This window comes from Condylura cristata, unplaced genomic scaffold, assembly GCF_000260355.1.
Source record: "Condylura cristata isolate star-nosed mole 26May11 unplaced genomic scaffold, ConCri1.0 scaffold00039, whole genome shotgun sequence".
NCBI lineage: Eukaryota > Metazoa > Chordata > Mammalia > Eulipotyphla > Talpidae > Condylura > Condylura cristata.
Window position 1 is genome coordinate 2296442 of NW_004567140.1, and position 72089 is coordinate 2368530.

At 46.7% G+C, this 72089-nt stretch overlaps 1 protein-coding gene across 2 annotated transcripts; it reads right to left on the reverse strand.

Annotated features, from left to right (window-relative positions):
* Positions 1-8479: 8479 nt before the first annotated feature.
* On the reverse strand, positions 8480-40997 carry TOX3 (TOX high mobility group box family member 3). 2 transcript variants are annotated; one of them, XM_012733207.1, is made up of 6 exons: positions 40916-40997; positions 36782-37033; positions 23943-24212; positions 19594-19821; positions 17874-17954; positions 8480-13487 (listed from the first exon to the last, which is right to left on the reverse strand). In XM_012733207.1, the coding sequence occupies exons 1-6, from the start codon at positions 40958-40960 to the stop codon at positions 12747-12749; spliced, it is 1617 nt and encodes a 538-aa protein (XP_012588661.1). In that variant the 5' UTR covers positions 40961-40997; the 3' UTR covers positions 8480-12746. The 2 variants fall into 2 exon arrangements, with proteins under 2 accessions (XP_012588661.1, XP_012588660.1); XM_012733206.1 differs by having other exon boundaries at positions 36782-37036; positions 40916-40986.
* Positions 40998-72089: the final 31092 nt, after the last annotated feature.

Here is a 72089-nt window from a genome sequence, read left to right on the forward strand (position 1 = left end):
TTACTTGTGTGTGCTGTGGTAAGCCAGGTTTGGGGAGCTATCGTCACACCCCCCCCACTCCCGCAGAAGCCATGTGGGGTCAGCTTGTGCCCTCCTCCCCTGATGTTACTGTTAGGAAAAGTGCTATCCATAAACTAACTACCTTATTGTCCATTTCATAGGAAGGCTTTCTAAAAGTCAGTCAGCAAGCATCTTTAAACTCTCTGTGGTGGGCCCAGCAGTTTCCTTGGCAGTGAGAAAATACAGATGGTCCTGTGCAAGACAGAGACCCCACACACTATAAGTGTTTAAGTCATAGTGACACATGCAACAAATTAGAGAATCACTTAATCCATTACGATTGGCTTATGCTTGGACACGAGGCCCAATCAGAACCAAGTTCACACACTGAGAACTTATTTTTGAATTAACTAAAGCACAAAGGTAGTTTCAAGGAGAAAGGGGGTCAGATTGTAAGCTCCCCAAAGCCAAACTTGGCATCTTAGGGATTGGCTCCCATCTGGGGCCTCCCTGATCACACATGCAATTAATATATGTAGCTGTGGGTTGAACAAGAGTGATACTGGGAAGAAACAGGCCTGGAGGATGGAGTTCACTCTGTTCTACTTGTAAGATTCCACCAGACAGGAAAATGAGGCAGAGCTGGCATTGAAAGGCGGGTTTGATCAGTTTGGTGGACTTCCAAGGTCTTCCAAACAAAGTGAATGAGTGAAAGATGTTTTGGGAGAGGCTAAGTTTGCTGAGTTTCCGCAAGTTAGACTCTGAGAACCCTCTTTTTCTTTCTCACCTTCCTAACTTTGCCCAGCTCATTAAACATCGGAAACTGGGACAAAGCCTAGTATATTAGCTCTGGGTAAAGGGAGCCAACGTGGGCAAGAGCCAGCAGCTTTTCCTGACGTCCTGGTTGCCTTAATCAGCACACACCACATTCCATCCCAGTGCCACGTCAGGCACCCTCTCTGGGGGTCATCCTGGTGTATTTGGGAGTGATCCCCTTTTCCTGGGACAGAGGACGTATATGCTCAGTCTACCCGCTCACATCCCCAGTTACCTTTGTCTATCATTGTCGGGCATCCTGGCTTCTCCCTTTGCTGCCCCAGAGTTCACCTGTAGCCAGCAGCTGCAATCACCCAGTTCAAATAGTCAAAGAGTACGCTTCTGCTGCTCTACATTCTCTCCTACTTAGGGTATATGCCCAAGTCCTAAAAAATGCCCAGAAGATCCTATACCAGTGATCAGGAGCAGGAAGTTAACGAAACCTGGGGTCAGTGGATTACTAAAAAAGCAAGGCCTATTCTGTCCCCCCAAACCTGTTAATGCCAATCACAGGAGCTGTGAGGTGATTTTTAGGGGTCTCCCGGTTGATTTTTATGTAACTGTTATGGTGAATTTTGAACATACGTAAAATAAAGCAACATAATAGGTTGACCTCCAGTCATCCATCATCCCCTGCCTTATGCCTCCCGGTTTAACCCATGGCCAACCTGCTCACTGAAGTCCCCATCCAATGCAATTCAATTCAATCTTGTACTATTATGGAGCAAATCCCAGACATCATCTCATTCTATCCATAAATATTTCAGTATGAAGCTTGAAAAGTTAAAGACCTTTCAACTCAGCCACAATAACATGCTCACACCTAAGCAAAGAAACGGAATGCCATTGTGAGCACCAAGAAGTCTGAGAACAACCCTCCTCTGACCACCCTCTCCAGATTCCCACCAGGTCCCCACCACTACGTCCTCTGCTTGCAGTCACCACCATCCACACCGGGTGCCCAGCGGAGTCTCAGACACACCAGTCACCTCGAGAGTTTGTGCTTGTTCTTCTCTGGACACTGTGGGATATCCCTCCCCGCCCCTCCGACACCCAGCTCCTTCCCTAACTCACTGTTACTCAGTGAGTTTTCTCTGGTCTCTCTGCTCAGACTTCTAGTCTGCCCACCCCAGCCGCTCCATAGCTTCTCATCTGCCTTCCCTGCATGGCAACGTAGTAGGTCCCCAAATACTTACTGAATGGATCAAATTATATCCTCCATCAAAATAGAACTTCACAGTGTGGTGTTGTGCAAATATTTGCTGAATAAGTGCGCGCGTGAATGAGTCAATTGGGGAATAAATATGCCTCCGTGGAAGTCAGCGTGATGATGGAATAAAGGGGAAGAGGCACATCAACAGATAGTCTGTCTCATAAAGCTTAGAGAAAAGTCTGACAATTTTGCAAACATGAGAAGGTGAGAATCGTTAATAGTGATACATGCACATGCGCTGTTCACGGAAGTGGGGAGCTGGAAGTGAAGTCCTAAACTCTGAGGTTAACATGGAAAAGGACTGCTGTTTTCTTGTATTAACAATCCTTTGGGCTGCGAGTGCTGTAGAATTAAGCCAGGCTGGTAAAAAGCGGGGTCTACAGAGGCACAAGCAGCAGTGGCCATATATTGATCAAGCTTAGGAGACAGAACACACAGGCACAAGTTCCTGTGTTTTATGCGAAAATACAGAGTGTGGGAGCCCAGGCCTACCCGTGTCCCTGCTTGCAACAGCTTCCTATTTTTTTTTTCAAAGATTTATTTCATTTATTTATGCATACAAGAACTGGGGTGCTGACCAGGGGTGCTGACCAGGGGTGCAGGGGGTGAGAGGATTCCCCAGAGATAGAGTAGGGAACAGAATAGGCGGATCCATTGAAAGCCACTGCTGAGGGGATCAGCGGGGAGACAGGAGAGGTCTGCTGGCCGTGGGGGTCACTCCCTGGTGGGGGATCCAACTCAGGCTGCTGTGGCTTGCAATAGCTTGAGAGTGCTGAGACTTACCCCCTACACCTCCAGAGGGGCCTCCTATTCTTTTTGCAGGGTGGCCTGATTCCGGGGTTCACTCTGTTCTCACGGAGTCTGAACTTTCCTGACCATCTTTCAAGTGTAGGAAAGGCTGAAGGGGTGGGGGTGCACTTCCGCAGTCACACACGAGCGCTGACGTCACATACAGGGCGCTGACGTCACACTCGCATCTGAGGCTCTGGAGGACAAATGGAAACAGGCCCTTTGGAATTGCCCGTCCAGGAGGATGTCGCCACCTGGCCTCTGACACGAGTGGGAGCCCACGCTTACTCTCCCGGGCCGCTAAGGCACCGCACTGGTGCTCACCTGGTGGACGCAAGTTGAAGGACACCGCCGTGATGACGACGGGAAGTGGCCTGCGTGAGTGACGGGTTCTAGCTGGACGCCGGACTACAGCGGGACGCGTGCCACTCAGAGGAGCGTCCGGACAGCGAGTGCCCCTCGCTTGTCGGCCATCGCCGGCCCGCCTCGGAAGCCCCCCGACCTCTGCAATAGACACTGGTCATCGGACACCCCGGTCATGCCGGAGCGTCTCGGGATGTAGGGCGCTGGTACTCGCCGCGAGCCAGAGCTCTTCGAGCAGCACAGAGTCCATGCCCATGACTCGCATGTGACTTCAGGGCCCTCCCTGACGTGGTCTGTTCCGAGATTCACTTCCCGCGCCCTCCAGTCGCAGCTGCGGCGTCTGGGAACAGGAACCCGCAGGGTGTGCGCGGTCCGCGGGAGGTGAAGTCGTGCCTGGGACACACGGAGTCCCTTTTTGCCTGCTTGTGACCGGGGCGGCATAGGATGGATCCCGGATCCTCTTTGCTTCCCATCTGACGTCTCAGGAGATCCATGCTATCGTGCTCCGGTATCTGTAGATGCACCGTTCCATCCAGAAACAGGAAATACTGTGCCAAGTGGTGGGCCAGTGCCCCCACTTGGCCCACCAGAATTTTCCTTTACTGCTGGGAGGAAACTAAAGAACGGGATGCTTTTCACAGAACAGCACGGTTTTCTTCTTTTCTCTCTCTTTTTCCAGACTGCTGAATACCATGGTCTCCTCTCATCCATTCAGAGGAGCGACCTTATGCTTCTGACTTCTGAGTTGCTAGAAAGTGAGTGGCTGTGGAGTGCGGGAACCCACCCTAAGGCTGCAAGGACCAGAACCTGGCTCTTATGTTTGCAACTTCGCCAAACCTTGCATGTTTGTAAACACCATCAAATATGGTATAATGTTTACAGCATATGTCTCTCATTGTTAAGAACTATTGTAGAAGTAGACTTACTTCTTAAAATATTTTTTATATTATAGTTATAGCATCCAATTATACAATAGTAATTGTGAATAATTATACCAAACCCCAGTCTGTTTTATGACTACTTCTCATGCTGAGCTCATACACTCCATATAAACACCATCTGTATCAAACATAAAACTCTTAGCTGTTCTAAGAACACAGGCTTACCGAATGCAATTTATTAGTTTGGGGCCAAGCAGTTTCATGGCTATTGCCCAGGTCCCCCAGAACCACATGAATGCAAGCCCACCTCCCCACTTCTTCCTGGGGCTTCATTCTGTTTCTTTGACTTGGAACCAGGTTACCTGTGTGCTGAAGCTCGTGGTGGGAAGCTTGACCTGCGTTCCCAGAATGCTGACAGGCTTCTGCAGAGTTTTTATTTAGCACTGAGTTCGCTTAATTTGCTCTGCAGAGTTCTGTTCATTTCTTCATGCACCGTGGTGAGGTAAGCACCTGACCTTGGCCGAAAGGTGCTTCCCCAGTGTCCCTTTGTAAAATGCTATTGAGGTCTCTGGGTGCCAGGCTGCTCCTCCAGAAACCCTCCCAGGGAGCTTCCCATAAGAAACCCCTCAAACCTAGGGAAAGGTTTGAACCTTGACAAGAAAGGACTTTAAAAAGGTGATTCTGAACTCAGAAGTACTTTTGGCCTAAGAATTTAAACCTTTGGGCCCTCACTGATGGCACAGTAGGTTAAATCACAGCACCACGAAGATTTCCGCAGCAACTGCAACACGAGTTCGATCCCGGGCCAGGAAGCTGAACCACATGGCGCAGCAGACCTCTCCTGTCTCCCCCCTCCTCTCCTCAGCAGTATATTTCAGTAGACCCATCTGTTCTGCTCCCCACTCTGTATCTGGTAAATCCTCTCACCCCCCACATTTCTGGCCTGTACCCTAGTTCTGATATGCATAAATAAAATAAATCTTAACAACAACAACAAAAAAGAATTTAAATCTCTATAGCCAAAGACCAAACATATTCAAGATTCTGATCTTGTCATCTTGTGCAAACTATGAACAAAATCCGTATGTTGTCCCCAGCAGACAAATAAGTTACTCTTTAGCAATAAAGAACCATCAGACACACCCTGAAAACGAGGAAACAAACTCAACCCAAGAAAGATAAATTGTGTTCTTTTTTTTTTCAATACTTATTTATTTTATGCATATAAGAGTACAGGCCGGAGATGCAGGGGGTGAGAGGGTTCACCAGAGATAAAGTGGGGAGCAGAACAGGCGGACCTACTGAAATGCACTGCTGAGGAGAGCAGAGTGGAGACAGCTGGGGTCTGCTGCACCCTGTGGGTCACGCCCTGGCCCAGGATCGAACTCGTGCTGCAGTGGCTGTGGAGAGCTTCATGGTAAGACAACCCCTTGTGCCACCAGGGTGGCTCCAAATCTTGTTCATTCTTAATAGTCACTGCATTTTCCTGGGGAGACCTAGAAGCACGTTCCTGGGTCTCAAGTGATCTAGAACAAATCACGGCCAAGCTAAATTGCAAAATTTAGCATATTTAAATATCAAAATGTTTCCCTGTGAGAAATCCCGGTCTTCTTGCTTAGGAGTTAAACTGTGAAAAGACAATATACTCTTTTTTTTAATAAGTAATACCTATTTTCAAACAGCAATGATGACTTTATTTTCAAAAGGAAATTGGGACATTTCCCCCAGGGACGGAGGCTCTGCATTGGAAAGAACTGGAGTTATACTCACTGTTCATTTGCCAAAAAATTCTGAACATCATTACCAGTTCCATCTAGATATAGCAGGATTGAGATGCAACTTACAAAGATTTTATTATGGAGAAAGTGGTGCCAGGCCTTCCAGGTAACTGTCTGAACACGCGAAGGTGGATGTCTTCATTCGACATCCCAAAAAACACATTCGAGGTCAGAGAGTGTGTAGGTAATTTCCTCAGGCAATTATTTGTCCCCTGGAATTCCGCACGCTCAATTCCAATTACAGAAGAGAGGATTAAGAATGGGCAGAAAGAGTGAGGGTGAACAGCAGGCCTGAATGATTTGGACTAAGATCTTGTATCAAATGTGCAAATTAGCAATTAAGGCAGGTTGAGAATGTGGCATCATTTTCGCTCATTGTGACAAACTGGAAATTCAGGCTCTCTCTGCATGTCAGAGGGAGGACGTGGGACGAGGGACATCATCGGAGGATCTCGTTGGTCATGCAGCCTTGAATGCATGAAAAAAGAAGGAGCCAAAAATGTGAGAGTAAACGAGACTTGGTCTCTGGCTAACACTAAGTCACTCAACTACCTTGCACATGGAAGTCCCCAGCTAGCGGTTCATGGAATCTTCACCCAAGTCTCTGTTCTGGACAAAGATGTGTAGATTACCGTTCACTTCGCTCAGTCTTAGCAAGCGGCTGTTGGCAAGTTGCACTAGTTCTTTGTTCATGTCAAGGCTAAGGTGATGATGAAATCTTATGAACTGGGCACGAAGAGTTAGAGGTTCTCGCCTCTGGATTTCCTGTCACAGTGGCGACCTGCAGTAGAGGACGCCCCACTTAGCAGAAAGGACATGGTCTTGGAAATGGAGGGCTAACTACTGGGGCAGCACCCAGGGAGGGCTCTGTGGCACTACCCCCAGCGAGAGCTGCCCCCAGCTGCCGGGACCCATTTCTGGGTCTCTGCAATAATCCCAAACAGCACACACCTCCCGCTGTCTCCCATCTCAAGCCTTCCTAACACTTCTTTTTCTTTTTTAAACATAGCAGATAACGTATGCTGTGAAGATTTGGGGGCACCTCCAGCCCTAACGCTTGAACCTCACACGTGAAAGCTGTTTGTCTGAATACAACGCCATCACAGAGAAAGCTTGATGAGACTGGAAATGGTCAGGTGGCATCGAGCCCACGGACGACCGAGGCAGGTGGGCCCCACTCTGGTGACTGCTTGAAGCCAGGGGAAAACGGGTTCACTGGTAATGTGATGGATTTCTGTTCTCGACCTGTCTTTGATCGATCCACCCGCCTGCCTACCTACTACCTACCACGTGTCTCTATTCATCCCATCCTATAGACAAATGTAAGACAGACATAAATGTATGTCAAATGTATGTCCTACAAATATCAGAAGACAAATAATAGGAGGCCGAGAGCGAGGACATTTCCACTCCAGTTCTCACTGTGCCTTTTATAAACAAAGAGCTACCGGAACCAGCCACAACTCCCCCTGTGCCTCAGTTTCCTGATTTGTTACCCGAGGTTAACTCCTGCCCTATCTAGAGGTGAACAGAATGAGGTAAGCTACAGAAAACGGCTTTGAAAAGTACAGAGCGCTATACAAATGCCGGGGATAATGAGATGTTTTACAAAAGAGCATTATTCCTTAGCTAAGAAGTGAACATCCACATTCAAGCTTTCTCTGAAGGTTCTTCTTTGAAATTAAATTGAGACCATAACCAACATCCCTCCCAGGGCTGCCTGAGGTTTTACTCGGCAACAAAGCCAAGGCTTCTTTTCATCATTCATAACATTTGAGTTCAAGCACCGAGTGGTTCTTTTTACCAGTGGGGAAAATAGCTTTCTTTTCACAGCAAAAACACAGAAAATGATCTCCCGCTCGATGCGAGTGGAAGGACGAGGCTTATCTTACCATTGCCCCCCAAAATTGCCTTGATTTGGTGTTGTCCATGGGATGTTCTTAGACCGGGAAGAGGAGTGGTACGAGGGAGCACACCGAGCCTATTTGATGGATGCATGTGATCATGAAAAGAGTGAGGTGTATTTTCAAGGGCGACATTGTCCCACCTTTCCGGCTTCTGCAGCCAACCGCATACGCCCTTCTTTATGGTGTCAGAGAAGCTGCTCTTGCCTTCAGCCCCTCCTGGTGGCACCCATCCCTACCAGACACTTCGGTTGCTGCTTGAGCACAGTCCCCAGCTGGGCATCATGACTTTCAACAAACCTGGCCCTAACTTCCTTTCTAGAACTTTCTCCTACTCACCACCTCCAAAGCACAGCACGTGCGGTTTGCTAGTTTCTCAACTGCTAGTTCTGACTGTGGTGGCACTTCGGGCCCTGGGAACAGGACTGCCAGTACTTTGTGCCTGGAGAACAGGGCTGCCCTCTCAGCCTCTGGCAATCCCACCCACCCTTCAAGGCCCGTCTGAAACGCCATTCATTCCAAGCAGCTTCCCCTCACACCCAGAGCCGATTACAATCTCCCCTTCCTAAATGAATTTTAATTTCCAATGATTACAACCCCCCACTCCTGCCCCACCCCCACCCCCATTTGCTTTATGCCTCTTGTTAGCACACTAATTCTGTGTGGCAGGTAACTGCCCCCCCCCCATCATAAAAAAAATACAGGCTCTTGAAGGTAAGGAGGGCTTATTTTTGAACTTTTATTATGGAAAATCTCAAACATACACAAAGTAAACAGAAGGCCTTATTTATTTTTGCATCTCCTTTGGGACCCATCACAGTGTTTTGCATGGAGCAGAAATAAATTTAAGCAATTAGGGCCTTAGGCAAATGGAGCTTTCTGCCCACACATCTCCCTCCATGTGTCCTGCATGGTTAAGTGTTTCCTCGGCAACAAACACACAACCACACACCTGGAGGATCACAGGCAACATGGCTTAAACCAGCTCATCAACTCTAAAGTTCAGGAGAGTGATAATCCCTAAGGTTAGTCCAGGCAGTCAGCGAAGGGGGCTGTACTTGAGGGCCGGCCGGGGCGGAAGAGCAGGCATTATTTTCTAAGAGAATTCTAATCTGATTGTGTATCTGCACGGTCTTCTCTAGTAAGACAGGGTTCTTAGACACACGCGATATCCGAGGGCTGGTTACAGACAAGCGCTCCGTCCACCTGTCAGAATTACGGCTTTTCTTGGTCTCGCATCAACTGACACAAACTCCATTCTGCAATGTCCTCCCCTTCTCAAAACATCAACTCCAGATCCCTAGCTCTACTTGAGTCTCTGTGTGCCCAAATAGCCCGCTTTTTTACACGCGCGCGCACACACACACACACACACACACACATTATTTGGGGGAGCAATGAAATCCTTAAAGCGACCCAGAATTCGAGTGATAGATTACATGCCACGCTGTGTCATATCTAATCAACTCCAATTGAGTGTACACTGCATTACTCTGTGAGTGCATGGAAGATCAATAACTACGGGGAAAACCCACCCCAGCTCCCCACTTTCCCAGCCGACTCTGGGTCTGAGCAGATCATGCTACTGCAATGTGTGTGCTCCAGCCTGGGCAGGCAGGTGGCACATAGACACCATTCAAACTTGGCCTATTCAATCGCAACTCCTCTAACTCGCCATTCATGCATAGCAAAACACCATCTGGTCCTATTTTGCCTCCAGCAATCACAGCTGACCAAAAACGATAATAACAGCTGTTGCAAAACAAAAGCCAAACAAAGAGGATGGGGGGGAAGGCGAGGTTAGACCGAAGTCCAGTGCTGAGAAATGCTCCGTGAAGTGAGAAATGGGAAGGAAACCATTCAGATTTCTAAAGCCGCTGATGGACGCAGCGGAGGACTCTACTTAAACCTGAGATATTAATCCATCTGTCTAGAAAGCCTTCAAACCTCCGTCAGGTGGTAATATATTGCAGAAATTATGCCGCACGAAGGCATTTAAGCTTTTGTTCTCAGAGTCGGGAACTAATGACCCCATGTCAGCTAAAAATGAAAAGTCCTTATGTTCTTTCATCCTAGCACGGCACAGGTTAATGCAAAAAGGAGAACATGTTTAGCCAGCGTAATAAAGTCTTGCGCACACGCAAGGGCAGGGGTGTGTATGACTGAGGTGGGGCGCGGGGGCCTTGTTCATATCCCTGGGCTCCTTTTAAGAAGGGAGCCTAGCCAGGCCTCACATTTCTCATGCCTCTCTTTCGTGATACTGATTGATTTCTGACCAGTAACCAAAATCCACACCAAGGGCTTACTTACATGTCAGCCACAGGAACCAGCCCCATGTAGAAACTGAAATACAAGTTGATTCACGATCTACTGTAGTGAATCCTGAGAAAAATAATTTGGTAACAAGGTGGGGGAATTGTTTCCATGATTCAAGCCTTTTGACATTTTAAACAGAATTTTGCCTGGGGATTCATTTTTTCAGCGGTCGTCATCAAACTTTTTTTTTTTTTCCTCCCTTGAAATTGACCGTCAGTGGCTTAGCAGCATTTAATCAAATGTGATAAAACCCAAGATTTATAAAATCATTTAATAGATGTTACAACACCTGCTTCTAACTGCAAACAGTTGAAAACAGACTTCACCTGCAATTAAGTCTTATCACTAGTGACAATTTTTTCCAAGCAATACTTCATGGGTTTTCAAAATGACAATTACAGAACTAATACACAATTACTGTCACATGTAGTTTAGCAATTAATTTTGAAGACATTTGTCTAAAGGTTTTACAACAGAATATAAAATGGTTCTTATTGTTATGTAATGGCCATTTCAACTCACAGAATACTTTTTTAGCATCCACTCTGCCTCCGATGGATCTGATGCAGACCAAGCACTTCTCTGTGGGAGACAGTTGCCCCTTGTACATACGATTAGGCATCTCGAAGGCCGTTTGAACACTGATACCTGTCAACTAACACATCTGATGAAAAGCTTCAATTTAGACATAAATTTTTCTACAGCAAGAAATCTATAAATTTATAATTAGAATCCCTTGCTGTTCAATATTTGTACATAACACAGACTACGAGAGGATGATGAAATATTGAAAGCTGGAATTCATTATTCATAGCCCACAACATACAATAAATATTCTTTGAGATACAACAACAACTTCGAGGAATCCACACGCCACTGTTTCTGAACGTCTCGCCCACAGCGGCTCCGGACGCCAGGAGGCACACCCTCCATTTTTCCAGATTAGGATTCCGGTCAGGGTTGACACTTGCTGTTTTTGATTTTCATTTTATCATAAGCAGTTTAAGGCTGTTGCCAGTGGTAATTTGCAATTTTTATCAAGACCTCTTCATTAGAGCTTCTGACAGGACAGATGCTGTAATTAATCATGCAAGACAACTGGGGATGGCAACCACCCTGTGCTCAAAGGGGGCCCCGACAGAGCAAGGGGCGGGGGGAGAAGTGGGCCCCGCAATGGTTATTTTGGTGTAAGGGTCAGCGTTCCCCATCCGCTGTGCATGGCGCCGGCCACATCAGACCAGCCGGGTCTAGGCCAGCTGCAGGATGGTGGCTTAGTCCTCGGCACCTACCTCATCCGCGCATCTTCACAGGAAGGGAATTACAAGAAAAGCGTCTCCAAAGGCTTCTCTGGGTCACGCGAGGTGGGTTCTCAGCTCCTACGAGGTATCTCCAGCGATGCCTGGCTCAGACGAAGCTGCGGGCCGAGGCCCGGGCCCCCTCACATGTACGCACGGAACCCAGAGCGAGAGTTGACAGACCATTTTATTTGAAAAGTGAACAGTTTCCTGGTGGTTGCATCAAAATACAGTCCACAGATTTTACTGAAAGGTGTTTATTCTATAGCAAGATAAAAGCATTTTTGTTTTAGTTAAGCAAAATACAAACAACTTAATCGCTGCTATCATAACTCATAAAAAAGTATAAAACAGCATAAAAACACAATAAGCAACGTGGCAATGAGTGGGTTCTGTCACCAGTGTTTACGTTAAAGCCTCATTTATGAAAACTTTACAACACATAGGAAAACTTACAACTTCCAAAGAAAATATTTACATTGATTATTCGGATGTGGTGCGCCTTTTAAATATTCTACTGGTATTACGTCATAATAAAAACTCTTGCTTTTTTTTTTTTTAAATCTTAACTTTTGTAATAACTGTTTTCCTTTAAGTGCATTTCCCCTTGAAAAATACAGTGTTTTTAATTTTCGAAACCTGTCACTCAAAACACAATATAATATTCACATTCTTTTCCCTAATCGGAATGAGGGCCGCGGGCTAACAGTGGCCATCGTGATTGGAACAACAGAGACGTGGCTCGGTTTCCAGACGACATGGGTACAAATGGAGACGCATCAGCAACTGAATCTAATCACTTGCGTTGTGGTTTTGTTTTGTGATTTTTTTTGTTTGTTTTTGTTTTTGTTTTTGTTTTTTTTTTCTGGAGAGATTTAGGAAAAAAAAATAAGAGCTTTGGCAAAAGTCTGAGATTTACATTATTATTTTTTTTCATGACAAAAAAATGCCATCAACGATTCACGTCATACAAGTGTTTGTATGAAACTGGAGCTCCGTGTCTCAGGTAGTTACAACTGTGCTTTTGTATCGTTAGGGCTTCGGAAGGTCAGAGCCTGGGCGGGAGGCGGGGTCACTTCTGGAGCAGTAAGGCCATTTCCCATGGCTCGAGCGGCCAGTCTGCCGTCGTCAGTACGTCCCAGGATTCATCAGACGGCTTGATTCACATATTGTAGGTAGAGCCTGAATAAATAGAAAAGGCATCACATCAAAGAGCACAGCTTTTCCTTGGCGAGAAACAACGGGGTGTTTCGCCAGCCAGAAGGGGCACTCGGCCACCCCGCCGTCGTGACGGCCTGCGTGACAGACACGGGCCGCCGGCTGGCGCTCGTCTCCGCGTGGCCCTCGCCAGCGACGCTCCGGCGGCCGCCGCTGTCCTGGACACGCGCGCCTCAGAAAATACTGACCTGCGCCAAGGCCTGAGTCTGTGTCTGAGGCTGGCTTTGCGACTGGTGCTGAGAGGCGGGCTGGGGGCTGCCGAGGGCCGGGAGCGGGGACGTGATCTGGGAGGCGGCGGGGGAGTGCTGGCGCGGAGAAGGCTGGGACTGGTGCTGCCTGTGCTGCAGCTGCTGCAGCTGGAGGTGCTGCTGGAGCTGCTGCTGCAGCTGCTGCTGGCTGAGCTGCTGCTGCAGCTGCTGCTGCTGCTGCAGGTGCTGCTGCATGTGGTGCTGGAAATGCTGCTGCTGCATCTGCTGCTGGATCTGCTGATGCATCTGGTGCTGCTGGAGCTGCTGCTGCTGCATCTGCTGCTGCTGGAGCTGCTGCTGCTGCTGCTGCTGCTGCAGCTGCTGCAGCTGGTGCTGCTGGGTCTGCACAGAAGGGCTCACTTGGGTGGGGGGCACGGTGCCGACCATGGAGGCGCCCATGGAGCTGATCAGCGGGGCCCCAATGTTCGAGGGCATGTTGGCGGCGATGGTGACCGACGTGACGATCTGGCTCATGGGGAGTCTCATGGGTAAGGGCTTGGGCGCGATGGACCTGGGGAGCGACTGCGGGAGGGTCTGGGCGGAGGCTGACACTGTTCCGTGTTGCGACAACGGAGGGTTGAGGAGGAGGGAGGATGTCAGATTGGTGGACGCCAGGGTCTGCTGGACGGAACGGATGGTCTGGGCTTCTGCGGACTCAGCGGCGGCCTGCGTGCGGGCAGAGAGTTGCAAAGAGCTCAAGCACACGTGTGTGGACGACCGCGAACCATTTTTAAGCCCTGGAGGCTGAGGGCGGGGACGCCCACCACCATTCAGGCAGGCCACCCCGGGGGGCGGGGGGCCCACCGCCACGCCTTGAGCCCCGGCCGGCCTGCTGCCCTTCGTCTGGCCCACGTGACGTGAGCCGAGGTGGGCTCCAGGGCCGTGCGCCCCCCGCCGTCTCAGAGCCTGCCGCTGACAAGTCTGCAGTGACAGACACGGGCCCAGCCGCTCGGGCCACTCGCGAGAGCCAGCCACGGCCACGCGCGCGCCCACACGGGCTGCAGACCCCCGCCGGGCCGCCACACACGCGGGGCCGGCCAGCCACCCGCCCGCTCGGACACAAGCCTCTACCCTGCGAGCCACTGGCTCTGTGGCTGGCTGTTACACGCCGCTGCACCCAAGCTTACCGCCACGCGTACTCTGGTGGGGAGATTCTGCCACACTCGAGTGTGACCTCAGCACAGCCCCCTGGGGACAGAGCAGAATGGGGGAGCAGCCACCTTTGGGCTAGTTCACTCCCTGAATTTGTTCTTATGTTTCCTTACCTATAAAATGAGGTTCAGCACGACTTACCTTGCAGGGAGGCTGTGAGCATTACATGAACTCCTAAGTGTTGAGAAATGTAGCTATTTTTATTAACGCACAGCATCTGCCACCAGACAGTTACCACTTACATCTAACACGACATGCCTGAGTCCCTCAGTGATGCTCCATGGGAGTACTTTATAACTTCCGAAATGTTTTAATTTACTGAAGAGTTGCAGAGTTCTGGAGCTTATCAAAGAGGGCGGAGATAGGCAAGCGTCCAATGACCTGTGAATGGCCAGGAGGTGCACAACACTTCTGGGCTCTGTGTTATGCGTTGTGCTGAAGACACACTTATCTGCACAAAAATATATTATTTTACTGATGCAACATGGCGGGGTGAGCTCCAGAAAGGCGAATATTCCCTCTTTTCTTCACAAAATCCGAGGGTGCTGCTGCATGCTGGAGACAGCCATCCCTTCTCTGTAAGCTTTGGAGAGCTGACTTCCAGATCTGATGAGTCCGCTTTGCAAACCTACTCTGAGCAGGAAAGTGAGTCACTCGAGGTAGAAAAAGCCAAAGCTGATGGCGTCGGGCTGAACACACATCACTCTCCAGAGACACCACCCACTGGTGAGCAGCCGCCTGTCTACGAAACCTCCCAGGGCGCCCTGGTGGCCCAGGGCTTCAGTCTCGGCCCTATCACTGCTGCAGCCTGAGTTCGATCCCCGGCCAGGGAGGGACCCACAGGGCGCAGCAGACTCTCCTGTCTCCCCGCTGCTCCCTCAGCAGCGGATTTCAGTAGATCCGCCTGTTCCGTTCCCCACTCTGTCTCTGCTGAATCTTTTCACCCTCTGCCCCTCTGGCCTGTACCCCAGCTCTTCTATGCAAAAGCCAAAAAATAAACTATGATCATTAAAAATAGCTAAATAAAATTAAAATCTCCATGGGGCTGCCGGTGGCGGGAGGCCACATCCTGAAGTCTCATGTCAAGAGGACCCTGCCATTGTGGATCACCCTACTTTAAAGCCCTGTTGGAACCCTAATGTAGGCAGCACAAGACACGGCAAGGATACATGTATCTGAATCTAATTCTTACAGACCCTGACATTTAAAAATCGCCAGGAAAATCTCAAGTTAGAAACCCCATCTAGGATGTCGCCCTCGATTTAGGATGGTTGTGCTGGGTCCTGCTTGCTGGCCGGGATTGGTCCCTTGTGCTTTAATATTGACCTTATTGCTAGGAAGATTAAACACAGACCTCCCTCATGGTGGTTCGTGTATCTGAGGACTAAGATCAGAGGCCCCTGTTATTGCTTCTTTTTTTTTTTAAGACTTAATTTGTTTATGCTTACAGAACTGGGGTACAGGCCAGAGGTGTGGTGGGTGAGAGGATTCACCAGAGACAGAATGGGGAGCAGGACAGGCAGAGCCACTGAAATACACTGATGAGAGGAGCAGCAGAGAGACAGGAGAGGTCTGCTGCGCCACGTGGGTCACTCCCTGGCTGGGGATCGAACTCATGCTGCAGTGGCTGTGGAGCACTTGAGAATGTGGTGTTTTAACCCACATTCAACTATCTGCAGCTGACTTGGTCTCAGTCCTCCCCTTCCGGGCTGTCACCCCTGGTCACTGCTACTCCTCTGTAAGCTGAGGGTCCAAACAGAACCAACTGGACCTTCCAGTGTAGTCTGATCCAGGGGCGGGGGCGGCCCGGGGCTCCCTGCCCGACGCAAGGGAGAGTGGAGCTGAGCAGGGAGGAGGAGTGGGTGGAGAGAGGACTGGAAGGAGGAAGGGAGCGGCTGGAGACCGGGGGAGGCGCACGGAGCGCAGTCATGGCACGGCGCTGCACTGGCGTCTTGCTCCTGCGCTTGAGGGGTCCACAATGGCGCGTCTGTCCTGATGCTGCCTTTGCTCCTCTGTCCCCGACGTGCCGGGCCTGCTGCCCTTTCCCGACGGTCCCCACAGGAGGGGCCTTACACGAGGGGCAGCTCTCAGGCCAACCCTGTCTGGCTGGCCACTTACCCACGAGGGTCGGGTCACTTAGGGCCCTTGACTTGAAACTTCACTCTCTGTCTTTTCTGTATCGCACACTGATTGTATTCAAGTCCCTCTCCACCGACGGCCGTATGCCCTACAGTAGGTTTTGTCTTGAGCAGTAGATGGCAGAACCTAGTCAGAGAGGCAGGTTTGGGGGCTCTGGGGTGCCCTTCTCCCTGCCCAGTAACACCTTCAGGTGCAGCTTCTTCAGTGACCACCATGTTAGCAGTTACTGGCTCAGGTTGAGATTACTCTAAATTGACATCTATAAACGGCTTGAGCTTCCTGCCAGTTCTCTGAATAGACATTTCAGATGCTCTCACACCCTTCTTAATGAGAAAGCGAACACCCCCAAACTCCAAACACCACTTTAGATTTATTCTCTTCCAACTTCTCCCCGCTGGTATTTCTTGAGCGTTGAATTCCATGCAGAAGTATTTCCGAATCCTGATGCCAGGCTCCAGTGTAAAAACCTTTAAGTCATGCCTTCTTGTCAGTTTCAGAGCTGATAAGCTCTAGTGGCTGCTATTTCCTGAAGGCCTTTTGAGTTACTTCTGAGTTATTAGGCCCTTGGCTGAAATCCATGTTTGGTCAATTATTCATGCTCTAATGCACAAAGATCACCTATACCTCCTTGTGGGTAAATGAATGAAGAAATGATCCACTTAAGAAGTACATGCACATTGTTCCTCTGGCCACCTCACTCCGTCTTATTAGCATCAACTCTACCTCAGTCCTTCACGGCTACAGCGCACCCAGTCAGCTCCCGGCACCTGCACACCGGGTCGCTGCCGATCTCCATGCGTGCCTCCTGGAGTCTCCGAGAAAGAGGTCCTGCTATTAAGCTGATGAGTGGTTTCTCTTTCCAACGAAGGGGGACGCATCCCCGGAGCCATCAACAAAGACAGGAGGACCTCTTTGTCTCTTCTGGGCAAGGACAATGTCGAGCTGAACAACTCAGGTGAAGGAGAGGGAAAAGGGATAAAGGCTTCCAAAGTGGCCTGACCTCAGCCCCAGCCATGCCCAGGCCGGTGTGGGCCCCGAGGCAAGAACCACCTCTGCTTGCCAGAGGAAATGCATCAAGAGCAAAAACATTAGTTCACATTATCCTCCCCGAAGCCTCTCTAAATTCTAGGGAAGCTAAAGACAAAGCCTGTTAAATGGTAAAGTAATACCAGGTAGCAGCTCATGTGCCTTTGGGTCGAGGTAATAATAATGTAGAGTGACATTTGCTTTGGGATACTGGTACATTTTAGAGTACATCGGGGTCCATTGTATACTCTATGTATAATACATATGCATGTCTTTTTAAAAAGTACTTGGAGCATAATTTTACTTTAAATAATCATGAGGTTTATTTATTTATATGATGTGGAACAGTTTGGTCGAAAATGCAACAATTCCTATTACAATAATATAACCGCGGCAGAATTTATGATGGGCTGTTCAGAAGTGCCTGCCAAACCCACCCACCTCCCAGCTTCAAGAGAGGGCATGACGCAGCCCTCTGTCTCTGACCAAAAGAAAGCGTGAGAGGCTATTTAAAATGTGCCTAGACAGCCCTGACACCATAAAGCTCGGCAAGTCTTCTGGAAGTAATTTAGATTCAGCCAGTTAAATTAACTCCTGTTCTTTCACACCATCATTCAAGTCATCTCTATTGGAGAGGAAGGAAGGCTGTGAGTCATTCCAGAGGATGTCTCTGGTCAACCGAAGGGAGCTGCATTGACGGCGTCAGTGCCGCCCTTAGTGTCCGGCCCAGCTTACCTTGGAGACGAGGCTGGCCCTGTAAGCAGCCAAAGCCTTCAGGTACTCCTTTTTGGCGGCCTCCGTTTTCCTTTTATACACCTATTAAAAGACCACAATTAGCACCACCTTTAGCAGCAAGATCTCAGCCATAAAAAAAAGAGTTGCCCAAGTGAGGTCACACAAAATTCACATAGAAAAGTTGGTCTCGCTTGTGACTGTGGCGATGGTGCACGAGTGAGTGGGTGGTGGGAATTTCACGGGGACGACACCCAGGATGATGCAGCACACACGGTATGGAAATGAAGAAGGATGGAAACGGTGTATCAAATAGTAAGAAATTTAAAAAATAGTAATAAAAAAACTGCTCGCCGAGGTTTTGGTTTTTAAACCCAAACACACAGACACACGCAGATATCAAAACAAAACAGAACAAGAGACCTGCCCCCTCACTGGAATACAATTTGATGTTTGCTATTATAAGTGAAAAAAAGACTGCAGGTAACACTTAGATTTCTTGAGCAAAACCACTGAGGGTCTCACATGAAGGCAATAAATAAGGTAGCCAGGAGAGGAATGCTTGCTGCAAATGGTTTAAACTATGGAAGTAATGAGTTTCTCCATCCATGTCTCCTCTCTCTCACGCTTCTAAACGGCAACAAGTCACAAGGATAAGAGACCAGCAACAGGTGGAGGCGTCAGGATGGAGAAGAGAAACCTGCTTCTCTTCCGGAGAAGAGAGTGAGTCGGGAAGAGTAACAGACGAGAGGGACGGTGGTGAGTTTCTGAACTCAACCTGACACAGGAGTGGGCGTTTAGAGCAAATGACCCTTTTCTCCCAAGGTCGGCGTTAGGTGTGGCAGTTTGCCCATTCCGAGGGTCACAACTGTGATCCCTCCAGCGATAAGGGACAAGGGTTACTCTCTGCAGACAAGGCAAACGCCATGGCTACACCACACAGGGTCTCCAGCCAGCAGAGATGATGTCACCATCAGCACAGGTCACCCCAAGCTTAACTGGCCCATGGGAATGAGCTCAAGATCTGGAAGGATCAATCCAGGGTTTCCCAGGCTTTATTCCTGAAACAATTACTCCGTTACTCAAGGGGGTCTTGTCTGCCAAGGACCTGCTCAGCTAACTCCTCTCAATGCCACTGGGGTTCCGTGCAGGAACTAGGGTGTGTGCAGGGACCGGCCTGCTGGGAAGTCATTCTCCTCTCCACTTCTGTGGAGGATGATGGAGATGGTCAGGAGTCCAGGCCTTAGAAAGTATCTCCTAGCTGCCCACTCATCCCTCAATACCTGTCACGCTGCTGCAATGAATTCAAATGAACTTGGGACATAATTTCAAATGCCTGGTGACAATAATGAGACATGCAGAGGCAGCTTCAAAGTTGGAAGCCCACCGGGACGCACAAGGGTTTGGAAAAATGATCAAGTGAAAGGCAAGCAGGGTGGACCTAACCTCCCAGACAAGTGAGGGAGGGGGTTTTACACTATTTAAAATGATTTAAAATGAAAAGATTATCATCAGAAGTTATGCTTGCAGAACACTGCCTGGACTTCCTCCAGCTTCCCTCGAATGGGGGCTGAGAAATCCAGGTAACGGGGGGATGACTGGATTGCACCTGTTCGTGGTTTTCCATTCCAGAGCTGAGAGACCTCCACGAGAAGGCCGCTCCGCTTCACAGAGGTGGAAGGACACTGGACGCTCACCAGGCCAGAAGGGGGCTTTGCCTCACCTGCTTCTGCTCTTCTCCAAGGCTGTCCCACATGGACGCGACGATTTTTGAGACCTCTCCAAAGGTTGCGTTGGGGTTTTGACCTTTGATTGCAGCCTGAGTGTCTCTGAAAAACAGGGCATATGCTGACACCGGCTTCTGGGGCTCATTGGGGTCTTTCTTTTTCTTTTTCTTTGGAGTCTTGGGCTTCTTGCCAGAATCTGGAGCAGCTCTTTTCTCTCCAATGGCCTGCAAAGCAGGAAGAAAATTCACTGCCTAGAACGTACTTGCAAAGAATGCAGCGAGACTCAGTCAGGTCCACAATTGTTCTTTGAAGGTTTTGTTAGCACCGTCAACAGATGAATCACCACCAAAAGCGAGGGAGGGGTAAATTGGCTTCAAGTTAACTGGGCAGCAGAGATTAGCATTTAGAACACTGATTAATGAGACCCAGAAGCATCTTCAATACATTCACAACATATGCTCTAAATAGCAATTATGAGTAATGGAAAACAGAACACTCTGTACCCGGAGCTGCTATATATAAATATACATGTCTATATATGCTGTGCTTCACATGCACACGTAAACAAAACAGCTCGCATTTTCAGAGGTTTTCGAAGTAAACCTAAGGAATATCCAGGACGCTGATCATATCCAGGTATTCTGAATGAAGCCCCTTGCCCTAGTCACACACCAGAGGCCGATGGGTCCGAATTGTTTTTCAAGTCGCATTTTCAGTTTATAGAATGTTACTTTGCTAATGGGTCTCCAGGAACTCCAAAGGAAGTTAGTTACAACCCTTAGCTTGCACCACAGGGGTAACTCATCTTTATTCTCCAAAATAATAACTTTCTGAAGACTGCATTTTACAAGAAATGTAAAAAAATAAAAACTTTTACTGCAGAGAGAAGAGAAACTGATCCTCTTCATAAAACTAAAACCCTGTAAGAGCAACAGCAGATACTTAAAATCACCTAGTAGATATTTAACATCTATTAAAATAGAAATTGTGGATTGCATATGGTGAGCATAGCGAAAAGACAACTACAGAGATTCCTTTACCATATGCACTTGTGAGATCAAAGCCACAGAAATGCTATGGGGTTAGCCCTCAAAGGTACGCCCCAGAGCCCAATATTCACCTTCTCCCATCAACTAATTCCAATGATCCCTAATACGCTTTCAGAGAAGCCGGGGAAATGATTTATCGACCTGGCTCTGTCCCCAAGAATTTGACATGACTATATATGGAAGATCATTCTACTGTTAAGGGAGGATGCTGGAGTGTTTGGCAAAATCTGTTTCAAAAGCCAGCCCTGGGCAAGATCAACAGAGATAAGTTCAAGTTACTAACAGATTGTCTTTTAATGGCCTTGAGCCTCGAGTCCTAATTCAGATTTTCCAAGAGTATCATTACTTTCGGAATGAGGGCCATTTGGAACTTAATCCAATTACTAAAGTTCGTAGGAAGGAAACTGGTAAGTAACTTGTCTTTATTAGGTAACCCTAGTCTCCTGCCGGATGGGCTGTTATTCGTGCTGTTTGAGTGACAACCTCCATCCCCATTTTACAAAGTAGTTTACATACTCCAAACCACGTGACACCATGTCACCCCCACCCATGCCACAGTCATAATTCCCACATTTCCCCTCTGTTCCCTGAATAGCTGGAACTTGTTTAATTCCTGTTAATGACTCTAAGTTGCCAGGGAGTGAGCTGTCTTTCAGTTGGAGCTCCAATTTGAGCCAAGTTTTCCTTCAATGAAAAAAATATTACTTTGGCAACAAGAAAAAATATATTACACATATTTTTTTGATTGAGTCAAACAACTCTATCCTGATCTGGAAGAAAACTTAGCAGCGTCGGAGCTGAGTGCCCTGGCCGATGGCAGGTGCAGGTCGTTTTCAGGGCAGCATTGACTCCACTCGGACTGGAGTTCAATTTCATCCTCTACAAAACAATATTCAGATGTTGACAACCTTTGATGTCTTTCTTGGAAAAACATGACTGGCCCTAATCACCATTCTCTTTTAAGAATACATCCTAAGTAAAGAACCTCACAGTTTAAATAAAACTTCGGAACGAATTCTCCTAAAGGTATTTTGTGTCCTTGACTCGAAGGGCTGGGGAAGGCAAGGGAGAGCTTTCCCCGCAGGAGACATAATCAAAGACAACGTTAATCTTCCTTTCTCTGCTAAGTTGCATGAAAGATAACAAGCTGGACCGCTTGTCCTTACACAAAACGGAGGCCTCTGCTAGGATGGGGTGAGGCGGGAGTCACATCCTATTTAGACAGGCAGGAGTCCCCAGGCCCCCTTATCTGTGGTTTCATGTTCTGCGGTTTCACTTGCCCGTGATCAATCCTGGTCTAAAAATATTACATTCAGTGAGGTACAGAGACGGCGCCAGGGAGGGAGGGAGACCACCGTCATTTTATTATAGCATGTTATTATAATTACGCCATTTTATTATTATTAGCAATTATTGTTACTCCCTTCCTGTGTCCAATTTATAAAGTCAAAGTCTATCACTGGCAAAGTCCATCACTGGATGCCAGGGAGAAATGCACAGCACCCCAGGGCCCAGCTCGGTCGGCAGTTTCAGGTGCCCCCTGGGGATAAATGAAGTGAAGGGAACCGCAGAACTGGGGAGCAGCGGCTGGAGTTGAGCTGTGTCTGACACACCTGCCCAGAGGTTCTTCCGCAGCGGCTCCCCTTCCCCTCGCTCCAGCCTCTGCGTGGGGCTGTGACTGTCCGGGCACACCCCAGTGCTCCATCTACTGGGCAGCCAACTCGGTGAGCACCAACCCTCCCTGAAGCCCCCCCAGGGGCTCGCTCCCATCTATCACTTTCCACCTTCTCTAGCTCCTCTTCTTCTGCCAGAAACTCAGAAAAGATCGATGTTGGCCTTGACTTGCTGTGAACTCTGAACGTTCCTGATTATTCGCAAGTCTTCATGTCCATGCATTAAAGGTCCCCAGTCTACACTGCCAGCTCCAATGAACAGAGCTTTAGTTCCCCAAATGAGCACCTCAATTTCATGCCTAGAGCAGGCCAAACTCTCTTCTGTGCCAGGGGAAAAGTCACTCCTCGCTTGCTGGGTCCTCTCGTCTGGCACCCACAGTGGCCTGCCAACACACATCCCAGTGCAGCCTTCACCCCACCTAGGTTCCACAGATAACACACCTTGTGACTGTCTTGTAAAGGCCTCACGAGGCCTTACTTCCCGGCCAGTCCTTCCTCTGCTAATGTCAAACATTTCTTAACCAAAGGATCTTTATGTTGATTTCTTTCTCTCAGATCCCTCCCTTGGTAACACATTCTCCAGGTGGCCAAAGTGACTTGTCTTAAAGCACAAACCTGCCTCTGCCATCCCTCTGTGACTAACTTATCCATTTCCACAGCAGAGTCGACTACATACCTCAGCCATTTCCTCCTTCCCTCCTACTTCTCTCCTGCCCCATGTCAACCCTTCATGAGAGCTGTAAGTTGAGAAGTGTCTCCATTACTCTTTACTGTTTGCTCCACCAACATGGCCGCCTCTCTCTTCTGCCTCACAAACTTTTATGGACCCTTGTAGACCTAATTCAGCCATCACCATCTCAATAAAGTCATCCTCAAATCACTCTCCCAAGCAGAATTGATTAGAATCTGAGCACACCAGCTCCACCAGTTAGGCCAGGAATCACAGCTAGTGCTGGTCTGAAACAATATTCACCCCAGTGGGAAGTCCCGGGGGCAACGATTATATTCCAAATCACTGGAATCAAGAGCACTAGGCACACAGTAGGTGCAGACTGTGCACACTAGAGTGAAGCATTAGTAATGTGTACATAGAGCAAGTCACGCCAGTGAATCAATACTTTTCTAGGGACATCAACAGCAAACAAATATATTTGGTTATGGACCATATTCTGTGAAAAAAATCAAAGCGGGGACAGAGACGATGACCTACTAAGTGCTAAACACCACCCACTTAAGGTGCAAGATTGCCACACATGGGAGTACTTCAGCCAGCCGACCCGATGGAGCTGATCCACGTGGACAGTTCCTGAGACAAGAGCAGTGCAGAGTTTCTGGAAAGCCCAGAGCAAGTCCTGCCCTTCCAGAACAGGCCAATCAGGCCTCTGGAGAGCTAAATGAGCCGCTTAGCATCCTGCTGCCAGAAGGTGTCATAGCCCCCAATTTCCAGTTGAACACAACTTCCACAGAAAATAAGTCAAAGACAAGACAAAAAGAAAAAGAAAGAAAGAAAAAGAAACTGCATTTAAGCGCTACTCCCCCATGCAGCAAGCACCCCAGGCACGGAATGGCAAGCATGCCTGGTCCTCGCCTTTGGGGCAGGGGCCGCTCAGGCGCTCAACTTACTCTGCTGGACTCATCCACGTCCTCCTCATTGATGGAGCTGGAAGGGGAGGGAGTCGCCGACTTGCTCGCTGGAGGAGAAGGAGAGGTGTGGGGCAGGCTGGCGCCGCCCAAGTTCAAGCCCAGCTGCGCACTGAGCTGCGACTGGTTGATGGTGGTGAGCTGGGCCGGCGGCATGGCCCCAGAGCGGGCGGCGTCCGTCATGTGCACGATGGACCGCATGATCAGGGAGGGGTCCTGGCGGTACTGGGACACTTGCGTGTGGTTCTGCTCCTGCAAAAGGCGACAGGAGGGGACGGCCCGTCAGTTCTTCCAGTCGGGATCAAACCTTCCGTGCCGTGGAACCCGCGGCACCTCCGCCCAGTGGCTAGTGCCACGAGGGTACCGTTCATTTATTCAGTGGAGGACGCTCGTGCAAGACTTGAAAGGGCTAAAAAGCACAGGTGCCCATCATTGCCAGCACACTCCTGTCCCCCATCCCCACCACCCGTGACTTTTTGGTAAAAGACGAATATCAAGGAGTGGAAACCCCCAACGCTGGCGCTTCTCGGAAATAGCCAAGAAGGGGCGTAGGCAGACACCTGACCCCCGCGAGCACCCCTGTGCCGCCCCCACCTTTCCCTGCTCCGAGTCAGAGAGATGGGGTTCGGGGTTGGGTGCCGTCACCCTGCCAGGCAGAGAGGAGGGGTTGAAGCAGGGATGAGCCTCTGCCGCCCCCGAAAACCCTTCTCGAGCCCTCTGTGGTTAACCAGGTCACTCCAACCCCGAATGACACCGTCAAAAGCATCTATCTGGAAGTCGTTCAATGGCTTCTGGATCCGGTATCACTTTTTCATCTTAAACCTGCTTTCTTCTGTTCAACCTCCCATGACTTAACGTTCTAATGGGCTTTTAGAAATATGTATGAGGCGGAGGGCGGGTCACCAGAATTCGCCTTCTCTGAACGTGACTGCAGCCTCTGCCGACATGTCCTCTCTGGCTTTGTCAGTCCTCTGAAAGGTTCTAGAGTGTTACTTCTCCTTTTTAATTCCAAAGACTCAACAATGAAGACAAGTGCTTTTAAATGACTTACTTTGAGACTTGTCATTTAGAGCGAGTCTGTGATTTTATTGAAACCAAATTCTCTTGACTCACAGTGACCCAGAATCTAATTTTATACACAAGCCGATGAATCCTTGAGTCTTTCTGATAAGCTTTACTTTTGCTCTTTAAAGAAACAAAGTGCAAATAACTAAATTGGAACATTTGGTTTCATAATATTAAATACATAAATGACGCCAAATAAAAAGCCCTAGCTGTGAGTCGGAAACTGGTTGAATAAATTATGGTCTTCACATACTACAAAGTATTAGGAAGCATTTTAAAATAATGAATTAGATTTATGTGTACTGACCTAGAGCATGGCCTATTAATCTTGGTCCTATTGACATTTTGGATCAAATAATTCTTTGTTGTGGGGGTTATCCTGTGTATTGTTGGACATTCAGCAGCATCTCTGCTCTCTACCAACTAAATGCCAGTAGCAACCTCCCTCTCCCCACCAGTCATGACAATCAAGTCTCTAGATTTTGTCCAGGGGGGTAAAATTGATCAGAGTTGGGAACCACTGACCAAGAATAACATACCAGATCAAATAAGTGAAAAAATAGTTGCAAAACAGTTACAGAATACAGCCTCGTTTTGTTTATTAAATGAAAAAAAAAATATTACCCAACTCAAAACAATGGTTACATTATAAGAGATAGGACTAGAAGAGTAAGGAGGGGAGCATCTTGACCTTTCCATTTATAAAAACTAAAATACTTTAATCAGGAAAAATGTCAAAGAAGCAATACAAACTGTTAAAACAGTCTGTAGCTAATTGCAGGGACTTATTTAATATTAACTATATAAAATTTCCATTTCTTAATAACTCCTGAGTCATAAAATTGCCATGGAATCCTGGAGAAATGTATCACACTAATCAGAACACTCCAATTCTTCCTTGTCTCACTGACAATATTCTCTTCACTGTTCCTAAAATATTACCTTCTGTTGGTGGCCATATTTCTGCAGACTTGTAGCACCAAAGTGGATTTTTTGTAATCATTTTGTCCTAATATTTTTTATTAGAACTCAAGCACACTTTTGGACATTTCTCCTTAAAAATCTCAGCAGTCTGTCCACTTGTCCATATTCTTGGGAACTTCAACCACTGCTTGCCTACATCCCTTCCACCTCCCCAGTTTCTGGCAATGAAGCTATCTTTATTTTTAATTCTACTCTCTCTGCATGTCCTCCTTCTAGAGAGCAGTTCTTTTAGACTTAGTTAAATCTAGATATTTTCAAGTATCTACAAGCAACTTCCAGTGTACGTTTAGATTGAGAAGTCTAATTCAGGCTGAATAATGATAAATTAGTTAACTGCCACAGCCATGCAGTATGCTGATCGGGTTTAATGCACTTTCTCGTTGAGGAGGAGTGCCTCTGGGCTCTGGCCTGCGGTGCCTCTGGAGATCAGTGTACACAGTGTGATCGAACAGCCACGGCCACAGCACTTCAGCTGCGGTCTTATTGCTACTTGGTAGAAGAACTGCCAGAGAGTTTTCTCTCTCTCTTACACCTCCCCATCCCCAGTGTATGCTGAAGTGTATTCTACAATTTTTGCCTAATGGACCTGGTTGCTTGAAAGCGCTTCTTGACCAACAGTGAAGCTCTCTGTACTCAAAAGGAACATTTACAATATGTTTACTGTGTGCCAGGATTTGTGCATTTTCCAGTTCGGTCCTCTAACTATCTTTCTGAGTTGGACACCATGATGCTCCTTCTCAGGCCAGGGGGCTGGCTTGTGACTGCAGGCCAGGGGCTGGCTCTTGACTGCCTGATGTAGAAACTGGCATCCCAGCACAGGGGTGGCCTGGCAGGAGGAACTGGAACTGACAAGGAGGCTTTGCTCTCTGCCCATCACCCTCTTTTAATGAAGGCCACTCCATTTGTTTTATAAATTGAGGTTTTCGTTAACAGTTCACTCAAAAGGGTGGTTCTTTTATAGTGAGTGTGTTTAGTTAGGGGACGAATCCAAAGAACGCCGCGGGTGGAGGGGAGGGTGTGACCAACACTCACAGCCAGCCACAAAGTTTCCATATCCAAAAAAGGAAAGGGGAAAGGTCACCTTCCTATCTCCCACAGACAATACACCGAGGACCTCTAAAGTAGATTCAAGTAACCTCTGAACCATTTAATCGATGCATCAAAATGTGCTAGTGCTTTCCATGGTCCACAGTTACCGATAATAACTTCCCACGAGTTAGGATTACAGTATAATAAGATTAATGGTAAAAGTGTCTCTTTAGAGATTCAAGTTCCGTTCGGGCCACCAATTATGAACAACTGCCTTGAGGAACTGCGAAGTCCTGAACAGCACCAACCATTTTCCATAAAAGAGTAACCTTTAAAGACATTTCCTTTGATTGCGATTCCTTTTTAAAAAGAGAAAGTGGCCATTCATTTAGCAGTATTTACTGAGAGCCTCTAAGCTCCAGGCCAGAGAAGCCAACAGACCAGCATCTGTATCTTTCAAAGGAGCATGGCTATGGGATCCTCTCAAATACCAGTCTAGTCAAATGTGCTAGAATGACTAATGCATGATGACAGAAGGTAGGCAAGACTAACTCATATGTACCTCTTGAAAATAGCAGTGGCGATGACACTAGGAACGGCTGAATGTGGAGGTGACCCTTCAAGGCTCGTATCAGAGACTCACTTTGGATTAGTGAGAGGTGGGGGCTTATCGAAATGCACGCGCTCTTGTAGGGCTTCCTCCACATTCATTCTACCGGGAGGAGGGGGGATTGGGGCGGAAGAGCACATAGGACTATGGTGATGCTCTCGGGTGAAGTGGTGGTGGGCAGTCCATGGTGATGACAACTGAGAGGAAAAAATGTACAAAATACAGAAAGATATATATACTTACTTTAAAAAGTAAGTCTTTGGGCCAGTGCCCAATGAGAGGTAGAGTGACCAGGGGACAGAGACATAGACAGTCAGGAGCCCATCCAAATGCTGGGAGCTCTTAAGTCCTTTTACTCTTATTTTTAACTATTTACATCATTTCCTGACTTGTTCCTCATTGGGGAAAAACTCACTCTCTGCACTGGGTCTCACTCTGTCCCTGATGGCATTAGCTTTCTCAGCCTCATCAGGAAAGAGATTCTGCTCTGCATTGGGGGGGAGGGCACCCTGAGTTACCAGTAAGGGCATCATAGTATCTCTGGTCTTGACCAACTAGATACCAGTAGCCTCCCCCCAAACCCCGAACCCCCTCCAAAAAAAAAAACCTCACCCCTAGTTGGGACTGCCAAAATGTCTCTGACAGTGGCAAGCGATAAAATCCCCCTTGTTCGAGAACTGTGTCACTTACATAAGTATCATTTAGGAAAACCATCTTCTGTGGGTAAAACAGCTCAAGTATCTTTTCTGCACATAACAGAAAACGTGCATGAACAAGTGTCAGTCTGTGAGAACAGATCGTGACAAGGTGAAGAGAAGAAATAGGTTGTATAAACCACCAAGAAGTTACCCCTCGGAGGATGGCTACACTTGATTAGGTTGGTAGGAAAATCTCTAAGAAGAGCAGTCAATCCGCAAGTGAGGGGAAGTATGTTCCAGGCAAAGGGAACAGCATCTACAAAGTCTGAGAGGAGCGAGCTTGGCATGGCTGGGTGAAGGCAAGCTGATGAGAGAAATCCAGCAGGGTGGGAAGGACGGGCAGGGGTCAGATCACGGATGGAGGAGGAAGCAAGGTGAGGAGGTGACCCGTGAGCTGAGATGCAGGGTGAGTAAAGTCCACTAAGCCAGAAAAGAGCAAAAAGCATCCCAGGCAGGGAAGAGCATGCACGAAGCCTGGGGCCTTGCGGAAGCACTTCACAGACGAGTCAGGAAAGGCCAGGGTTGCTGCAGCAGGACAAGCATAGCGGCAAGACGCTGCAGGGAAGTCGGGCATGGCCACACAGTGGCAGCTTAGTCTACCTGAGGAAGAGATAAGGAGGCCACCCTGGAAGGCTCGGTGCCCTCCTCTTAGGTTATTCAGCCCAATCAACGTATCTTATACTTCCTGGGCAAGGATCTAGTTCAACGGTGGGTGGCCGGGTTTCATTTAAATACACTGGTAGCTACAGCTATAAATACCTAGCTGAGGGCCTTCCTGGCGGCCTAGGGGTTAAGCCTCGGCGCTATGACGCTGTGGCTGCTGTGGCCCAAGTTCCGTCCCCATCCAGGGAGGGACCCACAGGGCACAGCAGACCTCCCCTGTCTCCCCGCTGCTCCCTCAGCAGTGGATTTCAGTGGCTCCACCTGTTCTGCTCTCCACTGTCTCTGGAGAATCCTCTCACCTTGACTTGGGTCTTGAAGAGTCCACGAGGGTTCGTTTTATAGCCAGAGGGGGAGGCCCAGGAAAGGGGCTGCCTTCAGTAGGAAGGACACTGTCTTCCACCTGCCCGTCACAGCGCAACAAGGCCCGAGCGCTTGGGCCACGTCGCCACAGGGGAGGTGCTCAGCTGCGGTCTGCTTCTCTCACCTGGTCAGGGTCTGTCTTTTTTTAATTAAAAAAAAAAAAATGGCTCTTTTTGGAAATGGTCCCAGCTGTCTTAAGCTGCCCCAAACCCAGTGCATTATGGAATAGTCATCTTTTGAGAGATCTGTGAAAATCAGAGTAACTTCATGTTAAAAAGGACACGTCAGAGTACCAGTATATTTGAAAACTGGGAACACTAGTCATCAGGGCAATGAGGAAGAACAAAAAGCCACAGCCTCCCCTCTGCCTAGCAATGGGGGACCCACCTGGTGTTCTGTTTTCTCTTATTTGCAAAGAATGAAGGAGGGTAAAGGCACTAGCCTCAAAGGACACTTCTGCTCCCTTCACCAAGACAAGAGAAGCAGAGCGGACCAGGACGCCAGGGTAAGGACCGAGAAGCCAGGTTAGGGTTCAGGACGCAGGATTAGAGATCACGATGCTGGGTGAGGGATCAGGACATCGGGTTAGGGACTGAGAAACCGGGTTAGGGATCAGGACGCCAGGTTGGGGCTCAGGACGCCAGTTTAGGGACCACAACACTGAGTCACTGTGTCCACATTTCACAGATGCGGGAAGGGGAAGGGAGTGAACATCCTTAACCAAGAAAATTCTGCTTCTTCTACATATCCACAACTTTCTCATTCAGTCTTTCAGGCCCGGGGCCAGAGCCAGCTGCCCCCTGGCACCTTCTAGAGCGAGAAGATGCCCGTGGCCACCACCTTGGCGGCGTCTGCACCATGGACCCAGCCCACGCGTCCATACGTGGCCTGTGTCATTCCTGTTTCATCTGGAAGTGTGAGGCAGGAGCTTTCAAGCTGACTTTGTAAACTACATATGTTAGCGTTCGTTCGGTTTTCTCTTTTTTTTTTTTTTATTTATTACATGATGCTTACTTCCCTCTAGGTTGATTCTATCATAAAGGATTTTAACATCTCTAGTATGCAAATGTGTTTAATGCACCTTCCACCATGTTTACAAGTAAATACTCTCTGTAATGATCCAGTGTTGGATTATCATTACAGAGGATAACATCTAATTAAGAAGCAAATAACCCAAATATACTAGCGTGTGACTAAACACATTTTTGCTGTGCCATTTTTGAGTCAATATTTCTTGAGAAATGGACTAATTAAGCAATTATCGGTAATAAAAATTGCTTTGTATTACTAAATACAAATCAGATAATACAGAGAGCTACAAATATGAAATTCAGGCTAGTCCTTTTATGCTCAATTATTTGTTTCTACCCTGTTGACATGTCAAAATATATTTCCAAATTAATAATAATCAATCACTATACACAGCCACTGAATTCCTGATCCCAACAAACTGAAACTTACAGAGTTGCCCCAAATACATACCACCGGCAGTTACAGACCTACATGCTGCAAACTTCACATTCATCAAAACATCATCCCTGAAATGGTCATTTTTTTACTTAATGACTACCTCAGCATTATAATCAGACATCTCTAGACATGGATGTTTCATGAAAAAACGCTGTTCCTGAAGGTCATTAATAGTTTATTAACAAAATAGAGCTTTAAAAAGTTTTTCATAATACGTGTAATGGCAACATCACTGGCATGCCTATAACTCCTTGGTTTTACCAAGAAGTCATCTCCATGCTGATTCCTAAATTAAAATTCTAGAAAGGAATCCACTGTTTCAGTGTCTTGTCTCTTAACTCGCTCGCTCCCCCGCTTCTACTTTTGTGAGGCAGACAAGGGATGTGCTTAGTAACAAATACATATTCATATAGTCCCTTCCATTCACACACATATTCAAAACAAAGTATTTACTGAGTCTAGGGTATTTCAGTCCAGACACTGAGGACCACATTCAGGAAGACTGCTGGGACTTATATTCTGGTAGAGAGACAATGGGCCATCAACAGCAAACAACATGGGATAGAGAGTAACTCTACCCCTTGGGGTAAATTTACGAATGGTGTACAACAGCGTTCTCTGCTGCCCCTGCACTACAGGGGAGCAGTGGCGCCCCCTTCAAGAGAGACCAGTGGGTGGGTACACGGGGCACCTCCTTCAAACGAGAACCGAGAAGTAAGTCACGGCCTCACTTTCTAGAACCTTCTTCCTGACATCTTTGCCAGTTACCAGCCATCATGTGTCATACTTTACAAGAGTTAATTGGGTTTCACAGATGCTTGGAATATTCTCTTCCTTTACTGCACGATCCTAAAGGTAAGGCCATCTTAAAGAGATCAACTCACATGTTCAGGGACAAGAGGTATCTCCAGGCCAAGAATAAAGAGTACTTATTTTCAGCTATGTGATACAAGGCTATTTGTTCCACAAAGAAACGGAGCTCATAAAAATGTCTTTGGCCTGGGTATTGTAAGCCAACAGATGTCTAGGTATAGTAACGGCTAAATTATAGTTGACTTTGGATAAAAAGCATCTTTGAAGTTCTGCATTAGCTGGGGAAAACCCATGGTGATCAAGGAAAAAAATATATAAGCTGCCTCATCAGTATCTCTTGGGAGGAATGAACAGCACTTAGTAGGTGCTCAGCGAATTTGGCTAAGATGGCTTCAATTTCATGATTTGGACTTTGAACACAGAGGTCCTAGTCCACTGAGAGTGAGCTTTCTAGAAGCTCCTATCAGTCACACCTTTTCCACTATTTGCTTACGATAAAAATGGCTTTGACTCTAACCTCACCAAATGCAAACATACCAAAGTAATCACTCAATTTGTATGAGAAACCGCTCGTCCCCTGACGGCCAAGTCACGATCATGCTGTGGAATTTAGCCCCGCGCCTCCAGTGACAGTGGCAGAGAACATGTTCATAACAATAATAAGGGCTTGTTGTAATAGAACGCTCTACACTGAACACATTAATGACCCATGAAATAACTGGTTTATCTTAGCACATTAAGTGACGCTGCTGCAACAATGTATTAATTGAAAATCTGCTATTTCTCATAATGGAAGCCTTTTTAAGTGTAAAAATGGCATGAAGTCATTTTGTAAAATCAAAAATAACTCAACGTCAAAATTAGAGTCCAATGATTGAATGAAAAATAAAAACTGCTAAAATAAGCTGGTGATTTTAGATTTAGTAGGTTGATATCTTCCCATTTCTCTGATCACCGGGGAGATCTGTCTGGATTATGACTTAAGAGCCTTGTGAATATTTTCAAAGCTTATCATTTTCATTTGTGCACGTCTCTCCTGCAGGATGTGTTCGCTCTCTTCTTCTCTTTCCGTAACAGTAGTCACTGACCACCACCCTCAAACACACCTCCCCTACTTCCACCTTTTTCAATTTTCTACTGCGATATCTGGCAGTCCTAGGGCATCAGGATAGCTTTTTCTGTAAACAAGCACCGTCACAATTAAATCCAAAGCGATATCAAACAGAAAACGTCCAGGCCTGTAAACCTGAAATATATTGTATGAAGAAAAAGTATGTGAATTATTAGTGTGTTTTATAAACTCACTTTTTTGGGGGGAGGGGCATACAAAATATCAGACTAGAGACAATTATTTTACTGTCTGTTTCTTGGCTATCAAAGAGAATTTTGAAATTCATCAAAGCTAACCTTCTGTTATGTACAACAGGCTAAGCTGAAAAGAATGTTAACAAGTTCAATTTTCATTCAATCAGCACTGCTGCTCTCTGAAATGTTTCATTGCAGGAAAGAAATAAAAATAATCTATATGGTAATTATGAGGATGAATCCCCCAGTAACTTTCAGCTACATGAAAGGTCAGTTCTGTTCAAGATATTTTATCAGTCCCCTGCACATACTCCTGTCCTGTCATTTTAAATCTGAACAGCATTTTATTTTCCCATTTACAGCTACCTGCAGAATTAAGTACTTAAGCCAAATAAGAAAAAAAAAAAAGAAATGTTGAATGCTGGCAAAGGCTATAATAGCATAGAGATAAATCGTTCAGCTGCTCTCTCTCAAGCCTCTAGGGCTGCAGATTTTTCTTCTCCTGGTGCACTGTGGGTATTCAAAACTTGTTCAACATGATTTCATTTCATTTCAGGCACTGCCTGAGAAAACTAAATTACAGAATCAATCATACAGAAGGTCAGAGTGAGACTTCATTACAAGTATTGCATGCTTGCATGAATATCTTTCATTTATGACTGACCCAATATGTCACAATAGCTGTCTAGTAAAAATAATCCACTTTCTGAAATTGATGTACTGCTGATGTCAATGCTAGTCAGCAGGCCGGGCAGATTATAGAGAGGTGTTAAAAAAAAAAAAAAAAAAACCTTTGGCGCACACATTGTAGATTTTTAGAATTGCAATCTTTTGTAGATTAAAATAATTTCCAGATGATCATCTGAACTGACAATAGTGCTAGGAGCTGAGGAATTCTGAGCCAAAATACAGGATTGATTTCGACTAACGAACCACATCCTGTTTAAAAATCCATGTTCCTACAACAAGCAAATCAAGGTTGTTCTTTGAAGTCACGAAAAGGCAGGGCCACTAGATTTTTCACCAGTTGGGTATGACTGGGAAGACGTCATTTGCATATTTTGAAATGTGAATGCTAATCGTGGGACTCATTTTAATCCCCCTTTTTGTTCCTGGTCTCTTTTTTTAAGGATAATGGCATACATTTCAGGAAGATAAACATGTTGTGCTTGTTGCCAACAAAAAAATGCAGCTAATCAGTTATGTGACAAACTGTCACTCTTTCTAACAGCAAACCAAGGAGATGCTGAAGGAAAGCTGCTCCAGCACTACATGAAGTAGCGAGCTTCCTTCTGGGGTAGCCTTAGTTCACACCACCTGCTACCAGACAGCCATATTCATTTGGATAATAAAACTTCTCACTTGCATAAGGGAGGAAATATCCACTGCACACTGGGAAGCCGAATGCATGATGTATAAAGTATTATTTATTATTTTTCTGGTGACCTTCCTCAGGGAAATCTCCCAGGAGCTGCTGTGAAGCATTATGAGGTAGCCAGCCTCGGCGGAACCCGGAGGGAGATCTAGAAGAACCTTGACACAACCTATTTTTAACCATGCCTCTGGCAATTCTGAATTCAAGTTTATAGGTGAACATGTCAGGTAGTACATAGAACAAAGCCAACGACACATTGTATTCATCATAATTCTGTCCTGGTACATTTTATTTTTTCCAACATTTGTGATTTAAAATCCCATGACATTTCTTCAAGGTGAAATTCGACTCGAATTTTCAACAAGATTAGCTTGTTTCCAGCCAAAATAAATATCACTTGGGTTCAGCAGGACTTTAGAAAGGCACCAATAAACGTGACGAGGCCCATGTAAATGCCATGTTGACAGCCGCACTTAGCTAAAGTACTCATACTTCTAAAAATCAATGAAATCATTCTGCTGCTTTTGTGATTAGCAATACATTACCAACAACAACAACAAAAAGCATTAAAAATTGAGTCCTCTCTCCCAACGCCGGTCCGTGAAAGCATTGTTCTTTAAGTGTATGTGAATATCATAATTATTTTATGATTCCATCTTTAGTTCTTTCCAATATAGTAAATTCAATTGACCATGAAATGAAATTTCATAGTCAAAATGCCTCCTTTACACTTTTTTATGGCAGCAATAACAGTTTTATAGCTTTAAGGCAAGGTAATTCATCAGATGTTTAATTTAAAGGCAGATTCTTATATTATTAATAAATATTTACCAATTTAATAAAGTACACATTTTAGCATGCATTATATGGCCTTTTAACTATTTCCACAACTTCAATGAGCCTCGCCAAGCATCTATGAATAATGGTGAACCCTGGCAAACTCCCTTGGTGACTAAACATCCTTTTTATTTTATTATTTTCCAGGCGCAAGGCTGCAAGCTTGGCTGTAGAGGAAGAGAGGACAGAACCCTCCATCCCAGTGTCAAAGGGACAGAAATGTAAGACAGGCCACAGGAAACAATTATTTGCGAAGGCGAGGAACACTTATGAATACTTAATGACCATTTCCCGACCATTCACTGCATTCTTTTCTGACAAAAAAAAAGTAAAAAATAAAAACCCTGATGTTCAGCTCAAACACAAAAGATCACAGGCAAGGAAAACGGTGTAGCTGCTGCAATCCTATTTGGGAAGGTAATCTTAGATTTCGGAGAGCACGCTGAATCTTTGTACCACTAATCCACTACATATTCTGCAATCATCTGCTGTTATCTGGGGAATTAACAATGAAACCAATAAACATCACTAGCTTGGGTCTAATGTGCAGAGAAATATGTAAACAAGCAATAGGATTTGTTTTCTGTTATACCAACACATCTGTTTCATTTTATCAGGGTTGGGGGAAAAAAAAGCTCTATAAACTATTAATCTTGTTTTTAAATGTCTGCTGACTACCTCACCTAGATAGACACAAATGTACTATATACTATGGCGGAAAAAACAATCCCAGCAGAAGAGTTGAAAATACTTAAGCAGATTTGCTCTGGTGATTGCTGACTGCATCCTACGAAAAACACACAGAACCAAAATTACTGCATTAGTAATCTCGGCTCTCTGGAGTGTCCTACTCGATGTTGATGACAATAAATAGCACAATTAGGCATCTTTCACACAGTCACCCCCTCTCTATTTTCCTCTGCTGGTTATGAGCAATTCTTCTCCTTCCCTTTCTCTGTATCACAGTTTGATATTTCATTTGAGGTAGATGCCAATCACGTAGCCTAAACGTTATGTGATAATCCAACACAAATGCATGAGACCTACACCCTGATAAGGGTTTTCATTTCTAAATCTCTCCTGGGCAAACTTTCAAGTCAAGTGCACCTCTGTGAAGCCAAAGGCAAGGGAAGATGACTCGGAAACCAATAAATCAGGCGCCTCCAATATGGCTTCCAATGGGAAGGACGCCGCAGGCCACAATCCGTCACCGGGCCGCAGGCCCACCCGACACCGCAGTCCGGCGCAGGGTCTGCCCTAACACCTGCACGTGTTTGCCTGCTTCTGCAACTCACGTAACGCTGGTTTACCACGCTGCGTAGCCGCGGCGCTGCCCCGCATACGTCCACCACCAAAACACCCATCCACTCTGCCCCACCCGTGCCCGGACCCGCTCTGCCCTCCCCTCTCCCGTCCCCGTTGCCCTCTCTGGGGGCATCATATTTCGAGATTCTGTTAGTGGTTTCTGGCACACCTGTTCTCAAGTGACACCAGAAGAACCCGCCACACATCTGTGGGCGGAGTGCCCAGAACCCGGGCCAGGCCCAGTGTCCGGCCCACACCTCGAGGCGGCGGACGGCGGAACGCGGGGAAGCAATGGTGTGTGCCCTACCATGAGAAGCCCGCCGCCGTGAAGCACGCCGTCCTGTTCCACGAGATTTCTTGAGATGGTGATGGAAGGAAGATCCAGGCTCTGAGGGGGAAACTGGGGCGTGAATTCGCTTCCCTGGGAAGGCAACGGGTCGCTGAGGCCTTGGAAGGGCAGAAGGACGTCGGGCATGCCCAGGGCGGCGTCCGACTCCGGAGGAGGCGTGATAGGTGGGATCTCAAACTCCTCATCGCCCAGGCTTGGCGTGTGGAAAGTCTGCTAAAAGGAAACACAAATGCAGAGATCTCCTTATTCCAGCCCGAGGTCTTATTCTCGTCGGAGGCAAAAACAAGGATTTGGCGTGAACACGTGAGGTAGCCAGGCCAAACATTTATTTTGCAGATAAATGAAAACATCTTCAACACAGATTTCCATATATAAAGTTTTGCTGATCATTCTGATTAAAGATTTAAGTCTCATTATCATATGGTTTTAATGGAGTATCAGTATTAACAGTTTTTTAATGCGTGCTTAATTAGCAACATCTGTCTTTGTTGTTAGTTGGAGCATCAACGACATAAGATTTGGCTATATAACAAATTGCCACTTTATTGATATGTTAGTGAAACAACTCAAACTGCTTACATTATCCACATGCTTCATAAAGTGCTGACGATTCCGGGATGCGCACACACATTAGCCCAGACGTGAACACTGCACACGTTCACGTTCTGCCACTACAGATAAAGCAAGTCATGGGGAATCTGTGGTTTGCTTTTAAAAGGTCCTTATTGGCATTTTTGCAAGGACAATGAAGATGTCTACAAAAATTGCTACTGCCTCGCACCGTGTTGTAAGGGTAATCAGGGTGTATGTACAAAAGCCCCAGTGTTTTCAGCGCTATTTGAGTTTTTTCTTTCATAGGAAGGTGTCGGTGTGTCTTCATGAGGGCACGTCCTTGACTTTTAAAGACAGTCAACAGGTCACCGAGAGACACTGGCAGAGATAAAACAAAGTCTTATGCATTTTCTCAAGACCTAAGCAAATAATGCCGTTTTCGTCACTGGTGGCTCTAAAGTCGGTGTTTTAAAACAGAGTCTCCAATGTAAATCAGGCCTGCTACTTGCCCACACTTACCGTCTTCCTTAAAATAGAACTTGGGGTAGGGGCGAGGTCAGGTGGGTGGGAGGCAAGTATGCCAAGGAATTTTTTTTTTTTTTTTGAGTCACCGCAGTATTTGGATCAGTGTCGTAGTTCATTATTATGGGTAGTATGTTTTGAAGACTGCATTGGGGCAACATAATTTGCATCAGCTCTTATTGGTGAAGAGAACTCATTAAGAGCCGAGAAGCATCATTCTTCAAATTATCCATGATGGTATCACTTAATAACCACTTTAAAAAACAAAATCCCTTTCCTTGCACACAGAAGCTGTCAACTATTTCGTGCAGCTCGCCAGCAGCGAAGAGGCCACGGGCTGGGGGAAGCCTGGCGACATCTGCACCCCTGCAGGTCTCCCAGCTCGCTACATTCAGCGTACGTAACCCGCATGGCACAGAAGCACATTTGAAGGCTAGAAGGAAATATGGGGTTCTTGGGCATTTATTCCAATAAGGACCCCAAATATGTCAACTTCTTCCCACAGCACCCCCACTTCTCAAACACAAAGGGATGAATTGGCCACAAACGTGGTTGGCTAATGAACGTCACCCTATGGCTGCATTTGCTGTTATTTTGGCACTAATGTGGTCTAGTAACAGATGCAACTGTAATTTGTGACTCATTTGCTACCCCATTACTGCTTAATGAAATCTAACATATCACATTAACAATACGGATAAACACTCATTCTTGATATGTGGCATTTGGCTGTTTTCATTACCACTGTAATTAACACTTGAAATATTATTTCAATAAATATTTAAAGTACTTTAAAAATGGTCAGGGTAATCATGACACAGACAGAAAACATAAAGCAAATGTGTGAATTTCAAACTCCAGTAGCCTGGTCCCTGAAGTGTTATCCACGGGGCCATATCTATGGGAAGGGAATTGGTTTCAGGCGCAATTTCGACTTTACAGCATTCAAACCAAGTCTCTCTGAATTAGTTTGCACTCATTAAAATGTTTTAAAAAACACACAAATAAATTTACTTTTAATGCAGTGACTGGGAAAACAGGCACATGTGATAACATAGTGCCTGAACATTTATGTGGGCTTTATTTTTTTGTACAGGAAAAGCTGTAAATTCCCTGCATAAAACCACCTCTTTCACGTGAAGCACAGGCAATCAAAACTAAGGAAGTTTTCACCTTTACTTTTGATAAGGAGCAGTGCTGTCATATCTAAGATATCCCCACCGTCTAATTTTTACAAAAGACAGACTTTGGAGTCAGAATCCAGTACATGACTGTATTACCACCTAATAAAACAATAAAATAAAATTATATCCTAATATGTAACCAAGAAAACGCTAACATTGCAAACCACTTTTTATGAGAGGTAACACGTTAAATATAAGTTAAGTGTTCCTGAGGGAAAAGAATAACCTAAAACACGGGCTGGCTGAGTCGGTAAAAACCACCACGGCTGGCATCGATGACAAAAATAACACTGGCGATGGCGACTGTTGGCTGACCAGTATCAGATTTATCACTTGCAGTTTCCATGATTACGTTTTTACAGGGACTGACTTTTCAGTGTTTACCTTGAACATGTTAAAGTAGTATGCACATGGTTAAATACCATCTGTAGTGCAATGTTCGAAACATTTGTTCCTTTTGATAAAAATGCAAATCTGGAGAACTGTTGTATCAACATATAACAGCCAATGTCTGACACGGTGAATTATCACAGCTGGAATTAAATTGTCTCTGAACAGCTGCTGGCAGAGGGCTTTCATCAATGTTTGATTCAAATGTAGGGAAAAAAATCCTACAGAATGAAACATCGTGTTGTCCTTACAGATGGGGTTTGTGTTCATTATCACAAACAACACAGCAGCCCGTGCCAAACAATATTCCCTTATCTCCACTGTCTTCTTGGTTCCTGTGATGATGGTCATTGTAAAAATGATTAATTGCCGAACACCCCTAATTCTCCTTACCTCATTTTTTTCTGATAATTTCTCAGAGTTAATTTCTTTCATGCCACTTGCTTCCCTGTACCAAGATCATTTCCGAAGCCATTATGATTTTCATTCTCTGGGGTCAAACTAGTTCGGTTTCCCACATTTGAATGTATTTGGAAAATGAAGACTTTTGATGACGGGAACCACAAGAGGAAATGTTCCATTTGGACCAGTTTCACTTCTGTGTGTTCTTGCTTGAAGATCTTCTATCTAACCCAATTTGCCAATTTTAGGAAACCATTTTCTTTATCTCATCAAGATCAGGTTTTCTTCTGAAGGGCAGGCCATGGGGCCAGACAGGCATCCTGAGGCAGTCACAATGAAACCATTTGCATGTGGACACCGCGGGCGAGCCAGAGTCCACCTGGGGGCCTTGCCTCTGAGATTCCACCCCCAGCCTCCCCGTGGTGTCCAAAGCTGGGAGCACACCTATCGCCCCATGAACACTCCATATAGATGCAGTGTGCACCTCACCTACCATGCGCCACACTGTGCTCTGGGCTGAGGGCAAACCAGCAAAACAAAACACTCACTTCCCACCACACCCACCAAAGGGCAAACATTCTACGGCAGTCCTGCCATGCCATTCCCCACACCGTGGCAACTCAAGAGAACCATCTATCCCCAGAGACATTTGAAGTCAAACTATTGTCTCCTAAAAGTCACCTCCAGCCTACTTTCCAAAAGAATCCCATATCTACATAGACATCAATACGGCCTAGGCAGGCACAGCACTAGAACAAGACAGGCTACCTGAATCTACCCAGGTAGATTTTAAATTCTGTGTCTCTTTGTTTGCATAGGAGATGTTTGCAGGGCTGAGGGAATGACCAGAATAAGGAACGCCTATGGACAAGTGATAATGATTTGTCAGCTTTTTTCTAACAGGTCTTTCTAATTTCTCCAAAGTCGTTACCTTGCACCACATAAGAGAGAGAAATTCAATACTTTGTTTTTCCCTTCAAGCCTTTTAAGTGATCTAAACAGCACACAAAACATGGACAGACACATGAAGACAGACACCCACCTCACTGGCTGCAAAGAAGGCGTTGTTTGCCTCTGCCATATTCATGTAGTTACTGTTATTTCCAAACTGAAAGAAAACAGAATGTTTTGTGTTAATAGGCAGCAAAGTAAAGAATTCTGGGGGCTGGCTGAGTCCTCAGATGGGATTTGGAAAGAGCGCTGGTGTTGGGAGATAAAAAGGTTGTTCTCCTCAGACCACATGAGAACTGTGAGAGTCGAGAGCACTCTGCTCCACGCGGCGGCCAGTCCCTCGGAAAATAGAGCACAGAGTTAAGCTAACTCCATCATTCTAGAAAATAGTGTTGTTTTTCATCAAGACTAATAGTGAAGGGAGACGATTACAAACACTTGGCCAACTGGTCACTGGTGAGGGTTGTTTATTGAACTGGCATTTGTCAGAAGTTAAAAGGAAAAGAGTTTCCAAGAAAATCACCTTGACATGTTTTTAAAGCATGTCGAGGTTTCACAGTTGGGATTTCCAAGAACAGATGTCACAAGTATGGGGAGGTTAAAATGTGAATCAAAGGGAATAGAATTCAATTCCCAGGACTCAAATTCTATCTTCTAGTGAATGGGGTGGGGCATGAATATAAATAAATAGTAAGACTAAAGAACATTTTTGAAATCTCCAAACAGAGCTTAAAACTCTATCGATGTCCATCAGAGCTGTTGAAAACAGTGATATTTAATCTCTCAATGTAACATTAAGTGCAAAGAGGTTTAAAAAATAAGCAGGATCCTATGAACACAGCAATTTTTAGCTAATTCCCTAACACAATGGCCCATTCATCCCATCACAAATAAGACTGTATCAGCATTTCAGACATAAGCTCTTTACTTCTAGAGACCTGTTATCAAAATGTAAAACTTGGATTTTGGCAGAAATGTATTTTCAGGTTCAGATGGTATAAGTAGGTACGTTCTGTTGCTTTAAACATTCTGTTATCAGTCTGGTGCTGTGGAAAGGCTCTGTGGACATAATTATCTGGAGCTATATTATTTTCATGGTTTTCAAATGGTAAAAGAGTAGCTGTCTGTTTATAAAGTGTATTATGCCCGTCCTTTAATGCATCAAATAACACAGGTTTGGTCTCCACAGGGTGAAATATATACACCTATTTTCTAATGTAAATAGAGCTAGTAATTATTGAAAGTAAAAGGTACAATCTTTCCAAGGAGAGAAAAAAGTACGACAGATGATAGACAGGTAGGTAGGTAGATAGGTAGGTAGATAATAGATACAGATCCTCAGATGATCACAGAAAATAAGCAGAATATAGAGATATGCATGGAAGACCCACGTAACCTGCCTTTCAACAGACCCACAAACAAATTTCTGGGGGGCTTTCAGCCCCCGACCCTAAACCTGTAAAATTCATGCCTGGAAATGAGATTGACACGCTACCCTTCACCTTGTTGGGGAGGCAAGGACCAAGCAAGATTTAATCACAAGACCCTGATGTTCCAGAGAGCTGTTCTGGGCTTCAGAAGCAAAGTCCCACCCTTTGACTGACACCTAGATATGCAGTTCCACGAGTCCTCAGAAGGCTCTGGTGGGCACTCATTCATTTGGGTAAGTGTCTAAGGATTTCTGAAAGCTGTATTTGCCAGCACTTAAGACCTCTATCTGGCTTTCAACAGGCCCTCATGGCATCAAAAGCAGGTGGCAATGGGTACATGAAAGTACTTATCTCCGAGCTCATTCAGTACACACTCAATACACACAGCCTCTGGGAAGTCCATCAGGCTTCTAGAAAGTGGCCTAAAAATCACCTCACTTACTTGGAATCATTTCAAATGTGTGCGTACACACACGCATTCCCCCTATTTTTCTATGATGTCAAACATATACATCAAAAAACTAGGTTTTTCCATTCTGCAAATTTTTGACCAGTTTATGACTCCAGAAGAGGCACCTCAGATCTCAACTCTGAGTGTTGTTTGGGGTATTTATGAGGACCCAGGCTCACAGTGGCACCTCACCCGCCAATCCCAGCCGCCCAAACCGCCAGGCAGTTGGATCACGACTTCAACGTTATTTAAATGTAGCTTTTGTTGGGGAATTAGAAATCCATTTAAGGCAAACAGCTCATTATCAGAGAGTATTTTTTTAAGATTAAACTCACTTATTATCTAATAGCACCTAAAACAACAAAGAAAAATAAAATGGCTATTAAACTAAAGGCCTAAACAATTCAAAAAACAAATTAAGCTTCGAGTGAAATAAGAACTGGGTTAGAAATCCTCTTCTGAACAGTTAGTATGCGAATGTAATTACTGAAGAAACTACAGCTAATCAGCTGTGAATTGTATCCATTAATTAGTATTTGCCCTGGAGAAATGAGAAAAATCAGTAACAAGGCTGGTAGCGTGGTGTGCTGAGCCACGCCAGGGCTGCAAGCTGCCAACCAGGTGGCTTCAGTGGTCCACGTCATTTGAAAAGCTCTCACCTGGAGTACGGAGCTGGAATTACAAAGCACTCCTCGCCTATCTTTTGTATCTATATAAGGCCTTAATTAATGGCTTTTAATTTGGAAACACTTGGCGATCAGGCGGGAACCATTATAAATCATCTCAAATAGAAGCAAAGGTTTCTATTCTGTTTGGGGGAACAAGATCCCCTCTACAAAGACAGCGTCACATGAGAACTCGTTCCCACAGTCGTCTTTCTCCGGGGCAGGTGGCTGGGCCTCTGGTTAATTGTGGTTGGCTAGTCACGAAAGAGGCAACACTCACTCTTTCTTGGATCTTAGTTAATTTGATTTTCAAATAAATGCTGGGTTTTCTTTGTTTTGTTTTGTTTTTTTGCCCCTTATGTAAAAGTATATCCCATACAGTCTTTGGAGTATACTTACCCTAAAAAAGGGATCTCCGTCTACCTGCGATGCAGATTTAGCTGGGTGCTGCATGCTGTTTTCATGTGCTAAAGCTAGCCCCTGTTCTGGTGGTCGGCCCGGTCAGGATGAAAGGTGGTATTTGATCTACCTTTCCTGGCAATACCAGTGTGATTTTTAAATTTTAATATGTGACCTGTGAATCCTGTTGTGCTTGTTTGTGTAGGACAGATCAGTTTCTGGGAGGAAAAGTGGGGTCCTTTGGGGGCACATCTCTCCTGTAACAACCTCAGGACAATTAACTTTAACCGAATTGTGTGCAATTAAATTTATTTGATATTCTAAGGGCAGGTGACATCAGTGAACACATTACATGGCAGAAAGCCCCTGGGCCACCAGGAGTCACCTCACCACACTCAGGACTGTCTCAGGGCGCCGCGGCTCCTGGACTGTCAGAAGTGCAGCAAGGTTGGCTCAAGAGGAGGGGAGAGGGGAAAGGCTGACCGCAACGGAGCCTCAGGGTCTTACAATCACACATCCAAATGGGAGTGATGGCATGGCTTAGCTCTGCGATGATCATGACGGCAATGCTAATGGTGACGTCTCTGTCTAGGGACACCCTCTACACATTATTTCATGTAAACTTTCCAATGGGGGGACTAAATTTATTGGCCCAACAACCAGTTCAATAATTTTTGGTGTTTTTTCAATCACTAGACCGAGGTTTCTGGGGGGCAAGCAACTTGCCCCAAATCTCATGGGTGTCTGCCCCCGACTGCTTCACATTCTGGCTCATGTACATCGCGATCATTTGAATATTCAATTTGAAGACTTGACTTTCACTGATCTTAAGCAAGAGCTTCCCAGGAGGTATTTCAAGGTGCCCAAGTGGAGTGGAACGTGAGCCAGGATCTGAAGCCTGCAGCCCAGGGTGTTTGGGAAAGGTCACCAGCCGCTGCCCGCTCCTCAGGTCAAGGGTCTTCTCGAAATTTAAAGGCTTCGAGGAGCCCAGCAGTCTGCTCCTGCAGCTTAAATTTAAGTGCCTACTATGTGCAAGGTCCTGGAGACAAAATGCTGAAAAAGACAACAAGCTTCCTATCTGGACAGAGCCTGCATTTTTTCTTTAAGCGAGAGAGACAGAACCCCCCAGTCCCACTCCACTCAATGTCCAACGGAAACACACCTTGGGAAGCTGTGCCAAGCCCTTCACTGACAACACGCTTCTATTTTCCCTGAATTCTTACAGCAGTTAACATTCTAGCTCTGCACGATGCATTTTGTGGCCACACATTCCGCAAAGCTGCTAACTGGAATTTCTGAAGGATCCATCCAGACTGCCTTGCCTGGGGCTCCCTCCAGATATTTTGACCGAAGCTCTTCCCTCATATGCCTTCAAAGATCTCCCACTCCCCCTGCTCAAGAGCCAAGCAACACATACCAGGTGCACTCAACACACCTCAGGTGAGCTACAGGTAAGGTTCTGAAGCGCCTGCAAAGGCATACTGGAGGAAATGGGCCCACTGCATCTGTTTTAACGAGGAGTGTGCTTGGGGAAGCGGCCACAGGGAGGCAGGGGCACTTCTGAGTCATGGTGGGGGTGATGGGTCCTTTCTGCTGTGACAGGCTCCCCACAAGAGATCCTCCCCAAAGAGATCATTATAAAGCAGAACTAAATTACTCTGCACACGGAACGTTTGTAACTTAATCACCGCACAAAGAACATCCTCATCGTACGGCAGGTAGGTTTGCTTTGACTGCTCGATGGGCAATTAGAGTTTGGGCAAATATAATTTATGAAGGCCGTCAATGAAAAAGGTGCACTGCAAGATTAAGACAATTATTGGAGGCACAGGTGCTGGAAGCCTCTGTCTCCCCACATGAGTGCCAGAGGACATCACAGGAGCTGAGTCTAGCTTGTCCAGCAAAAGGCTTGCAAGAAACTGGAGCAAGAATCCATCTGTCGTCACGAAACAAGCACTTCAGCTTGATGAGTCCCTACAACATTATTTTTGCGGAAATTATTCTGACACTCCGGTGAAGGACTGTCTAGGCTTCTAATAAAGCAACATTAAGTGCCAGGTAACAAACAGCTAAGTGGCCCATGTTTAATCCTGAAAAAGAAAACAGAGACAATCCCATGACTACTCTTTTCTTCTTTCCCATTAGATGTGATAGCAGGCACCATCCAATTTGATGCCTCATGAGGACATCTGTCTAGTGGCTCACACGAACAAACTGTGCCATCGTGGGTCACGTGAGCCAAGCACGGCTGCGTGATGGAGAAGGTTCTGCAAGGTTCTGGCAGTGACCCGGTAGACAAGAACTTAGCAGAGATCGTCAAGTCTAACCCACTTGCAGAGTGGCAACCGTTTTGATGTAAACCCCAATACAAGACAGGTGACAGGGTGGCACAGACACCCAGGACACACAGACTGGGTAAGTGCAGACAGCTGTGCCTAAGAGTGGGGGTTCGGGGACAGCCCCGAGGCCAAACTTGCAAAGTTCTACGCGTTCAGAAGAAACATGTTTCTCTGCATATGCCATACACAGACACAGACACAGGCAGCACACACGTCTACTCTGATACACAAACATGCTCACCGACACCAACACAGAAAGACCCCACTGTGCTGACTGCACACAGTCAGTCATACGCACGTGTACAACTGTCCTCATGCACAGGTGCACACTAGCCAGCTCACATACAAAGCAGGCTGCTTCATAAAACAAACTTGACACAGCACTGGCCTTTCAGCTGGTGAGCTCCTAGCAATGACACCCAAGCACCGCATTTAGCTACCCAGGAGGGCCACAGCATTTCCACTGGGTGTTCAGAGACCTCCTAAGCGCAGTCACAGCAGAACTGAACTCTCGGCTTTCCCCTGATGCTGCTCCACACGCAGCTTCCCTGGTGAAATCCAAGGGCGGGGACGCACTGCGGTGACTCACTGCGGTGACTCAGACCAAAACCCGTCCCTGAATTCACTTTCTCTTTGCCCCTCAAATCACCAGATCTCCAGCTGCACCCCAAAATGACCCCCATCAGCACCAGACTGGGCTCCTTCTCCCTGGAGCCACGGAGCCCTCTGCCCTGTGGGGCCACTGTCAGCCCCTCGTAGGTCCCACCTGCCCTACACGCCCCTGTCCAGTCTTCTCTCAGCTCAGGGCCAGAGAGCGGCTTCGAGAACCTCGGCGGAGCATGCACCTCCGCTCCGAGCAGGCCACACTCCTCTCACGCGGGGAGAAGCCCCTCTCCTGGCGGATCCCTGGCCACAGCAACCCCCGCTCCTGCTGCTCCAAGCTGCTGGGCTCCTTACGGGGCCACCCACACCCCAGGCTGTCCTGTGAGTGTCCCTGCACTAGCTGTGTCCTCGGGCCGGCGTCCTCCAAAGAGCTTTTCCTCAAACATCACCTCCAGACACCCTAGCAATCTGCTCTGTGGCCGCTCTTCTCTAGTTCTCTCTGACTTCACTTTTCCACAAAGCTTCCCAACACAACACGACACAGCTATGGTTTTCTTCCCCTCACTAGCTGGCAAATTTAATGAGGAAAAGAATGTGCACCTGTTGCCCCCAGAACCAGAGTGCTTGGTATGTAGTAGATGCTCAATAAATCTCTACGGAATAAAAGAACAAATGGGCTCACTTTTAGATGTGAAGTGATGGTGTCTAGAACTGCCCTCCAGCCCAGCAGGAGCCCCTGAAATTCAGGGGAAACTGAGCACCCCTGCCAGAGTTCCCCACACACAGATCCCCTTGGAGACGGTAACAGGATGTCACACTTGCTAACACATTGATACTTCAGATGCTGAGGACAAGGAGCTTGAGAACAAAGCTTTGTTCCGGAAGATGCACCAACCCTTTTATAGAAAAGAGAGTGCCCTGGGCAGGGAGGGCAGGATGGGGTGTTCGGGGTGGTGTCTCAGCTGCTGGGGCACAGATTCTGGTCTGCGGGCAAAAAGTTCTGGGGAGAGACAGATAGCAGCCAACATCAACAGGCAGTTTTGAGCACTCAATATGACAGCTCATAAATTTTCAAGATTTTATTTATGCATACAAGAGCTGGGATGCAGGCGAGAGGTGCAGAGGGTAAGAGGAGTCACCAGAGACAGAGTGGGGAGCAGAACGGGCAGAAACACACTGCTGAGGGGAGCAGCGGGGAGACAGGAGAGGCCTGCTGCACCCTGTGGGTCACTCCCTGGCCGGGGAGAGAACTCGTGCCACAGTAGCTGCATATAATCGAATCCAAAACTTCCTGTTTGGGGGTCAAGTTCAGAGTTTCTCTCAGGGTCACCAGGCCCTGGACCCCACTCTGGCCCCGGTCCCCACTCTGGCCCCATGCTGTCAGAATCTGTAGGTGGTGGAACCCGCAAAATTGTAATTCTCACCAGCTTCTTAGGATGCTACGACACACGAACATTTTCAAACGATTGGTCTAGCTCATCTCAGACGAAAGGGGTGGCCATTTTTTCTGCAAAATAACCTTGCACAGATCTGAGGCATGCCTAGCTGCACTGCATCTGTGCGGAGCGACAGTCTGAGTTCAAGGACTTGCACTTTCTGCGCCGTCCCCATTCACAGGTGACCACGATCACTTTGGGCTGGCCACCTGCCCTCTCCTACCTCGCTCCTGCCTCACAAGGAGGGGATAGGTACACCTGAAGTTGGACTCAGCCAAGAACGCGAGTTCCGCTGTTAGCTTTTCCACAAGTGCTGTGGACCCACACAAGCAGCAGTGATGCCCAAACATATGGATGCTACCCAAACATGAGGCCTTTGGATTTCATGATCTGGACACATTTGAATCTGTGAATTGCATGGCCATCTGGACTAGTTAGAAGTGGCAAGGGAAAAAAAAATCTCTCCAACCCAACGGCACTTGTTTAATATCAGGAAAACAAATATAAGTAGAGGGGAGGGTACTAAGGTTCCTTACATTTTCTTTCTAGCAAAAATAGAGCAGTCTTGAAGACGGATGCAGCAACCAGGGACCACCAGGACCCACAGAAGTGGAAAAGGCCCTGCACTGCCTCACATGTGTGCACACAAGTGGGCATACACACGTGTGTGCACACAGTCACGTCACTGGTGCCAGACAAGCTATTACACTCCTTCATTACTTACTGGTGATTCTGCTTGCCCCACCCCCAAGTCTGCCCAACCATTGAGTGCATCCTGATTAGATGCCACCTGCAAGGCCCGTATGGGGACCCTCACTGAGAAGCAGGACCAGTAGAAAGGATAGTTGCTTTAAAGGGCGGATGACTCAGTGAGGCTGACACACAGAAGCAGTTATCAGCCTAAGGGCCACATAGTGCGGGACACTGACCAGCACTGGCCTGCATGCTCAGCAGAAGGACCAGGAGTCAGTGTCTCAGGCAGAGAGAAGGGAGGGAAACAGAGGACAGATCTAAGAGTGCAAATTTTGTTTACAGAACAAAGCGAGGATGTGGAGAGAAAAGAACTCTCCTACACAGCTCGTGGGAATGCAAAGTGATCCAGCCACGATGCAAAGCCATGTGGAGGTTCTTCAGTCTACTAAAAATGGAGCTTCTTTATGATCCAGCAATTCCGCTCCTAGGGATCTACCTGAAGGACACAAAAACATTAAGTCAAAAGGACACCTGCACCCCTATGTTGATTGAAGTGCTGTTTGTAATAGGTAAGCAATGGAAACAATCCAAATGTCCAAAAACAGATGACTGGATCAAGATGCGGTACATATACACGATGGAATATTATGCGGCCACCAAAAAGATAAACCCATGCCATTCACATAACATGGATGGAGCTGGAAGGGATCATGCTCAGGAAAGTAAACCAGGAGGAAAAGAAAAGTATCAGACAATTTCACTTATAGGAGGAATACAGGGGGATTAAATAAGGGACCAGGGGGCAAATATATATACAGCAATAATAATGAATTATGAAAAAAAAAAATTAGCAGGCAACCATAAACCAGGGACATTCTGCAGGGAAGGAGAAAGAAGAGAGCCCAAAACAGGGGAGAGAAGAGCACAAGGGCCTACGGTGATGGTGCCCGGGGGAATCAGAGTTGGGAATTTTAAGGGGGTTATGCCTGAGAGCAGAAAGCAAACATCGTACAAACATGAACCATGAACAGTGACACCCTGTATATGCACAAATAGGAATACATCGAAAAGACCAAAGCAGAAGGCCGTGTGGCTGCAGGGAAGGTGCCACACTGGAGGCTACCAACCTGCAGGGCCCTTAGGCCGAGGGCAATAGTGTGCAACCCACCACAGGGCTTTGCTGGAGGGAGGAGACAGAGAGGGAAGCAGGGGCCAGCACCCGGACTCAGTGGGCAGGTCGGGGCCAGGGGCCAGCTCAGAGCCAGGCACGGTGGGGCTGCGGGGCTGCTGGCAGAGACGAGGCAGTGGGGCGGGCAGAGGACACCTGGGTGGAGACTGGCGCTGAGAAATGACAGCCCCCGGGGGGGCCAGGCCACAGGCCAGCCGGCAAGAGAGTTCCGCGGTTTGTCCCGAGGACAAGTTTCGAGGCTGTTATTGCACACACCGTCTGGGCCACGTGCCTCAGTTTCCCCACTAGGAACAGGGATGTGGAGGGCGAGCTGCACAAAGCCTGCTTCTGTCTCAGGGCTCCTGGTAGCAACCCCCACCACGCCTGCTGCCTCAGCTGTCGTGAGCTTTTCTCTTAAACATCTAACCAAGGGCTTCCCAGAGATATTTAGAACCCCAAACTCCCGCGTGTGGACGCCAGGCTGCCACGTGGGCGGGTGCCACCCCGAGGGCCCTGTCTGTCCTCCGCACCTGCCCCACTGCGGCTCCTCTGCCCTCCACACCTGGGCCTCACCACTCTGTGCCCCCACTCTGAGCCCGTGCTCAGACAGGCCCCCACGCACAGCCCCCCGCAGCCCCTTGTCTACTTTTCTGCCTCTGCAGGGGGCCCGTCCCTGCCTGTTCCGTCTCCCTGGCCCCTGGAGCACAGGGCTGGACATGGACAGCACATGGTGACAGTCCGTGCCCAGCCCGGTGCTTTACCCTCCGGCCCGGACGCTGGCAACCTGTTGTCCGGAGGATTTCAAACACTCAGCTATTGGACATGTGAGTCAATGAAGGCGTCAGAGAGATCAAGTCCAAATCCCAGCTCGATCGCTCTCCAGGTCCACCCAAGAGCTGCTTCTTTTATCTCTCTGGGCTGCTGTTGCCTTGTTTCTAAGGATGAAAGGGCAAAACTTGGTAGCACTGGGCCACATGGGGAAAAGGGAGTCGAGAGACCCCCCGGCAGAGGAGCTGGTCAACCTCAGAGAGCTGAGAGCGCAGACACTAGCCAGCGCAGGTCAGAGAAACTGGGCAAAAGGAAGTGGGTCATCAAAACATGCTGGGTAACAACGGCACGTGTGGAAAACAACATGTGAATGAGACTCGGTTTCTCTCCAAGACGAGCTCTACTGGAGGTCAGAACTGGAAGTAAGGTCCTGACATTCCTGACACACACACGTAAACACTCTCTCTCTCTCTCTCTCTCACACACACACACACACACACACAGGACAAGTGCCACACTTGTCCGTCCTCATGATCCCTTTCGCTCTGGAAAGTCAGCATAAGACTTCCGATAAGAGACGTCATTTGAGTGGGGTTTTGAAGGACGTGGAGGAGCTTCTCTGTCAGACAAGACCGGGAGAGAAGATCATTTGAGGAATAAAAGTAGGCAATAAAGTGGGACTGGCACACCAAGAATGGGGACACAGCCACTCTTGGGAAAGAGGACAGCGGAAGGCTGAGGTGGGAGCCAGCAATGACGGCGGCACCGGGAGAGGGCCTGCACGCACGGGCTGTTCGGCTACAGGGAGAGCGCCTGGGCAGGTGGCCACGCCCAGCGCCACGGAGAAGGCAGGCCAGCCGACCACCGGCACAGGGCTCTGAGCACAACTCCCTCACTCTGTGTGTATCTTCTGTTATGTCTAGCAAACAGTGGGTGTCTTTTATATATAAGAGCAACTTATGAAATAGATGCGTTTGGTCTGTTTTGGTGTCTTGAAAATCACCAAAATGACAGCTATCTGGCTGTTAGAACAGCTGGAAAGGCAGCTACTTTCCTTGATGCTACTGAAAGAACCAGAAAGGGCTCTTCCCGTGGCCCACTGGCTCTGACACTCACTTGCAAAAACCCACTGTTGGAAGAGCTGGCTGGACTTTCCTGTCCCATGATAAATTCTCGTCTCCTGGGAAGGAATAACCACCTAGCCTCCATTGTCTTGAACCCAGCCGTGTGAATCCATTTCTAATAAGCAGATTCACTGAGGCACACAGGAGAGATCATCTTCAAGGATGCTCAGGAGGCAACTTCTCGGGAAAGGTCTCCTTGGCACCCCCTTGCCACCCGCTGGCCTGGCTTCTCCCCCTCCGAGCTCCCTGGGGGCCTGAGCTTCACTCTGCTGCATGCTGAGATGATGGAGCCATCTTGCTGCCCAGCTCCCTTGAGGTACTAGGCACCTCACTGGCCATTCAGCACATAGTAGGTCCTTAGCTGATACTGCAACGGCCTCACGGTCGACCACTTGCAATCACAGCCCTGCTGTGGTCAAAGATGCAACTGAGCCACGTTAGTGAGCACCCAACTCAGCCCACCGCAAAATTAAGGAACCAATGTCTGGTCTGGCAGACAACTACCAAGTCTTGAAACAAAATAGAAATGGAAAGTTACATAGGATAAACTCAGACTTATTTTCCTCATACCACCAGACTTTGTGCCTCATGCTGCAATCAAACGATGGAGGACCTTGGAGACATTCTCCTGAAAACAAACCTGCAGGTCGCTAATGAGATGAAATATTTATACTGAGCACCCTCAGAAAGTCCGCTGGGCATTGTTTCTTACACAACCACCTGAAATTTCACATGTAAAAGAGGAATAACAAATTAAGTAAAGTGTCCCTCAGTACTTTTCAGTGAAAATATTTGAACTAATTATGGCATTTCTTTCGTTCAGTAACCAAAGTACCAAAACCAAGAACAAAATGCAACACACCCCCACCTCCCACCAGTGTCAGTGTGATTAGGATGCAGTCTTAATGACCTCAGTTATAGTTCTGACTTCCTATACTGTCTGCTGCTCTTTGATCTCTCAAGTCCAAAATTTAATGCTCTCACACCACATCACGGTCAGCAGCCAGAAGCAAACATCCTCATGGAAAATGTAATACACAGGTCTGCAGATCTGTGATTCTCACGTAAGGCAGGGCAGCCCCCCCGCCACCCCCAGAGGACACTGGATGTCCAGGGAGGAGATGGGTAAAGGCCTTGGGTGCTGCTCACATCCTCCCAGGCACAAAGTGGCCCCCACAGCAACTAATCACCCCCATCCTGAAGGCAGACGGAGACGGGACTAAGAACCTGCCATTGATCAATCTCACAGTAGGCATAAGCAAAAGATATTTAAAGTACTTTAAAATAAATATGATTGGATCACTGTCTCCACGGTACCCAAACATCATCAGTGTTCTTTCTTCCTTTTGCTGACTTTGGATGTATCTACTTAAAAGATTATTGACTGCAATCAAGGCTTAACTTCAACGTACCTCAACCAGTCGGTTGACAGCGATGAAGCTTTCTGCATTTATATAAATACCCACTCGCCTTTCTCTCCTGCTGCAAGTCAGTCAAGAAGTAGATACGGTTTAACATGTTATTCTAAGGCTAACATTTAAAAAAAGATCAATAAACCTATAAATTCTTCCTGTAGAATTATAAGTGATTCCGATGCTCCCTTTCTAGTCTCAAATCTATTTGATAAACTAAGTCCTGGAAGCTTACTTAATTCAAAAGCCATCAATGGTAAGAAGTTCCCAAAGAGATACAACCGAATCACTGAAATCAACTGGGATTACACATGAAGTCTATTCATGTTTATAAATTCACATGTCCATGAATTCACATCTGTCATTTCCAGAAGTTAAAGTTTTAGGTACCTAATAAGACATAAGACCCCCGAAAACCACCACTTCGGCCTGGGCTCGTGTAAACAGCCTAGCTCTTCAAGGTTATCTTGATTACCAGCATTTTCTCCTGTGTTTTGTGACTGCCTGAATTCTGTAGGGACGTTGTAGCAGATGGGTGATCGTATAGCTTTCATTAGTTCTCAGGCTCTTACCCGTAATGTTTGTTTTTTTTTTATTACAAAGTTTATTTTTACATCATTTTGCACATTTTTTTTTCCATCTCGATTGTAATCCCCGCGGGTTCGTAATGTTTGTTTTTCTAAAATCTTTTACTAGAAAGGGGTGCAGAGAAAACCCTAAATCCCACTTGCGATAAGGTCTTGGGCAGGAGGGAGGGAAGGAAATTGCTTTCTTCCCAACCAACTATTCTGAAATCCATAACTTTATTCTGTCATATTTATTTTAGAAGGAGGATTTTTCTGCTTCGACCTATATTTTAACTACTTTGAACATGAGGTGAATGGTGTCTTAAGCACACCATACAATGAACTCCCTTGAGAGCAGGGAAAGGAAGGAAGCTTTCACCTTGAAGACAAATAATTGAATTCAGTCAACATGTCGATGTTAATCTGGTGTATGGCTCAAATTTATTTAGCATCTTATAGAAAATAACTATAATGTGAGTATTGCAAAACAAGAGAGGTATTTTATTACTGGAATCCCAAACAGTCCTTGTATATTAATTCTTTCAAGATTATCTTAACATTTCCTTGCATGAATTAAGTCATGATTAGACAGCGATTTGTAAGCAGCGCTTCGTAAATTGTAGGTCAAATTGTACTCATTTCAGCAAGAGCCAAATTCTATTCCAGAAAAGTGACTCAACCTTTTGGAGGCAAGTTATATCAAATTGTAAATGAAAAAAAAAAAGTGACCAAAAAGGAGATAAAATGTTGTAAAAATCTTAAAACAGCCATCCGAGGGAAAGGAGTTAGACCTGCCCAGCTAAAGACACTGTGTGAATGCTACATAAAAATTCACTCCCCCTCTGATGTGCCACAGTTAAAATGCAATTTATCCGGTTTAGAAACATTTGCTTAGAAACTTTTTAAAAAGGCTACTTGGCTTTGTAGTACAATGTTCGCACCTCATTTACAGTGTCCTTTACACACCAGGCACAAGGGTCAGAGCCACCCAACAGCAGTTACTCCTAGAAAGAAAATTCCCTCGTTGTTGCTGGTGAAAGAACACACACGATTGTCCATTCTGTAGGGCTGATCAATAACTAAGGGGAAACGTCTATCTATAAATTGTAGATAAAGACTATCTATAAATTGTTTTGGCCATAATAAGCATAAGTTAGGGGTATTTTTCCTAAGAACTCCAGGATTAATATTGAAAACAACCCCCCTAAAACAGGCCCCAGGCATAAGGAGCAGATTCCACGAGGGATGTCCATCTGGCACCGGCCAGAAGCTGTTCCCTTTTCTCTTCTCTCTAACTGCATTCAACCCAAAATGAGCTCTCACAGAAAGGCTACACCTCACCAGGTTTTAGGAGGACTATGGAGAGGTGAGGGTGAATAGTTCAACAACGGAAGCCTGTTAAACTCAAAGTTCTTCAGCCTCGTGCTCGCCAAGAGAAAGGCTGAGAGAACACATCTGCTCTCCTCAGCTAGCCTCAGGCAATTACAAACTCCCTTCATCACCCTTAGAGGAAAAAAGGCTGAAAGAAACCCTCACAGCTTCCCACCAGGGCTGGGCAAACGTTTTTAAAGTAGTAGTCTGGGTTTTTTTTTTTTCCCTAAAGATTTACTCAATTATTTATGCATACAGAACTGGGGTACAAGCCAGAGGTGCAAGGGCACTGAGAAGCTTCACCAGACACAGAGTGGGGAGCAGAACAGGCAGACTGAGAGGTGCACTGCTGAGGGGAGCAGTGGGCGTGTGGGGAAGGGTCTGCTGTGCCCTGTGGGTCATCTGGGGCCGGAGATGGAACTCGCACTGAGGCGGCTGTGGCCAGCTTGCAGTGCTGCGTCCTCACTCGCTGCGCTACCAGAAGACCCGAGTAGTTTTTAAACACCAGAAACGTATCTCGGCAGAAGAAATGAGATTGAATTGCTACTGGTAGAACCTAAAGGCGATACATCTGTCAGCATCCGGGAGATTATAAAGAGATGCTTGTGGCACATACTGACCAAGGGATGTTCACCTTGCTCTTCAGAAATCTGAAGGATGGAAGGTCCACATGAAACCCAGGGGGGTTTCCAAAACGGCTGCAGTTCGGAGGCAGAAAACTTATCTTTGACACTAAATCAGATACAGTACCTTTCGTGGAGCCTAATGTTAGTCAAACCTTCTGAGCTTGAACAGCAGAGAGAAACTTGAGGGAAAAAAGATCTTTCCAAGAGTTGTTTTTTCTTTTTTTTTTTTTCCATCAGATAAAAACACTTTGAAAAGGCTATCCGTCTCAAATTTGTTGACTTTAAACAGTTGTGAAAGGGGTTTTAAAATGACGGGAAAGTGGTCATGGTGGGAAAGAACCATGATTCAAAATCCACAGCGTGGTGGCCTTTTTCTTGTTTTCTACATCTTTGCTTTCCAGAATTAACACATGACAATTCTCCAATCGGAAAAGTAATGTATTTACAACCGAACTGTTCAGGAAGGATTGCCTGAGTCTCTACAAGATAAAACGTGTAAGGAAACAATAACCTGAAAACAAACCACAACAATAATCAATCTGTTCACTCTTACAACAAACCTATTCTGGTAACACACACAAGCCTGGCAGTTTGCTAATGTACTGACCGTACAATCTGAGCCCCCAAAAGATGGCCTTGTCTTCACGGAGCACATACCCAGAGAAGGGTCCAAGACAGATATCACACAGTTGGAAAGCACAGGGCAGGGCCTTACCGGACCATGTGGGGGGAAACACTGCAGCCTGGGTGACCTGGGAGCCGGGAGCCTGGAGCCCAGGCAGGAATATGGCAATGGGCCAGGTAAGAGACTTGAGTAGCAACCAAGTGATGATGGGGGTGGGAAGGGGCCAAGGGGAGGTGAGCAGAGGGTGAATCCCAGGGATTCTGCCCCAATTTGACGAGCAGCCAGCGGTGACAGAAGGCATCAGGGACGCTTGCGTAACTAAATGGGGTGACCCTGCTCATCAACATAGAGGGGGCTAACAGAACCAGTCTTTTGGGGCGGACTGATGGTGTACATGCATTTTAAATGTGTGGGCACTGAGGCACCACCAGATGCTAAGGTTTATGGGAAAGGTCTGGAATAGTCTTTTTTGCAAGACTCCAGTATTTTCTTTTTTTGACATCTTAAATAAAATCTTTTTTTTTTTTTTATGGTGGAACACTGGTTTACAACACTGCTTGCGGTTCAGAGGTACAGGATGTTCCCTTTCATCCCTCACCCACCACCAAGATGTCCATAACCCTCCACCACAGTCCAGCTCAGAAGCCCAGCAAAGAGAGGCAGAAGGACTAGAGGGAAGCCAGAGGAGGTTGCATTCCTGGGTCAAGAGTAAGGGTCAGCAAGAAGGGTCAGCTACACTGAAAACCGCAAAACATGAGCAAGAGTAGTGTCAGTTCCATTTGGTGACACCAAGACACAGCCATTCACAGGGCCCAGAACAGGAACGCCAGGGAGAAGAGAGCCAGCTGCCGCCAACGTGCAGGACAGACGGACAGGGAGCAGCAGGGCACAACATCCAAGACACCCATGCCCAGCTTGAGTTTCAGTGGGGGAAGAAAAAAAAAGTGGACAGGTAAGAAGGAACATGGGTATGTGCCCGTCACATGATCTTGACTTCGTAGAGGAGAAAACACAGTCAACATGACACTCTGGGAATATAAATTAGCCCGCAAGTTGGTGAAGGGTCCAGAAAGGATCTGCAAAGGAAAATTCCTTAGAACAAATGGACCAGAAAAGATTTGCTTATAATCAAGTAGAAGAAACAGCATTTGAAATTCATGAAAAAGTCGGATTGACCCGCACACCAAAGGAGCAGTATGTTCCAGAAACCGGGGGTCACTGGCCACGGTGAGCCCTGGGCAGGTACATCCTGTCCCTTGACCTCACCTCCTCCCCATCGCCATTTGCTTAGAGGTCACCACAGCAGTTGAGTCTTAGGTGACCAGAAAAAGGAAAGAACAAAACCATGTTTCATCAGGTGAAAAATGAATTTTCTCAAGACCTGACTGTTCACTGCTAGGAAGTAACACATATTACAAGGTCTTACAGGTTGACCTTCACCGTGAGACTTAGTTTTAAAATAAGGATAGTCTGGGCCTCCCTGGTGGTGCAGGGATTAATCTCAGCACTATGAAGCTGTTGGCAGCCACCACAGCATGAGTTCAATCCCAGGCTAGGGAGCTGACCCACATGGTACAGCAGACCTTGCCTGTCCCCCCGCTCTCCCCTCAGCAGTATATTTCAGTCAGTCCATCAGTCTGCTCCTTACTCTATCTCTGGTGAATCCTCTCACACACACCCCCATACCTCTGGCCTACACCCCAGTTCTTATACGCATAAATAAGCAAAACAAATCCTTCAATAAATAAAAAAGGATAGCTGAAAATTAAACATGTGCATTGGGCAAGAAGTCACTCCGTTCCCCAATTTGATTCACCCACCACCTTAAGTTGGGCATCATCAGAGGTGTTCAGAAGAAAATGGCACCAACTGGGAGGAATGGGGCTGACAGGTGGTTTTTGTCTTTGGGACAAAGGTGTAAGCCTTCAATGGCAACTGTCACATCTCTCCAAAGTTGTTTTAAAAACCACCAAATCAGACTTGATGCTGTAGTTAAAGTTTATGCATGAAATATTAACGGGAAATTTGAAGTCATGTCTCAGAAAGCAATTTGGTTTTGATAAATACGATGTTGGGGCACTTTTAAACTGACAGATTGTCTATAAAGCAATGTGAATTCCCACCAGTAGGCAATTTGGGGAACCCAAAACATAATAATGACTAATCAGGAAAAATGCATGTTCGGCCTGATCTTGATATGTATAAAGAATGAAAGTGACCCTACTGGCTCTCTCCCTTCCGCCTGAGGCCCGGTCAGCACTATTAAGTCAGCCAAAGATAAACTTCCAACTCCCTAACTCTGAAAGTGAGTAACAGCGACTTTCTCCATGAGCAGCTTCTTGCCACAGATTTTCTTTCTGGAACACATGCCTCACTTCCCCAATCCAGGCACCTCCTCCGTCAGAAATGCTTCCAGTGGTGTTTATCACCCCGCGCCTGTGTGCCCTGCCAGGGGCCAGTGGTCACCTGCTACACTTCCCCACACTCATCAAGATGCTTGCAGGACACCCGCCTTCTCTTCACCTGCAAAACCCATCTCAATTCAAGCACCAGATTTGTTCTCTTTCTCTAGAATCTTCCCAGTCCTTCCTTTTCTTTCATGAGACACTCAGCGTGTGTTGACCATAATGAATTCTGTCTACAGGCTACCCCATCTCCCACATCTCACACCAGTTCGAACCTTCCTGAAGGGGAAGGACTGTCTGCATCCTACAAGTTTTTTGCAGGACACTACACACAACATTGCACCCAGAGAAGGACACCTTAAATATCAGCTTCATTTTTCATTCTTCCATGAATGTAACTTTTTTGTTTAGCAGAAGAGGAAATACCAATGGTAGAGAAAGAAAACAAAAGACTTAACAAGGAAGAGGGATTAAAATCTTGCCATTCTATTACTTGGATTCCAGGAAATAGGAAAAACAGGTATACAATTGACTCATTTATTCAATAAATGTGCACTGAGCCTTCATTTTACACACACACACACACACACACACACATACATGTGCTTAGAAAATAAGCACTAAAATGATGCATTTCCCATTAGACACCATCATTTTACTGCTAGTTTTGGATCTCAACAGAGTCCCTGTGTGAGCTCACTCAGCCTAACTCTCCCAGAACAGCCCTGGCCTAGCTTCACCCCCTCCCTGAAAGGACTGTCCCTTACCAAGAAAATAGAGGCCTACAGAAGCCAGAGGCATAAATCACCCCTCCCTCCCTCCCTTTCCACCTCTACTGGAAATCCCATCTCCAGCTCAATTTCTATCAATTTACCCCTTACTTGGTGTTTCAGCTTGTCCCATCCCAGTGCTTCCTGCCTGGACTCAGACAAACGTTCAACCTTGTTCATCTTGGGGAAGGGGAGAGAGGACCACACAGGCTCCTTCATCTCCCACCTGCCTCCCCGCCCACCTCACCAGATTCCAGCCACACATCCTGACCTTCCGCTAACTCCCAGCAAGCTGACTTGCTCAACTCAGTGAACGGCCCAGCCCATCACGTACTCCTGATTTCCACATCCCTGACGCTTGCCCTGGCATCTCTGTTCAAGGGACCCCGTCTTCCCTGCCACCTTCAACCATTCCCTTTCTGAGCATTTGCATTTGGCAGTGCGGGTAGTTTTCTGATCTCCAGGGAGGGTCCTCGGTTTCCTAACACCTGCTGATGATTCGCCGCATCCCACTGCCTCACCCCCAGCGATGCTCTTGGGCAGAGACCTGCCCTGCACTGCTGTGAGCTTTCTTCCACTCCTGCTGCGTGCCTCTGAGGATATCCTACCAACAACTCAGAGGCGACACCTCAATGCTGAGCGAATGTCACAAAGCTTAGATGTAGGTCCTCGAGTAACCTGTCACTTCCTGCTGTTTCCACTCCCAAAGTCACCTCTCACCCCCACCTGGGGTCACTGAGCCCCACCAACCCTACAACACCTCCCTTCTGCTAGAGGCGCTGTAGTCCTGACCATGCCAAATCCCAGCTTCTCTCTCTCTAGCCAGCCCGTCACTGTCTAAAGTTACCTTCTCTAGCTTCGAAATAGCATTTTATTTACATCGTGAAAAAGTGGAAAATGCTAAAAGCATGAAAAGCAGAGAAGGCATTCTCACCCCCCTCCCGGTCAATCACATAACATTGAGGGTTGATCGTTTCCCATCATTCAGGGGTGCTGTCCCTCACTGCAATGGATTCCTCTTTAAACAAAATTGGGATCCATTTTCTCTCAGGACGGGCTTATTGTTAAGATCAGTTCATTTCTCGGTATACTTCTTAAAGCCACTCTGCTGCCATCCTAGTCATCGTTACCGCCAAACATGCGATTTCAATAGTGACAAGTATTGTCTACAGCATTGTTGGAGGCATCAGCTCTGGTGGGGGTTACCCCACAGATTCCAGAGCAGAAATCTGATACCAGTCCCTGTTGGGCTTAAAGTCCTTCTAAGGCTGCCCATAGCTGATCACCAGTGCCTTCCTTCTTGGTAGAAAATGCCAATCACAGTTTGACATCCCTTCTCGCTCTGTTTCATCTCTTCCCATTCCTCTCCTGGAGCCCGAATCACCCGGAGTCCGGTGAGTCTTCCCTTCTTGTTTCTTCCAGTCTGTCCTCTAGAAGGAGACTCCCCTCCATGCGCAGGTGGGTTCCCGCTGTCATCCACAGGGATGACCAGCTATCCTTCCCCCTCCCAAGGCTGTGGGTCCCTCCACGAGGCACCTGACTCACAGCAGCGCCCCCAAATCTGTGTTGATAAGTAGGGACGATGTTTTTTCATTGAGCGAGCGCTACCAAAATAAACTTTAACACTCACACAAGAGCTCAAGTCCCTCGAACGCTAAGTGCATGCCCTGAAAGCCATGTCTGAAGCTTCAGAACTGCAATTTCATAATGTATTGGGGTGACTACACGTGACCCATGTATTTGCCCCGCCCACAGGTCATCAACGTCATCATGGAACTGCTCCCCTGGGCTCACCTGGGGGCACCGGGTGAGAGCTGTTCCGAGTGCATGAGTCGGGCCTGGGCTCAATCCCTGCGCCGGCCACTGGGCTCCGAGACGGGCTCTCGCCATCCGTGGGGAGAGGGAACCCGGCACTAGCAGCCAGCTTGGGGTTTCACATGGAAACCGATGACACAGCCGTATTCCAGCGCCTGTGGTAATTTTTCCAAAGGTTCCTCGTCTCTCCCGCAAGAAGGGGCTACCGCCACGTGCCGGACACGCCCAGGGCTGCTGCCCTGAGGCAGGGGCTATTCGAAGCCTCCTTGGAACTCTTAGCCCCTAGGTCAATCCTGGCTTTGCCTAATTAGGCTATTTCTCAAAATGCATCCGCACAATGAAGACGGCCCGTCCACGTGACGCTGCGCTCCCTTCCCGCGGAGTCCGGCTCCGAGTGCTACCAGGTGTTATCGATAGGACAAGAAAAATAAAAGGCCCCGTCTTTGCTTCTGATTTGCTGGATGATGAAAAGCATCTTCATTTTTCCCCTCAAGAGTGCACTCTTTCAACTCCCAGTTTTGTTTTCATGCGAGGCACAAAGTGGATCAGACAGTCCAATGGAAAAAAAAAAGTTCACCCCAGCTTTGGTGCTGAGAACAGTCAGATCAAAAGAATTTTTCTGAAGGCAAAACAGGTGGGTTTTTCCCCTTTTTACTTACAAGTGAAACAAACATGTACTTTGTACTTCCACTGAACACAGAACAAGTGGCAGAAAGCAGCCTCCCTCGTCTTTATCGACACTCACACCTGCAAAGGCGCCTCAAACCGGGGGCGTCTAACTAGGGCACCGGGAGCCGCGGCTCAGCTCTCGTCCAAACCCCTTGTCCAGGCCACGTGCAGGCCTTGAGCAACAGGAAATGCTAAGGATTTGACCTTGACACACACCCCACCTGGCCCACAGCGCTCTTTCACTCAGAAACCTGTCTCTGCAAAAGTGAGAGCTGTAATTTTTATTCCAGTTCAGCATACCCATAAATTGGACCATAAAATAAAAGTAGTATCGGTGAGTTCCCAAGAGAGGCTAAAAAATAAAAGTATGAATAAACTACAGGGTGATGAAAAGTAATAAGGCACATTTTACACCAAACATCATCCAAAGAGAATTACTGGCCAGGATAGAGAGAGACAATTGGTCATAAATACTTGACAACCTTAAATACTCTCTTTTGTTCTCCACAAGAAAATGTCTTCGATGTCTTTACCTCCCTGCAGGCCAGGATCCTTGTGAAAGCCGACTTGTTTTAAGAAAATGCTTCCTCATCCAGACCCCCAGCACCTCGGTTTCTACTTCTTGACACCTCACCTTCCCTCCAAAGTCTGCCCCTTACTCTCCCGCCCACTCCCCAGGCTCAGTGTCTACACCAGGACCCTGCGGGCACACAGTCTTCAGTCACCTTCACCCACGTGGAAAGGCTGGAATTTCTACCTTAGGAGGACAGATATTTTCTGGCTGGACATCCAAAATTCCCCTCTAACCCTCCTCTCACCATCTTAAAAATAACTTTAGAATCATTCTTCCAACTCCCGAGAAATCCTCTAAAACTGGCAAACCAGCCCGCTTGTCATGAATGGCAGCAACAGCGAATTCTTGAAAGTCCCCGAGGTGAGGGGCACCTCGCAGGCAGTGAGCTCTCTCCAACACACCTGCGAAGCCACTCGAGCTGCAGGTGAGAAATGCCTGCCACTGGGGACCACAGCAGTGGAGAAGGGTGGTTTCTGGAAGCTTCTCAGCCCCTTTCCTCCCCCGGTGGTTAAAAGGTGGCAGTGTCTGCTGGTGGGAATGCAAACTAGTACAACCACTATGGAAAACTGTTTGGAGGTTCCTCAAACTGCTAAACATGGCGCTTCCCTACGACCCAGCAATCCCACTCCTAGGTGTCTACCCAAAAGACACAAAAACACCGATTGAAAAAGATACCTGTACCCCCATGTTTATTGCTGCTTTATTTACAATTGGAAAAACACGGAAGCAGCCCAAATGCCCAAAAGTAGATGACTGGATTAAAAAAGATGTGGTCCATATATACAATGGAATATTACTCAGCAATTAAAAAAGAGAAACACATGTCTTTTGCAGCAACTTGGATGGAGCTGGAAAAGATCATGTTCAGTGAGATAAGCCAGAAAGAGAAAGAAAAATACTGGATGGTTTCACTCATAGCAGGAGTATAATGGAGCAGGCGAGAAAATAACAAAAATAATGAACAACCATATACCAGAGACATGTTGTGGGGGTGGAGTGGGGAATGGGATCAAAAACGGGGGTTGGGGGGAGAAATGAACGGAATAAGGGGAAGGCACACGGTTGATTTGGTGATGGGAAACCCGCAGGGATTACAATCGAGATGGAAAAAAAATATGTACAAAATGATGTAAAAATAAACTTTTGTAATAATAATTTAAAAAAAAAAGGCAGTGTCCTGCAGCCCAGGCTCACACCAAGTAGACGAACTTACGCTGCACAGGTGACCGAGAAACCGACAGTGTGACGTCCTCCCCTCCCCGTCCTGGTTTATTTGTCACAGCTGTTAGTCCATCCTCACTGGCCGCTGTCCCCAGTCACTCATGTCTTTCCAGGCCATCTCAGATGGTCTCCAACATGCAGATTAGCATCTGTCTTTCAAATCACCGGCTAAACTCATCTGCTAAGATCTTCCACCAAAAGCCATTCTTTCAACACTTGCTCACTCTGGCTGTGTCTTCCAATCCCGCCATCAAATATTTATTCAGCACATGACGTCAGGGGCAGAGTCATCTCACTGACCTGATCAGGTGAGACTGGGGGAAGAGGGTACTTTTCAGTCTGTTTGCTTCCCTGTGACAGACCACCCATATGTGGGTGCGAGAGTTTACGTCAACTGGCCGACAGGTGCTCGGTGACAGCACCTGCCTGAGCGTCGTCCACAGAGTGGCTGTTAGGTGCCCTCTGAAGAAGCTGTTCTAAGGGCAGGGGCCCGCCTGCTGTGGCTTGAGAAGGGCTGGGGTCAGCATTCCCAGGGACACTGGCTTCCAAGCCTTTCTACCAGCTGGGGTGCCGTAAGCTCTTTACTAGGGCCTGACACCCTCTAAGTTCCCATCTCCCGGTGCCCGGGTCCTGGAGATATGCCGCTGTCCGCCAGCTGATGAAAGAGGGGATTCAGACACCCCTGACCGCTGTGGCCCTCCAAAAGCAGCTGTTCAGAAAGCCCTTCTGGAAATAGACCTATCTCAACAGCCCGCGCCTGGTACCTGATTTCCCCTTCCAGGCTCACGTCTTCAGTAGCTGTGGAGCACAGCGTGTGACTTTCCGCTGATACTCAACACAGCACGTGAGTACCAAACAGTGGGGTCCAGTCGCCATGCTGGACCAGTTGGGCCCAAATCTCCATCGCTCTGACTCAGGGACCCACAGACAGGCTGTGGGGGACACACACATCACAGGCCGCTCAGCTCAGTGTGCCTGGATGGGGCCCCGTGAAGGCAGCATCGTGACCCCAGCAGCCGACGGAGGAACTGACAGCCGGGGAGCTCAACGTCTTGTCCAGACGCCACCGAGGACCCTACAGGTGGCGGACACGGAGCACTCCTGAACCCGCCGCCGAGACCAGGCACAGCCCTGGCCTTCCAGGGCACAGCTGGCACCACAGGCCTCCCCAAGCTCCTGCAGCGAGGCGCTCGATCCCGGTTGCCCCCCGAAGTCATCTAAAAAATCTGCACATTTTCACGGGGGGATGGCAAAAGATTATCTATAGGTCTCGATTTCAACACAGTTGACACTCGAGTCTTCTATTTGCTTCCAATGATTCTCACTAGGATTTCGGTATGAAAAACTTGGAAGTCGACCTCATCCCATCAGCCAGTGAGATAATGTTTCTGTTACCATCCCCGGGCCAGCTGCACTGAACGCAGTTCACAAAAGAATATCAAATTCTACCTATGAGTTTCTCTCATTCTTTCCTGACTAAAGACTTAAAAAGCTCCATAAAACAGTAACTGGGAGCTTAAAAAAACATGTAAAATACCATATAATCAAGATTGTTTAAATGTATAAAACTGTCAAGTAGATTATCCTTTATGCAATTCAAATGAGCCTTCGGGAGCCAGAATAACTGAGGGCAAACAAGAGCTTAACTTTCAAAGACAAAGACGTGGCTGATATCAAGTTGACACTCCCAGATAAGATACTGCATTATACCAGGTTATACTTGCAATAATAATTTTTGATTGGCGTATCATTTGCCACTAACTACTGCTGGCATCACCTAGCACATGGAGCATACTATAAATTGTTATGAAAGATGTCTTTGTATTGTTCAATATTTACAGGGGGCTTATTTTATAAGTCCTGGAGTTGGCAGAAGTAAAAGGAAAAAAAGGCATTAAAACATTTCAGATCAAAACGATCCCCTTTGACTTACAAAAGAAGTTACTTTCTAAAGACAGGTGACAATTCTGTTCAGAAATTTTCACACCAAGGCTAAGTAAATGTTCAGCGTAAAAACAGAATTGCTTTGTTCAGCTGCACAAACAGATTTCCTGCATCGCCTCTATTTACGTATTCCTGAATATCCTCTTTCAGATCCCACTTTTATGGGGAGCAAAATCAATTTTCTTTTGGACAAAAAAGTGAGATCTGGTCTAATGATTTTAATCTTTTAAATAAACATGAACTGAGCTTGGGACAGAAGCTTTTCCCTTAAGAAAAGATCTTTGTTGTTCAGAAAGATCTTTTTCAACCTATGTACAGTTAATACCAGGAACAGTCTAACCTGGAAAATACATTTTTAAACCAAGGTTCTTTTAAAAGAAGTCACAAAGGTTTGAAGGAAAAAAAAAAAAAACAAACAACCAACCTCCCTTCCCCCCTTCCCCTCTACAAAGCCTTGAGACCAAATGATCTAGCCCCAAATGTAGGCTTCTGTTAAGTTTAATTTTTGAAGCCAATTAGGTTCCCCAATTCAATTTTGGACAAATAGAAAATGAGAAACAGAAAACTATAACATAAAACTTTTATTGCTACTTTGCTAAAAAAGCACACTTCATGTTTATGAAATCGAGTCTCTCTCAGCCTCCAAAGGGGAGTTATCCTGAAACCCCGCAGTACTTCAGGGCTCTCACAAACACCAGCCCACAGAGCCCTTGCAGGCCTGCTTCAGTCCTGCTAATAGTTATTGTTTGTACAACTGTAACTAAGTCCATTACCAACCAGTTGTTCGATCCATATAAATTTAAGAAACACACATCGCCACGGAGTGACTCATAGATCAGTCTATTATATGCTACAGGGCTGACTGTATTAAGCAAATGACTGTGCCTACAGCTGAAGAATAGAAGCTATATACAGAGCAGAGGTTATTGTCTAATTTAAATCTTGGCTCGCTTCCCAGTGCTGTACAAGATTCCAATTTGTGGAAATGTTGCTCTTTGCTACTGCCAGAAAGGCTGCAGAAAATGGCATTGGGCGCCTTCCAGAAATATGTCTGCAAAATGCCAATCAACAAGTCACTAAAGATTAACAGTATGACTGTACCAAATTAATTTAAATTATAGAAACATATGGCTAGGATGTTTGCTTTGCACTTAAGACAACACCTACCTCACAAAGAACTAGGTTGGTTTCACATATAAAAAGCCTACCCCAGTGTTCAGATTCCTGCAAAATGTGAACATCGGCTAATAAATCGAGAGCAAGCCATTCCTGCGGGGTCTGTGTTTTTGAATGTTTAGGGTCTTATCTTTACTGTATCCACAACCTATGGGACGATGCTTTTTATAACAAGGTATCCTCCCTCCCTCCCTGCCCCCCTGCAATGAGAGAGGGGGAAAAAAATCAACATTATTCAGCGACAGAAAATAATTTGCTCTGTAATGTGAAGAACATTCTAGCTTTATTGAGATTCGCCATAGAACCCAGAGGGTGATGCGATCTATTGCACATTATTCCCAATTCTAAAAGATGATATTGGGCTAAGAATTTAATATACAGCCAAGAGAAATTCACCAATTATGAGACCAAATCATGAAAATCAAAAGACAACACAATTTCTACCCTGCCAGCTGCTCTCAATATATATTATATTCACGCCGCCTCCCCATTATTTTCACGGGAATCTTTAATATATACAATCATGTCATCAGCCAAAAGGGGGAAGTCAATGGCACTTCAAGCCGCAGTCACACATTAGTGTATGCTGTATTTCAACCCAATAGGAAGGGAACTGTTTTATGTTTCTCTCCACTGCTTTTCTATTATTGCCTAGCTAATGGAAATACATCAAACAAATGTTCTACAAGAGCAATAAATATTAAAGTTGACCTATCCATCTGGGAGAAATGAGAACAATACTGCTCACTTTTTGCCCAAATATGACACTGATAAATGAAGCGATGAGATTCCATCACACTTTCAACAACCTGGGCCCGGAGCCCCACGTGACGCTGGACCAGCAATTTTCTTCATTCATCTTCATTAGGCGATCACTTGACCTGCCTCCCAATATTCCTGTCAAATCACAACCCCTGGAGGTAAGGAGGGGGGAAAGGGGGTGGTGTCCTTTCAAACCATGTGGCCTAAATGTGCTCTTCCTGGTGGGGGGAAGCAAAACAGGCCAGAAGCAGCAGAAGACACCACTTGTTCTCGGTGACCTAAGGCTTGGTCCTCGCCACACCCCATCCCAGGGCAGCACCCCCAGGACAGGGGGTTCCCAGGGGCAAGCAAGCACCTCCCAGGCTGTAAAAGACAATCACGTATTCAAATGAAGGATGTAGAGGGCCCTTATCACAGATGTAGAAATGCTTTCCACTTCCTTCCTCAATCACAGTTTCAAGTGAGCCAGAACAAGAAAGGAGGGCATTCCCACCCTGACACAATGAGCCGGCCCATCACATTAGCAGTTTTACATTACAGTCCCATTATTTTCTATTTCAAGGGCATAATAAGAGAGGAGCTGATTTGATTATTCCGTAATAGTGAAAATGAATACCAATGCAATATAAAATTGCTATTATAACACAAAGCTACTAATATGATTCACAAGACCCCCTGGAAATTAGGTTTTATAACTATGATCACAGGGGGAAAATTAGAACGCCAGTAGGCACCGAGGGAGTGCGAGCCCCCACACCCCACAGCCTGCAGTGAGGCTGGAGGAGTCAGGTGACCGCAGAAAGACCAGCAGGACCCAACCCCGGGCTCCTCCTGCCTGTGTTGCAAATGCTGTTCGTGTTCACTAAAGCTGTTTTGGAGTGCTGTATTAATGCCAGGTTTTCTGATTTAAAAATAAAGAAGAAAAGACACTAAGGAAAGCCTGAAGGATCCGTCACTCCTGGAAACAGACTTTTAGGACCAGACTGAGCCTAAAAAACCCACAATCAGCAAAATGATGAAGGAAAACTGCCTGAGGATTTTGGTCAAAGTCCCCCTTTTATCCCTGTTTCCACTCCAAATAAAAAAGAGGTAAATCTTGTGATTATTTCTACACCTGTCTCCTCCCTGGCAGTCTGGAAGGATCTAAGAACCACCTCAGGATACTCAATGCTGGCAGATGGTTCTAGAGAGCTGAAAATATGCTTTCCCTCTAGCTTCAAACACACACCTGCCTGGACAGGTAGAAGGTGAACAGAGAAGCGACTGAACAGTAATTCTACTGCCACCCCAGGTGGCAAGGCCCTTTACAAAAATTCTTTCCAAGTCCGTTGTCTCGGGTCTTCTGTGGGATTCTGACGGCACACGAGATGTCCAGGACGCATGGGCAGGAAACCACAGCAGGCCTAATCTCTGGCCTCAGAGGGAGCTGGTGACTACAAAGTGACAATTGTGAATTTCTGCAAGTAAGAAGGGATACTTTATGGAGGCCAGAAGTTTCCCATCTCTGCAAAGACAGGCTGTTCTAGAACTGGAAGGGTTTGCTGACCAAGGTTTTCTTCTCCAAATAAAAGAGACTGTGTTCTATTTATGAAATTAAAAAAAAAAAAAAGCTTACTAATGTCTAATTGGCAAAGGAAGTCCTAGTGCATCAAATTTTGCTTTCTAGCTGCACATTTCCTGCTTGTGTGCACACATCGCAGTGACCAGAGGAGGTGGTGTTTAACCAAAAAGCAGGGGGCTTACAGCTAAGATAGCCCTCCCCCCCAGGGAGTCCTGAAGCCTCCTGGCACGGGTGTATTATCAACACGAACTCAGCTAATGGACGGGTGTCGGGACAGCCCCAGCAGCCTTTGATTACAGAAGCGGGAGCATCATACCGGGACAGCTCGCAAGGCTTCGGGGACAGTGAGTGGCCCCTGCCATGTGCACAAGCTGGGAGCAGAGCTGCACACCCCAGAGGGGTGCATCAAAGCCTGGTGTCCAAAACCCTCCAACGTCTGTCTCCGCCTTCTCTCTCACCTCCCTCTCAGAATAATGCAGCTACCAATAGGTTTCAATACTCCCAGTTAATATTTCCTGTGCCCCCTGCCTGCTAGGCATTAGGTTAATCACTTCCCATTCATGATCTCATTTGTCCTTTATAACCACCCTCGGAGGTAGAAAGTACCATATTTCTTAAAACCAAAGGCACCACTCATTGGAAGATACAGGTTTGAATGTGCCAAAATGAGTAGGTCAATCAGGGAGGTTGGTTTATTGTAATCGTTACCCTCCCCATTTATATTCTAGCACAGGAAACACAGTTCAAGGAAATGAAGCGGTGTGTCCACCCACACAGTAAGAAGCCAGAACTCAAGGTAAGAACGACTTGATCCTGAAATCTTAGGCTCCGAGTAGGTATTTTCAGTTATGTTTTATTGGATACAGCAATAAAAGATGTTCGCTCACATAAGTGAGTTAGTGCTTTTCCTGCTATAGGACACACCAAAGCCCTTCTGTGTGTAAACCCATCTGCAAGCCAGCAAGAGGGGGGCCACTGCTGCACCCCTACCCTGCAGTGAGCCAACAGGGGCCAGGCACGAGGTGCTTCAGAGTCGCTGCACTACTTCCCCCAAACAGCTGGCATCCACAGGCCTATTTACTCATACATTATACCTGAAGGTGCCACAGCCTGATATCCACATTTCAAAACAGATCCAAAGTTGTAACAGAAGCTGCATTACTAATATCTACTTGTATAAACCAGAGGCCTGCTCTGACGTAAGCCACACGCCATACTAAAGAAAGTACTGCCCTAAGTCACTGAGCTCAACAGTCCTTAGTCCTACAAACCCTCTTTCTAGAAGGATCTATAAGCGGCCAACCGTGCCGTGCCATCAGCCAAGGCGCCCTCTGCCTTCCTTCCTGACAGCAGGATTCCCCTCACTAGCCTGTACCTGCTAAGTGAAGGAAACAGCAGAAAAGGGGAGAAGGACTTCATGACTGTCTACAATCGGAACACAAATGAAGCCTGGGTAAGGCAGTTGGGAGAGGAGTCGCAGGGTTCCAAGTGGCTTCTTGACACATGGTTTTCTGGGGCTCTGTCACCCCATTGTTCCTGGAAATTTCTCTTGACCCCACAATCAGATAAACAGGGGGGGCACTTCCTGAGTGCCTACTGTCTGCCAGGCTGTGAGAGCCACCCGGGGTGGAAAAATAAGAGCTACAGTCATTCAGAGATAAGGCTTCAAAGTAAAAAAACAGGTGGAATGTCTTTCAGGGGAAGGAAAAGTCACACTCTTCCATGCTTCAAGTTTAACTGTCATTTCTAAAATGTGTTTCTAATATATTGTCCAGAAAGCCAGTTTCCAGCAAAATAAGCATCAATAAATATTATGCAGGCCAAGCATACAACAATGCATTTTCAAGAAAAGAAAGAATTTTCAGTCAAAATGTAAAAATCTGTTATCAACAAAAAGTACAGCTTGAGAAGATAGTTCAATAGGAAGAAAGAAAACTGCCATCGGTGCAAGCTGCCATTTTCTAGCCAGAAGTCGGTTTTTAAGAAAATCTTTAGTTCTGATGTTTGATCAAATAAATTAATCCCACTGTAGTTAAAGTGAAGAATGTCAGGAAGATCTCTCCAACACAACTTTTAACAAAACCAACAGCAGTGGAACTATTTCACAAGCATTCTAATTTTTCTTGAGTGACTAATATCAAAATTCAGATACCTTAGTAAACACTGAACTTCAGTAACTCTCTGGGAATTTTAAAATAGTGACCAATAACGATGCTATGGATTAAGTATAACATCAGCAGGCTGGAGTATTACCACAGCGAATGATAACACTGCATTTTCACGTGCACTTTAAATCAGAGGTCAGCAAATTTTATCTTACAGGAACAGAGAGTCAATAAGTTAGGCTCTGAGGGCTCCCAGGGTCTGCGCCAGCACTCAGCCCTGCCTGATGTAGCGTGAGAGCAGCCACACAAGACACAAAGGAAAGAGCACGCCTGTGTTCCAATAAAACTTTATTTATAAAGACAAGTGACTGGCCGGTGGCCATAGTCTGCTGACCCCTGGCTTAAATTAGTTGCAACTATTAGTTTCAAAGACTGGTGCTTATTGGTATCTTTCTTCTCCACAAGCACGTTTGTTCATCTGGGAAGACCAGTCACGGAGAATGGGGAAAGGGCCCGGCTGGGGCCAAGCACCTGGACACCGGACAGCTGTGTGACCGTGAGCAAGAGGGCACCCGCCCCTGCGCCCA

Bases quoted from the DNA above. Each gene is read 5' to 3' on its own strand.
- TOX3 (XM_012733206.1), bottom strand. From the start codon at position 40,960: ATGAATATGGCAGAGGCAAACAACGCCTTCTTTGCAGCCAGTGAG. The intron at 37,037-40,915 runs GTGGGTGTCTGT...GTTTCCTTTTAG, and splicing joins CCTTCTTTGCAGCCAGTGAG to CAGACTTTCCACACGCCAAG. The intron at 24,213-36,781 runs GTAGGGCACACA...CGCCTTTTGCAG, and splicing joins ACGGCGGCGGGCTTCTCATG to GAGCAGAACCACACGCAAGT.